This window comes from Natrix helvetica (assembly GCF_964273705.1).
Source record: "Natrix helvetica genome assembly, chromosome: 3".
Taxonomy (NCBI): Eukaryota; Metazoa; Chordata; class Lepidosauria; order Squamata; family Natricidae; genus Natrix; species Natrix helvetica.
The window spans coordinates 173907873-173979961 of NC_138549.1; the positions used below are offsets into that span (position 1 = coordinate 173907873).

A 72089-nucleotide genomic window follows, 5' to 3' on the forward strand; every position below is an offset into this window, starting at 1 on the left:
TACGAAGAAGTTAATGGAGAAAAAGATGCCTCTTCAGTTGATTGAGGATGGTGATTTTATGTAAACAGCGAAAGCTGCATCAAAATGGGATTAGCCTTCCAAGGGAAATAAATGTTTACTTACGAACGGATTAAATCCCCCTTCTCAGCACCTTTGAAAGAACTTCAGTTGTCCAGATGAATTGATTAGTTGCCATCAAGTTGAGGTTGACTTTTAGGAACCCTATAGATATTTTTTTCCTCCAAGACAATCTTCATGTGGTCTTCAAGAGGTCCTTTCGTTCTTTCAATGGTGCCACTGGAATTGGTAACATCTATCTTGCTGGTCATTGTCTTCTCCTTCCTTCCACCTTTCTCAGGATAATGGATTTCATTTTTCATTTCTTGGACGTCAATGAATTTCGTTTAGCCTCCAGACATGAATTTCATTTCTGGAGGCTAAATGAAATTAATTTCTGGAGGCTAAAACATGTGAAGAACGGTTGCAGTAATTGGATATGGGTCATGCCTGCAAGCCATCTTTTCTTTTTGAACTTCAGGCCTGCCACACTTTCTACTGTGGGAAAACGGGATGGGTGATATGTAGCCATAATAACATTCTTCTTAGGAAGTCACTAAAGTTACAACGGCATCAAAACAAGTGACTTACGGCCGGTTTTTCACACTTATGACCGTTTTGGCATCCCCATGGTGGTGATTTACATTCGGATGCTTGACCACCGACTCACATTTATGACGGATGCAGTGTCACGTGATTCCCCTTTTGCGACCTTTCGACGAGCAAAGTCCATGAGGAAATCAGATTCTCTTAACAACCGCGTTACTAATTTAGCCATTGCATGGATTCACTTAACGAAGGTGACAAGAAAAGTAATAAAATGGGGCAAAACTCAGTTAAGAGATTTCTCACTTAGTAACCTAAACTTTGGGCTCCATTACGGTCGTAAGGCAAGGAGTATATTCCCTTTTGAGTCTTGGAACAAGATGCACACAAAATAGACTAGACTAGACTAGACTAGAATAGAATAGAAGAATATGGAATGAATAAAGAATAGAATAGAATGAATGGAATAGAATAGAATTAGGAATGAATAGAGAATAGAATGGAATATGGAATAAATAGAGAATAGAATAGAATGGAATAGAATAGAATGGAATAGAATAGAATATGGAATGAATAGAGAATAGAATGGAATAGAATGGAATATGGAATAAATAGAGAATAGAATAGAATGGAATAGAATGGAATGGAATGGAATGGAATAGAATAGAATATGGAATGAATAGAGAATGGAACAGAATGGAATAGAATAGAATATGGAATGAATAGAATAGAATATGGAATGAATAGAGAATAGAATGGAATAGAATGGAATATGGAATAAATAGAGAATAGAATAGAATGGAATAGAATGGAATGGAATGGAATGGAATAGAATAGAATATGGAATGAATAGAGAATGGAACAGAATGGAATAGAATAGAATGGAATGGAATAGAATAGAATAGAATATGGAATGAATAGAGAATAGAATGGAATAGAATGGAATATGGAATAAATAGAGAATAGAATAGAATGGAATAGAATGGAATGGAATAGAATAGAATATGGAATGAATAGAGAATGTAACAGAATGGAATAGAATGAAATGGAATGGAATAGAATAGAATATGGAATGAATAGAGAATAGAATGGAATGGAATGGAATAGAATAAAATAACAGAGTTGGAAGGGACCTTGGAGGTCTTCTAGTCCAACCCCCTGCCTAGGCAGGAAACCCTACACCACTTCAGACAAATGGCTATCCAACATCTTCTTAAAGACTTCCAGTGTTGGAGCATTCACAACTTCTGGAGGCAACTTCTGTTCCACTGATTAATTGTTCTCACTGTCAGGAAATTTCTCCTCAGTTCTAAGTTGCTTCTCTCCTTTTATTAGTTTCCACCCATTGCTTCTTGTTCTACCCTCAGGTGCCTTGGAGAATAGCTTGACTCCTTTGGGGCATCCCCTTACACTGCTATCATGTGTTTAAAAAATATGTCCCCCCCCCTCACTTTCTTAAACTGAAACTCCTGAGCAGCCGTAGATGTCTCTGAAATAAATGAATCTCTCAGGATCGATATCCAAAGTTTGAGGCTGGAGAAAAAGGCTTTTGCTTGTCACCCAGGGAATAATGAGGTTTTAATGCTCTCATTTGCTGAGGGTTTGTGAACTTCCCTTTCCAGGTGTTTAATTCTCGGCACGTGGAGAGAGAGCCAAGAGCCGTTGATCCTGGAATTAGGAAGGAGCCCTGCAAAAAAACATCTTTTTCTGGCCATATCGATCTTCATTTACCCATCTGAGGTTGGGTCAGTTTAATTCTCAAGTTGTCAAACGTTTGAGAGACTTTTGGTCAGAAAGCCCCTGATGAGGATGCGTGTCAAACCGGATGAGATCTAGAAAGGAGAATATTTATAACTCGGGATTGAACTGTGGGGTCTCTGGGCTTGGTGGTTTTCTTGCAGACGTTTCTTGACCCAACTAGGTAACATCATCAGGGATGGAAGGGAGTTGGGTTTAGGAAGAGGAGGAGGAGGGTGACTGTGGCAGACTTATTTCTCCCTGGGTTTGATCGTTTGTTTGGTAGATGTTTCGTGATCCAACTAGTAACATCATCAGGGCCAGAAGGGAGTGGGATTTGAGGAGAGGAGGAGGTGGGGAGGAGAACGGTGAGGTTCTTTGAGCTCTCTGGGTTTGGATGTTTTCTTGCAGATGTTTCATGACCCAACTAGGAAACATGATTAGGGTTAAACAGGAGTGGCGTTTGGAAGGAGGAGAACGACTGTGGGATCCTTGATGCTCTCTGGATTTTGTTGTTTTCTTGCAGACATTTCATGACCCAACTAGGTAACATCATCAGGGATGGAAGGGAGTGGGGTTTAGGAAGAGGAGGAGGGGGAGGAGGAGAACTGTGTGGGATCCTTAGAGCTCTTTGAGCTTAATGTTTTTCTTGCAGACATTTCATGACCCGACTAGGTAACATCATCAGTGTTAGAAGGGAGTGAGCTTTGTGGAGAAGAAGAAAAGGAGGAGGAGGAGGAGGAGGAGGAGGAGGAGGAGGAGGAGGAGGAGGAGGAGGAGGAGGAGGAGGAGGAGGAGGACGACAACTGTGGCATCCTTGTTTCTCTCTGGGTTTAGTTGTATTCTTACAGACATTTTTTTATCTGACTAGGTAACATCATCAGTGCTTGAAGGGAGTGGGATTTGGGGAGAGGAGGAGGAGGAGGAGGAGGAGGAGGAGGAGGAGGAGGAGGAGGAGGAGGAGGAGGAGGAGGAGGAGGAGGAGAATGCCTTGGTAAGGCCACACTTGGAATACTGCATCCAGTTTTGGTTGCCCCGATGTAGAAAAGATGTGGAGACTCTGGAGAGAGTGCAGAGAAGAGCAACGAAGAGGATTAGGGGACGGGAGGCTAAAACATATGAAGAACAGTTGCAGGAACTGGGTATGTCTAGCTTAAGAGAAAGAAGGACTAGGGGAGACATGATAGCAGTCTTCCAATATCTCAGGGGTTGCCACAAAGAAGAGGCAGTCAAACTATTCTCCAAGGCACCTGAGGGTAGAACAAGAAGCAATGGGTGGAAACTAATCAAGGAGAGAAGCAACCTAGAACTAAGGAGGAATTTCCTGACAGTGAGAACAATTAATCAGTGGAACAGAAATTGCCTCCAGAAGTTGTGAATGCCCCAACACTGGAAGTCTTTAAGAAGATGCTGGATAGCCATTTGTCTGAAACAGTATAGGGCTTCCTGCCTAGGCAGGGGGTTGGACTAGAAGACCTCCAAGGTCCCTTCCAACTCTGCTATTGTATTGTATTGTATTGTATTGTATTGTATTGTATTGTATTGTATTGTATTGTATTGTATTGTATTGTATTGTATTGTATTGTATTGGAAGAAGAAGAAGAAGAAGAAGAAGAAGAGGAGGAGGAGGAGGAGGAGGAGGAGGAGGAGGAGGAGGAGGAGGAGGAGGAGGAGGAGGAGGAGGAGGTGGTGGTGGTGGTGGTGGAAGGGGAAGGGGAGGAGGAGGAGGAGGAGGAGGAGGAGGAGGAGGAGGAGAGGAAGGACTGTAGGAATCTTGGTGCGCTCTGAGTTTAATTGTTTTCTTACATACATTTTGTTACTTGGATTGCTTTCTGGCAGATGTTTCATTACCCAAGTAAGTAAAACTGCTGTAGCATCCCTATGGTCACATGATCAAAATTTGGACACTGGTAGAATCCTAGGGTCATGTGATTACCGTTTACATCTTCCCACGTAGCACCTGACAAGCAAAGTCAAGGGAGGGAACGAGATTTGCTTAACGACTGCATTATTCACTTCATCCAATTCAACTGCATCCAAAAAGGTTGTAAAATCAGGCGTGATTCCCATAGCAACCACCTTTCTTAGCCACCGACATTCTAGTCCCAATCTCTGGTCTTAAATCGAGGACTACCAACAGATATTTCGGAATATTTAAATTAACTTTAAAAAGAACGGGCAGTGTTTTTTTTTTCTCGGTGCCGAAAATTTCTTTAACAATTGGAACTTGTGTGCAAAAGTTTGGAGGATTTTATTAAATGGGCAAAATCAATTTACACGTTCACAAAAGGCACAATTCCCTGTTGCGAATGCCGAATTAATAAAAATCTTGTGAAATAGAATAAGGGACTAGATAAAGGCGCCTCTTGGCCCCACCGCTATTTATTTTAGCTTGGATTGAAGAGAGATATAAAGATAAGATGACAGAATGGCTGGAACGAAGATTAAAAGAGAAACTTATAAATTGCAAGATTTGCCGACAACCTGTAATCATTTTTTTGAAGAGCCCCTGGAAGGAATAAAAATATTAATGGGATATTGATGGATTTCAGGGTATTAGCTTTTGGCTTTTTTTTTCTGTTTTAAATAGAGATATTAACCGAGAATACGCACCTCGAAAAACCAATGGCATTGATGGAGAAAATTGCTTTTAAGACGGAGAAAGAAAAGGAAAATATTTGGCTATCACTGTGACTAATACGAATCGTATATTGTAGCAGAATAATTACGTTAAGACATGGAATGAGATTAGAGAGAAATTAATATTGTCACTGTTGGCGAGAACCTCTAGAAATTAATGCTTTCCCAAGGTTTTTTTTGTTTGAAACAATGCTTATTCTGACAACTGTTGTACCACTTAAGCAGTGGTGGAAAGATAGATCTGAGTTTGTATGGCAAGGGGGAGGGGGGATCAAGAATTAAATATAAAATACTCCAAGATGCAAACATGAACGTGGAGAAATGGTCTTCTGATTTTTCACAAAAAATGTCACATTCGGCCTTCTGATCCTCAATTTCAAATCATTTCCTCCTCCTCCTCCTCCTCCTCCTCCTCCTCCTCCTCCTCCTCCTCCTCCTCCTCCTCCTCCTCCTCCTCCTTCCTCCCCCTCCTCCTCCTCTTCTTCTCAACAAAGCTCACTCCCTTCTAACACTGATAATGTTACCTGGTTGGGTCATGAGATGTCTGCAAGAAAACTACCAACCTCAGAGAGCACTAAGGACTTCACACTAATCCCCTCCTCCTCCTCTCAACAAACACCCTCCCTTCTAGCACTGATGATGTTACCTAATTGGGTCATGAAACGTCTGCAACAAAACCATCAACCTCAGAGATCTCTAAGGTTCTCATATTATTCCTCCTTCTCCTCCTCCTCCTCCTCTCCTCCACAAATCTCACTCCCTTCTAATACTGAGGATGTTACCCAGTTGGGTCATGAAACGTCTGCAAGAAAACCACCGACCTTAGAGGGCACTAAGTACCCCACAGTTCTTCTCTTCCTCCTCCCCCTCCTTTCCGCCAATGCTACTGCCTTCTAAAACTGATGACGTTACTTGCAAGATCAATGAGCACCAAGGGCCCCACTTCCACAAACCCTACTCCCTTCTAACACTGATGATGTTATCTAATTGGGTCACGAGACAGCAAGAAAACAACCAAGCTCCGAGAGTACCCAGGACCCCACAGTCCTCCTCCTCCTCCTCCTCCTCCTCCTCCTCCAACCCCACTCCCTTCTATCACTGATGATGTTACCTAATTGGCTCATGAGACGTTGGCAAGGAAACATCCAAGCTCAGAGAGCACCAAGGATCCCCACAGCACAACTCAGGGCTGCAAATATTCTCTGCTCTTGGTAGCAGAGGAGCATTTTCAAAACCACGGAGCTACGCATCTACCCCCTTAACTGGTTCGCACAATTGCAGCTTAATTGCATGCTCTTCAGAAGGAGCGCAAATGTTGATCCCTGTCCAAATCAAATCAAACTGCCAATGTACTTAAGTAATTAATTAAACCCATTTCTAGGGCTGCCTGGCTGCACAAGGGCTGCGAGGAAGACTCAATTATCAGGAAAGGAAATTTGGTCACCCCAGGGAGCACTAAAAACCCCTCTCCAACATATAAAAACGAGGCTAAAAGGACCTTGAATTAGCATAGCCCAAGGCCTAACAGATGTTCTAATGAGCCCCCAACGTTCCATAATACGGTTTATTATATTTTGGGGAGAATGATGGGTAGGGTTTTTTTGGGGGGCATTTAAAGGCACAGCTATAAATGTTGGTTATAGGACAACGGGGGCCCACACATTGCAAGAGAGCAGCAATCAAGATAAAATGGCCCGAGTAAGTTGCAGCTGGGATAAGGAAGAAGAATGGGAGTTACCAACCAATCTGTGGACTTCAATTCCCAGAATTCCCCAGCCAGCCAGAATTCTGGGAGTTGAAGTCTACAAGTCGTAAACTTGCCAAGGTTGGGGTAGGCCTGCTCTTGACAAAATAAAATATAAAACAATATGCTTTTTGACTGGCTGTGAGTTTCTGGGGATGGTTGAGCCTCCTGTTTCAATGACGCACGCTGCCCAGAGATTGACAGCGACCTAAATCTGATGAATCAAAAACAAACAAAAATAAATATTGTTAAAACATGCTCTTTCCCCTTTCTTTTCATCCCTTTTAAATAATAACTCTGCACCCAGGTTTTCTTCGGGTGGAATTCTCTCCTTTTTAAAGATGCTTAAAAAGCATTGTGATATATTTTTTTTGGCATTCAGATAAGTTTTGCAAGAATTTAGCTGCTACCAAAAAGTCTTGACCTTTATTATGAAATCATCAGTTTTGAAAAGCTGATGTCTTTGACCAGTCAGAACTGAAGAAGCTTCTTGGATGAGGAGTGAAACGTCTTCAAGGAAAAACAAAAAAAGGGCCAGTTGCCTTTTGAAAAAGCACCATACTTTTATTGTTGATGTAATCCAGGGGTGTCCAAACTTGGGAACTTTAAGACTTGTGGACTTCAACTCCCAGAATTCCCCAGCCAGCCATGGGAGTTGAAGTCCACAAGTCTTAAAGTTCCCAAGTTTGGACACCCCTGATGTAATCTATTAACTAAATTAACATTTAACAACTCCCTTGCTTAGCAACAGAAATTTGGGTACCTGTACTTTGAATTACAACCCCAATTGAGCCCTAAATGTTGATCGTTAAGCGAGACAGTTGTGAAGTGGGGTTTACCTCATTTTATGACCTTGTCAGTTTCCTCTCTCTGGTTTTTGTGTGTGTCTTGTTCCGATTTGTGACTGGGAAAAAAAAAATCTGTCCATTTTTTTCCATTCCAGGCTGTAACTGCCTGTTGGATAGAGACCTAACTAGTCCAGCTAGCTCTCGACTTACGACCACAACTGAGCCCAAAATCTATATTGCTAAGTGAGACATTTGTTCAGTGAGCTTTGCCCCATTTTATAGCTTTTCCTGCCATGTTTGTTAAGCGAATCACTCCAGTTGTTAAATTAGCAACACGGTTGTTAAGTGAATCTGGCTTCCCCATTGTCTTTGCTCATCAGAAGGTCGCAGAAAGGGATCACAGGACGCTGTTGTGGCCTGCCAGCGGTCAGCGGAGCTGGCAGCAGAGAGTGAGGAGATTGGGGAGGAACCTGGGCCAGTCCTGGAGTCTGGGGAAGGCTCTGATGAGGGCTCTGTGTCAGAGGCAGAGATGGGGACAGAGCCATCGGCCAGTTATCAGCTGCCTTCAGAGTCGGAGATCAGTGTGGCAGAAGAACAGCTGGCACCTGTTCCTGATGTGCGCCTGCGCAGAGCTGCCAGGAGAAGGGAACAGCTAAGGAACAAGGGACAACTTGGGAGTAAGGCCACAGGTGGACGATGAATGACCCCTCCCAGGGGAAATAAAAGAGGAGCGAAAGGGGAGGGGAGTTTGCAGGAGACAATTAGTTCGCTTAATTGGTTCGTGACTCTCCGAGACTCCTTGCCAAGTTCTGCAAATATCGTCCTGGCAGCTCTCCAAGCCAGATAAGGTCTGTGACTGTAAATCCTCCCTTGAAAGACGTTGCTGGATGTGAACCAGCAGAATTCCCAGGAAATTAATAAAAAGGGTTTTTTGTCAGAACAAGGAGTTTGCTTCAGGCTCTTGGGAAGCCTCGGTCAGAACAGACGCTGCCACCGTCATAAATGTGAACCGGTTGTAAAGCATCTGTATTTCGATCACACGATTGTGGGGATGCTGCAACATTGTAAGCGGGGAAATTGGTCGCAAGTCACTTTTTTCAGCGCCGTCGTAACGTCAAACGGTCACTAAACGAATGGTTGTAAGTCGGTTGTGAGTACCTGCGTTGCTGGCCTGCATTGATTGCTAATCCAGCCACATCAGAGGGTAACTCAAAAGCAAGGCGTAAACCATCCAAACAAAGGTGTTTTCCAATTTTCAAGACATGAGTCACCCAAGGAAAACGAAGAGATTATAAAATGATGCATTTTAAGATGTTGAGCTTGAGTGACAGCTTTTGGGGTTATGAGAAGGGACATCATAATATAATAAATACAATATAATATAGTAAATATAATATAATAAATATAATATAATATAATAAATGTAATGTAATGTAATGTAATGTAATATAATAAATATAATATAATATAATATATAATAATATAATATATAATAATATAATAAATATAGTATATATAATATAATATAGTATAATACAGTATAATACAATAGAACAAACATAACATAACATTTCAGTTTGTATAATTTATAAAAAATTATAAAGTAAACATAATTTATAGTTATAATTTATAATAACTATAATAAATACAATAATAATTACAATTATAATTATAATAATGATTATTTATAATAAGCGACTGGAGAGCCATTTGTCAAACGTAGGTCTCCTGTGTGAGCAGGGGGTTGGGCTAGATGACCTCCAAGGTCCCTTCCAACTCTTGTTACTGTTATTGAGTTCATTTAGTTAAAATCACTGGCAGAGTCATCAAGAATCTTAAAATATATTGTGGCAAAAAAAAAAGAATGTAGAACCAGGCAACATTACATGATGACTCATTTAAGGACCGTCACGACTTACAAACATAATTGCAGGCTCAATTACGGTCACATGTCAAAGAATACGTGCATTACATTTACAAATCACCTGACTTTGAGTGATGCTGGGTGTCATTTGCAAATGCCTTAAAATGTGAAAAACAGGAACAGAAAAGCGAAAGGAATAAAAACGGGTAAAGATGGCTGAATAATAAACCAGGTGGATCAAAAAAATCACAGAAATGGTGAAATAGAGCCATCAAATCAAGAATTGTCTGCCACTCATGAAATGGGGTGAGGCAGTTTGGTCTAGTGATTAAGGCATCAGCAGGAGTCGGTGAGTTCTAGTCCCGCCTTAGCCGTGAAAGCTGACTGGGAGACTTTGGGCCAATCAGCAGGAGTCGGTGAGTTCTAGTCCCGCCTTAGCCGTGAAAGCTGACTGGGAGACTTTGGGCCAATCAGCAGGAGTCGGTCAGTTCTAGTCCCGCCTTAGCCATGAAAGCTGATTGGGAGACTTTGTACCTCATTTTATGACCTTTTCTTACCACAGTTGCTAAGGGAATCATTGCAGTTGTTAAGTGACTCATGCAGTCATTAAGCAAATTTGGCTTCCCTCCTTGCCTATGCTTATCAGAAGCTGGCTGGGAAGATCACACAAGCTGGTATTTTTAATTCTGGTCTGTGACTATCATAAAAGATTGATTAAAGACTGACAAATTAGTAAAATCTGCATTTATTTATTTTCAGCTAAGAAATCTGTTGACCATGCCAAAGTGTGGGGCGAGAGATGGCATAGGGTTTCCTGCTTGAGCAGGGGGTTGGACTAGAAGACCTCCAAGGTCCCTTCTAACTCTGTTTTCCTTCCTGGACAAAAAGAGTGTTTTTATCCTACGTTTTTGTTGACATGACATTTCTTCCTTGGGCCCCGTCTTGATTTAATGATTCTGTGCTCTCTTTTTTAAACATTATTTTCTCCGTTTGATGTGTTTTTGTGAAGTTGGGAAAAGGCTACAATCCTATAACAAACATTTATAACAAACAAACAACAAGGACTAGGGGAGACATGATAGCAGTCTTCCAATATCTCAGAGGTTGCCCCAAAGAAGAGGGAGTCAAACTATTCTTCAAGGCACCTGAGGACAGAACAAGAAGCAATGGCTGGAAACTAATCAAGGAGAGAAGCAACTTAGAACTGAGGAGATATTTCCTGACAGTGAGAACAATTAATCAGTGGAACAGCTTGCCTCGAGAAGTTGTGAATGCCCCAACACTGGAAGTCTTTAAGAAGATGCTGGATAGCCATTTGTCTGAAACGGTTTAGGGTTTCCTGCCTAGGCTGGGGGTTGGACTAGAAGACCTCCAAGCTCCCTTCCAACTCTGCTATTGTATTGTATTGTATTGTATTTGAGAATGGTTAGAGGGTGGCTTCAAATCAAACCAGGTTTGATTGGGAAACTGTGCCAAGCCCCCCACCCCCCAATTGGTATGAACAAGGAAGCGAGGACATTGCAATTTGACCTCATAAGCGGGCCCTCTAACGATAAAAGTTAGGTTTAATTTTTGTATGCTTGGGGGTTATTGGGAACCCCATAATTTAATCCTGACATCCCTTACTGTTTATATAGATTCTTCGGGTGTCGGGAACCCTGTTTAGCGACCAGATCTGGATACAGGGTAACCCCGTGAGTGTTAAGAACAGTGTGCAAAAATATGCTTGTGAATTAAGAGTTTTTGCCTTAGATCAGTGTTTCTCAGCCTTTGCTGCAGAAGGATGGGTGGACTTCAACTCCCAGAATCCCCCTGGGGAGTTGAAGTCCACCCGTCTTCAAGGGGTCAAGATTGTCAAACCCTGGTAGATCTAGTCCATTTTCTGGAATGGCTCCAGGTGGAACCCAGAAAAAAATCCCCCCAAAATAAAACCTTAAACACTCAAAAGAGCCATTTGGACCCATTTCCCACAGAAAACACTGGGACCCTCAAAACCTGGGTGGGCGTGGCCAATTCAATGTCAGTCCCTCCCACCCAGTCACAGAACACCCCCCCCCCTCCCAGCCACCCCTACGCAGATTTCATGGCTCCTGGTGTTTTCTTTTCTGTGGGAAACATGGTGGGATCACCCGACAGGCAGCCGCAGCAGAGGGTCGAAAGAGCCGCACGTGGCTCCAGAGCCGCAAGTTGCCGACACTCGATAAAAGGAATGTGAAGTGGAGCTGGACTTAGTTCATACCTTGGCTGTCTTGCTTCCTGCCAGAACCTACCCCAAATTTTGCACCTTTTAAGATTTGATGCTTGCATCCCCTTCCCAAATGTGCTCGGACGGCTGGCTTGCTCGCGCCGTTCTGAGATGGTTTCCCGAGGATTTGCAAAGTTAATCGGGATTGTGGGATTTGCAGATGTCCAGCTAAGCAGCCCTGGCGCTTGCTATTTTCATCCCAGGGAACGCAGCGCCTTGCGAGCCGGGACGAGAAAGCTCCTGTCAGCAATTGCATAACACCGTCGGGTTATGTAATCTGTCAAAGCCTGAACTCTTGATTTGTTTTGATCGGGCTTCGCAGCCCAGGCCCTTTGGCGTTAGTTTGGTACCAGGTGAACATGGGAAAGAAGAGTCAGGATATGCAAAACACAGAGCCAAAACAGCCCGTGGCTCTTGGAAACGGAACATGTCCGTATTGTGGCTCGTAATGTCCCCGGACAATGCTCTAAAACTGATTCTTTCCAGCTGACCGGCTTTGAATGATGCTTGTATATATCCCAGTCAAGAGGGCAAGTTAAGGAAGCGTGATGGGGCTTTCTTTGTGCCAAGGTTGCTCCTTCCGACTCAAGTCTCATCCGTGTTCTGGCCCAGGATTCCCAAGATCATGAAGCCGAACTCCTCGTCCCGATAAAACCCCTTTCATTTAGGTTAAAGGGAATTCCTCTCCAGCAAAGTCCCGGCCAACAATCTTTCATGAGATTTCACAACGACAGACCTTTATCAGGCTTGGAAAGCTGTCAGGCCGATATCTTCTAAAAGCCACGCTGTAGCAGCAATTCCTTGGCAAGGAGTCAGGAACAGATCGTAATGAATTGAACTCATGGTCTCCTGCAAACTCCACTCCCCTTTCGCTCCTCTTTATTCCCTATGGGACGGGACATTCACCGTCCCCCTGTGGCCTTACTCCCAAGTTGGCCCTTGTTCCTTAGCTGTTCCCTTCGTCTGGCAACTCTGCGCATGTGCACACTGGGAACAGGCTCCAGCTGCTCTTCTGCCTCACTGATGTCTGACTCCGAAGGCAGCTGATAACTGGCATATGGCCCTGGCCCCCTCTCTGCCTCTGACACAGAGCCCTCAACAGAGCCTTCCCCAGACTCCAAGACTGGCCCAGGTTCCTCCCCAACCTCCTCACTGTCCGAATCTGCTGCCAGCTCTGCTAGCCGCTAGCGGGCCACAACAATCCATGAGGTCCTTGGTGCTCTCTGAGTTTGGTGGTTTTCTTGCAGACATTTCATGAGCCAGCTAGGTAACATCATCAGTACTAGAAGGGAGTGTGGGGTGTGATGGAAGAGGAGGGGGGAGCAGGAGAACGACTGGGATCAGTGTCTCTGAGCTTGGTTGATTTCTTGCCGACGTTTCGTGACCCAATTAGGTAACATCATCAGTGCTAACAGGGAGTGGGGTTTGCAGATGTTTCATTACCCAACTAACTAACATCATCAGTGGTGGAAAAGAGTGGGGTTTGCTCTGTGTTTATTAGTGCCTTGCTCTGTCAGCCTGCCCTGTACAGGTAAGTCCTTGACTTACAACAGTTCATTTAGTGACGGGTCAAAGTTATAGCAGCACTAAAAAAATAACTTAAGACCATTGTTCATACTTATGACCGTTGCAGCATGTGATTTACATTTGGATGCTTGACAGCTGATTCATATTTATGATGGTTCCAGTGACCTGGGGTCGCGTGATCCCTTTTTAGAAACCTCTGACCTGCAACGTCAATGGGGAAGCCAGATCCACTTAACAACCGTGTTGCTAATTCAACAGATTCCCTTAACAAATGTGGCGAGAAAGGTCGTAAAACGGGGCAAACCTCACTTTTAACAAATGTCTCACTTAGCAACAAGTGAACATAAATTGTGGGGCTCAATGGTTCTAGATTGAGGAGTACCGGTATATCAAGACAGCAAACCCCCACTCGCTTCCAGCACTGATGTGGTAACCTAGTTGGGTCATGAAACGTCAACAAGGAAACAACCAAGCCCACAGTCCTCTTCCTCCTGCTCTTCCTCCCCACAACCCCCATTCCCTTCTAGCACTGATGACATTACCTAGTTGGGTCATGAAACATCTGCAAGAAAACAACCAAGCTCAGAGAGCATCAATCACCCCAAGGTCTTCCTCCTCCTCCTTTGTGCAAATCCCACTCCCTTCTAGCCCTGATGACGTTACCTAGTTGGGTCATGAAACGTCTGCAAGAAAACAACCAAGCTCAGAGAGCACCAGGGACCCCACAGTCCTCCTCCTCCTCTGCAAATCCAAAAGAGCCAAAAGTAAGTTAAACTCATGGCTTGCCCCACCCTAAGCTTGGGAAGCACTGAACCGTGGTTGTGGCTGAAATCCAGGATGGCATTGCAGCTGGCAAACTTTTTAAAGCAACAAGCCAAAAACTCTCCACATTTTTTAGACCCCCACTTAAACCCAAACTACTTTTTACAAGGAGCGTCCTTTTTGCAAGAATGCCGTAAACAGGGTTTAAAGAAGGCGTGTTCTGACCTAGCTTTAGCAGAAACAAGAAACAAGACTCCTTGTCACAAAATCCCCCTCTTGTGAATGAATGGCATTCACACCGAATAGTCCTTCAGGGAGTTAACTGCAGTACAGACCTTATCAGTTCTTTGTGATAATTGCAAGGCCGTGAGCAAATTAAGTTCTGGCAAGCAGCCTTTGTGGCAAGAAACACAATGAGCAAAATCTTCAGAAATACGAACTGTTGTCTCCTACGACCACACCTTCTATTTATTCCCCAGCCAGGGAGGGGCCATTCAGCGTCCACATGTGCTTTGCTTCCCAAGTCGACTCCTTATCCTCCATTGTTCTCCTCTCCTAACTGCTCTGAGCATACATGCATCTGAAACAGGCCCCAGCTGTTCTTCTTCCTCACTTATCTCAGACTCCAAGAGCAGCTGCCTCTCCCATGGCTGGGAAATGTCAGACGGCCCTGGCTCTATCTCTGCGTCCAACGCAGAGCATCCATCAGAGCCTCTCCAGGCTCCAGAACTGGCCCAATTTCCTCCCCAACCTCCTTATTGCCCGAGTCTGCACCCAGCTCCACTTGTAGCTGGAGGGCCACTACAGGAAGGGAGAAGATGCAGTTTACATTTTAAGCCAGTGTTTCCCAATCTTGGCAGCTTTGACTTGTGAACTTCAATTCCCAGAATTCTGGGAGCTGAAGTCCACAAGCCTTAAAGTTTGCAAAAAGGCATTTAAAACCTTATTAAACACTGTAATTCCAGTTTTAAAAATGTACCGCAATTCTTTTGAGATGTCTCTTCTGCTCTGTCCTCCAATTTTATCTGACGTTCACTCTTGGCTGTGGAGAGCTATTGGATTCAGGCCTGAATTTTTTGGGAGGGTTTAGTATTTTATTCCTGGAAATTCTTTTTTATCACGCCCGAAATGCATTCCTGTGTGTCTGATCATGATGGAAATAAAGACAAGATCCAAAAGGGAGGTTTTCTTAAAATAATAATAATAATAATTAAAAAAAACAGAGGCAGAGAGGTTTCGTTTCAAAACTGGGAAGGGCATTTCAATCCCACCCACTAGCTTTATTCACACAAACGTTTTAATTTACAAAGCTGCTGTCATTCATACACAATCAGGATTTCCACAGTGTTCTGAGGATTTAAATACAAGGTCGCACACCAACCCAAGTAAACCAAAAAATAAAAATAAAAAATAGAAACGATAAAATATTTATTCACACACGGGTCCTAGAGTGACCAGCTTCTGTGCAAAGAAAAGGGAAGAGAATTCTCTTAAGACTAGCACGGGAAAACGGCCCCTTGAAATGTGGGATTTAAGATGTTCCTCCTGGACATTCAATTATTATCCCTCCCCCCCCCCCCCGCGGGATCTGTGTCCATGTTTGCAACGGGCCATGTCTGGGCCTGGACCCTGTGGAAAAAAAGGGGATTTCCCCCCTTTTCCCTTAGGAGTATCTGCAGGAGAGAAGATTAAAAAAACAAAACAAAAATGGTGGTCATAACCATTATGGACTATTTTCATCTTTCACAATCATTGCTTTTCTAGACCAGGAATCTCCACATTGGGCAACTTTTAAGACTTGTGGACTTCAACTCCCAGAATTCCTCAGTCAGGAATGGCTGGGGAATTCTGGGAGTTGAAGTCCACAAATCCTAAAATTGCCAGGTTTCGACACCCTGGTCCAGACTAAGGGTCTTCCAGCTTCCTCAACCCAATGGGCCTCCAGTTAAGTTCTAGATATCCCTACCAGTTGGTATCTACTTCTAGTATAATCTAGGTATCCAGTATCTAACTGTCCCTACCAGTTGGTATCTGGTTCCAGATATCTAATTCTACTAGAAACTAGGTATCTGGATCTAGGTATCCCTAAAGTTCTAGATATCCCTTCCAGTTGGTATCTGGTTCCAGATATCCAATTCTACTAGAAACTAGGTATCTGGATCTAGGTATCCCTAAAGTTCTAGATATCCCTTCCAGTTGGTATCTGGTTCCAGATATCTAATTCTACTAGAAACTAGGTATCTGGATCTAGGTATACCTAAAGTTCTAGATATCCCTTCCAGTTGGTATCTGGTTCCAGATATCCAATTCTACTAGAAACTAGGTATCTAGAGTCCCTTAAGTTCTAAACATCCCTAACTCGTTGAGAGAAACCTGGAAATGATAGCCCAATAGTTCCTGGAGATCCTCCAAGTCAGGAAAACTCTTGACCTTTGGAAAAGCAGCAGAAGGAATCAAAAGAGCAGATGACCTGGGCAGAGATCTGAGTTTTGCCAGGCAGAAGAAATTCTGTAAGAGGAAGACTTGGCTTCTTCAACTCAATATGGCAAAAAGATCCTTGGTGGCCAACTGTACCCAGTGCCACACAATCTTGGAACCCCCAGCACATGGAGAGAGGCACCCCCGGCGTCCACTCAACCGCAAGGACTGAGGTAGCTTTTCCCATCGTGTTAATCCAAGTCAGGTATTCCAGGAAGTAACGTCTGATGATCATTATTATTATTATTTTAAAAAGGAATTGAGCGGTCAACTTCGGACAGTTTTTTTTTTGGCAACTATCGTTGAATTCCGTGCAGGTTGAGAGCTGCCGCTTGCCTCGGGGTGCCCCAAAAGGTTTCTTCTTTCTTTCCAGATATTACGCAAGTTCTCCGATGTCTGTCCAAGTCATCTTCTCTCACTGAGGACCATTGGGCTCATGGTATATATCCACGGCATCGCACCTTTTAAAGACTTGTGGACTTTAACTCCTGGGGAATTCTGGGAGTTGAAGTCCACAAGTCTTAAAAGTTGCAAAGGTGGGACGCCGCGGGTATATGTAGTGTCAGAGGCCACAAAGGAGAAGATCTAGCAGTTAGTCCACCCATCAGCCACAGCAAAACCTGGGACTGGCTAAATGTCTAGTTTTGAAGGAACGTTCCCAGCCTGCAACGCAACATTTGGCTGCGTTCTTAAGATTTAACCATTGGGTCAACTGGAAAAGCAGACCCTCTTTGGGTCAGCCATTTCTATGGGTTAGTAAAGCTCACCAGGCAACCGAGGACTTAAATCCAGATGATAGCTAGCTACTACAATACGTTGAGGAGGAGAAAGAGGAGAGATTCAAATTGGAATCTATCTCGCGCGCGGGCACACACTCAGTTAAAAAGAAAGAGGTATTATTGCTCTGTAAAAGGACTCTGGCAGTGTGTTTTGAGTGCATCTCCCCCAGAGGCAGCGGGTGGGAAGGTGAGGGACTGAAGGTATTAGGAGATGAGGAGGACCTCAACTCTTCAGCACATCATCTGGGGAAGTAGAAATCCCGAGGGCTCGAGTCCCTCCCTCTTCCGCATGGGTCAGCTGGGAAGGTCAAGGCACATCTTAGAAGGTGACCAACTTGCAAAGAGAGTAGTCCTCGGGATGGGGAGTGGGGTGCCTGAGTGCCCCAGGCAGGTTCTCCGGCTCTCAAGCTATTGATCTCCAGACGCCATGCTTCTAGTTCCTAATGCCAATTTAAAAATTGGGATTCCCCCACCCCACCCCATTTAGTTGGGCACCCTAGATCTTGGCCAACGTCAACCGTGATTGATGGCCGGTCTTCCCTCAACAGGCCAAAGGATACCGGGCCTTAAGCTAGTGACATCTATTGCTACGTAGGTATCCAGCCGCCCCAAAGCTGATGGGAAGGAAGACTTATAACCAGGAATGTCATGTGTTGGGTTGATCCAAGTATGATATCCAACCTCAACGCTCTCTACAATCCAGATGTAGTAGCTGTAACCTTTGTCATGGCTACCTTTGACTACTCAGCTATAGTGAGCAAAAATCCTCTCGTTTTCCAACCTTACTGTGGGGGGGAGAGATACGGATACACAACCTTGCCAAGAAAGCTTTTTTTGGCCTAGAATGAGTGGGGAACTACGTCTGGGAGTTGAAGTCCGCAGGTCATAAAGGGAGCGTAGTCCACCCCCCACCCACCCTGATGACTGGCCTAGAATCTGATCAAAGCCAAAGGACAGCTCAAAGTTAGTTTCTCGATGGAATAGAACTACCCATGATGGACTCTCTTTAATTCATCTGCCAAGCTGAGAGTCAATTGGAGAATGCAATATGTAGGGAAGGGAAACGGGAAGATAGGGCCAGACGTACAAAGAGAAGACAGGTGTGGATGGAACGTGGCACCCTTAGAAAAGCTGTCGAGGTGATGCCAGCTTCGGTGCCATCCTTGCAATGAAAAGCAGAGATCCGGTCATTGGGAAAAAAATGAGGGAGGGGAGGAAGGTTCTGCAAATGGGTCAAAGCGCTCACTTTAGTCCTTGAACTCGGGAAAGCCCAAGGTCAGAAAGACATCGGCCACACTGTAAACAGCAAACTGAGATGTAAACAGCTTAAAAGAAACTCAAGAAGAAAAACACCAATCGATCATCAAATAACGCCGGTGAGATCAGATCAGCTCTCAATAATAAATTAGCACTCTCCATTCAACATTCATTTAACCAGAGACTGGGGGGGGGGGGGAGGACTTCTGAGTGAAGGTGGGGGAGAGAACTTAAGTGGGAACCCCCGTTGTTGTGTTTGAATCCCAGGAGGCACCAGGATCCTGGGGCCAGAGGTCTATTGCTTGTTAACACAACACAGTTACAGGGAGGTCACACCAAAGACGGCGGACAGAGGAAAGACTCGTCCTTAGGAATGAGGGCAAAAAGGTCTCAGGAGGATGCCCTTCCTTAGAAAGGTGTGGTTGGCACCTGATGCAGCCAACCCAGGAAGCATTTGATCCATTTCGAAAGAGCTTTTGTGGGCAGCCGAGAAGGGGACCGACGTGGACAAGAGGTTGCAAAGCGGAGAACTGGGCCTACACACCCAGTGCACAACTCACAACCCAAAGAGCTTCGCTTCCATGCGTTTCTCGCAAGAGGCTTTCAAAGTCCTCGAAGAAGGCACTTTAATAAGGTCTAAGCTTGATTTAAGACCCGTGGACTTCCAATTCCCAGAAGTCCACAAAGATCTAAACTCTCGCCACAAAAGCGTTCACACCACGGAAATCGCACAATGGCGTCTGTCCCCCCCCCCCGAAACGAGGCTTCCTCCACACACTCGCACCCACACAAACATCCCTCAAAAGTGCAGACGTGAAAACGCAAGGGCCCCTTCGCGGGAAAAAATGCCGGGCTTTTTCACACGCAATGTGGCATGGCTTGTGCCCTGGAGATAGGATGCCTGGCTGAATGGAGCTTGGTAAGGAAAAGGGGGAGTCTTCAAATCTTAATTCGGGGCAACCGGGTCAAAAAACAGGGCATGTCATCACCCCAAATTTGGATCCAACTCTTTTTTTCCACCACCACCCTCTTTCCAAAAAAACCTGGCTAGTTCAGACGATAACAGAAACATTCGGTAGCGTGAAACTTCTCTTGGGGAATAGTTTTGACTTTAGATCAGTTCATCCTGGATCTCAAAAGGAGCTTATTTGGGATCGGCCTGGTCAATCCTAAACAGGGCTTTGCAAATGTAATACCTTGCAAACCACGTTACATCCGCGATAAGACTGACATTCATGGTTTAAATTCTTGGCTGCGCAGAAGTAAGGAACGCCAATATTTTGTAGAGTAAATCCATCTCGATAGCTGCAGCATTCAGTCCTTGAGAAATTGATGGTGACAATTCAAATGACCTGCTTTGTCTGAAGACCGGGGTGAAAGGCAAAGCACCAATTCGGTTTTACGACGCTGACCCCCGACCGTGATCTTCCCTGCCGCTGAACGAAGAGCGGTAAACCCCAAGACCAACCCACGGCCGGTTTAAAGGAGCAGGGCAGCCCATTCCAAGCAGGCGGTCAGTTTAGCAATCCCTGTCACTGGGGAGAAGCAATTGGCTGAAGGCTTTCAAGAAACCCTGGATCATCTTAGGGGAGAGATACTTAGGGACGTGTTTAAAAATTGGGGACGATTCTTTTGTGGGTGCGTAAACGCAGAGGGGCGACGGCGGCAGTGGTGAGAAAGTTACTCTTAACTTTGAAGCAGCTTCCAAGAAGTCAGAAATGGAGGGAAGAAATCTCAAGAAGATTGACTGCTAAACTAGGAAAAGGGGATGTTAAGCTAACCACTTGATTTCAGGATGGCTGAATTTAGCCAGCCAGGGACTAGTTAAGTAAACTACTAACTCCTAGAGCTGTGATGGCGAACCTCTGTGTGGGCAAACGCACCGTCGCTAGCTGCTCTTCTGGTTCCAGCATGCATGTCAGCTGGTCTTTGCGGGCACCAGAGTGCCGGAAAACGGCCCGAAAAATGGCCAAAAAACCACACACTTTTGTGGGCTGTTTTCCAGGCCATTTTAGGCCTGGAACGGGCTATTTTTTGCCTGAAAAATGGCCTGAAAACAGGCATGCGCACGCCAGCCAGCTGGTTTTCGTATTTCTGGTGCATTTGGGCACTCATTGCCACAAAAGGTTCACTATCGCTGCCCTAGAGACAGACTTAAGATCACTTTTTCTACCGAAAGACCGTTTCTATGGATGCTTATTGGTCACTTCTAAACCCCACACGCTTTTCTGTAACATTTGGTACACAAACACCGGCTGCTGTGATGGTTAGATGTGGGTTTCTAACCCAGCAGCCACCTTGAAAGGTGTGTGTGTGTGTCTGCCTTCAATATCCCTGTCTGATATATCACATATTTTAAGTCCCCCGATGTAGGTCGTTTTGACCAAAAAGGGGAGCAGGAGAATTAGGTGTTCAACTGTGTTTCTAGCTTTAGGGGCTAAGCAGCAGCAACCAGAAACAAAAGAAAGGTTCCCAAGATCTTCATACTCTCAACTAAATATCACCCTGCTGAACAACATTAGGAGATGGAGGAGGGGGAAATCCAAAACCTTATGTACATTTTGTCCCAGAATTCTGGTCCTTAACAGTAGCAGCAACAGAAAATTATTTGCTGGGGTGTTTTGTTTTGTTTTCTTTCACTATTTTGTTTGAGTGAAAGAGGAATTCCAGATGAACTGCGCAGATCGAGTGAATAAGCAAAGGTGAGCTGGCGGGGGGGGGGGGAGGGAGGGGGGGGAAGGAAGGGGGAAATGTAAAAAAAAAAGAAAAGAGGATTTAATAGCCTTGTAATGAAGTACTTCGCAGCAGCTCCTGCCCGCCTTGAATCTCCCGGGGCTCTCCAGACGAGTCTCAAAAGTTTCACGGTACCAGAGAACTTGGTGTCCGTGTTAGTCGCTTCTTCAGTTTGTGTGTCTGTCGGGGAGACTCTCGGTCCCTGTAAAAAAAATCCTGCAAGGAAAGGAAGAAAAAAGAAAAGCACTCGTGAAATGTCTTGTTATCGGAGCTCTCCTATGAATCTACTTCATATAATTATGCTGAAATATGATGATTGATTATGGAGAAACTGTACAATGAAGGGTCTGAATTCGTAAATGCCACCGGAGAAGCAAACTTCCTGAAATTCCTTGATATGGGGTCCCTGGCACTCTCTGAGCTTGGATGTTTTCTTGCAGATATTTCGTTACCTGACTAGGTAACATCATCAGTGCTAGAAGGGAGTGGGGTTTGCGTAGTGGAGGACAACGGTGGGGTCCTTGGTGCTCTCTGAGTTTGGTTGTTTTCTGGCAGACGTTTTATGACCCAACTAGGTAATGTCATCAGCACTAGAAGGGAATGGGCCTTGTGGGGAGGAGGAGGAGAAGTACTGTGTGTGTGTGTGGAGGGGGGGGGTGCTTGGCACTCTGAGATTAGTCGTTTTCTGGCAGACATTTCATGACCCAACTAGGTAACATCATCAGTGCTACAAGGCAGTGGGGTTTGCACTGGTGATGTTACCTAATTGGATCACGAACGTTGGCAAGAAAACCACCAATCTCAGGGAGCACCAAAGACACCCCCCCCCAATTCAACTACTGCAAAGCCCCCCCCCCCCCCTCCACATTTGAGGCCTACCTGTACTTTGAGAGCCAGGCCAGGAAGATAAACACACATCAAAGTCACTGCCACCATCAGTAATTGAGAAAGTTTGCCTCCTAATTTACCTGGGTCACAAGGGAAACTGAGATTGGCCTGGCCTTTAGCTTCTAGCCTCCAAACTCAGTCAACCAAATTTCCTGGGACAAATTCTTCCCTGTCCCCAGTGGAAAGGCCCAATTAGCCGTCAGAAGAAAACAATGGCTAAAAAAAGTATGCCATAATTAGAAATGGTTTTTACTCATGCTCTAATTTCCTTGCCGGATTGGGCAAAAGGGGGTTTCTGAAATCGGAGCCGCCGAGTGTCAAAATTGGCCCCTTAGGAGGGGAGAATTCTGCCGAGGCTGCTGTAATTGCCATCATCACGTCAAGCAAAGCAGGACCAGCTATTCTTCTACAGAATCAGCTAAAGCAAGAGAAACCTCTTCATAATAATAACACAAATTGAAAAAAGAATAAAAGACTGGAAAGGAAAGGAGACTGCGCTGGAAGATCTGATCCGGCAAAATCCTTCCGATGTGCAGGACCATAAATAAATGGCATCTCCATTTTTAAATTTTTTTTCTACTGCCCGAATCAAGTATTTCAACCCAACAGAATATATAATAAGAGTTGGAAGGGACCTTGGAGGTCTTCTAGTCCAACCCTCTTCCTATAGTTTAAAAGATTGGTTCTTCTATGCTATTCTTTTCTTGGATGGTCTCCTTTCTGATTTTATTCTCTTTTGGTCCCTCCAGCAGCTTTCCTCAACCATTTCCTTTCTGTGCTGACTAACTTTCATTTATGCTTTGTTGCAAGTATCCATTTTTAGCACTTGTACCGAACAGAATAACCGAGTTGAAGGGGACCTTGGAGGTCTTCTAGTCCAACCCCCTCCCCTGCTTAGGCAGGAGACCCTACACCACTTCAGACAAATGGTTGTCCAGTCTCTTCTTAGAAACCTCAGGTGATGGAGCACCCACATTTTCTGGTGGCCAGCTGTTCCACTGGTTAATTGTTCCGTCAGGAAATTTCTCCTTAGTTCTAGGTTGCTTCTCTCCTTGATTAGTTTCCACCCATTGATTCTTGTTCTGCCTTCTGGTGCTTTGGAGAATAAGTTGACTCTTTGCGGCAGCCGTTAAAGACATTGGAAGACTGACATTAAATCACCCCTAGTCCTTCTTTTCTTTAAACTAGACATACAGAGACATTTAAAGTCTTAAGGTTGAGAGACAGTGTAGGATGTAGAATAACAGGGATGCTGGAGAGTTCTGGGAGATCTGATCTGACAAAATCCTTCCAATGTGCAGGGAACATACATGGCACATCCCATTTTTACTGCTGCCCAAGTCAAATATTTTAACACAAGAGTTGTAAGGACCCTTGGCGGTCTTGTAAACCAACCCCCTGCTCAAACGACCATCTGGCTCAGCAACAGAAACTTGGGGGCTCAATTGCCATCGTTACGCTGAGGAATACCTCGACTTACGACTGAGGATTACAGAGGGCGAACCCGAATGTAGCCAGAAACACCGATCTGGCTACAAGCCACTTCTTTAAGAGATGCTGTCACGGCATGAAACTGGCTTCCCACAAGTTCAAAAGCAAAGAAAATGCCGCGTTTGACCGACCGGCAACTGAGTTTGTGTAAACAAGGCAATCCTCTCGCTCGGAAGCACGCAAGGGTTCAGCCAGTGTGTGTTCCCCCCCCCTCCTTTTCTGTTATATAAGGAGCAGCCTTCTTTTGCTGTGTTTGTCGGAGAAGACCCATTTCTGACTCAGCTCAGGTCCAAGGGGGGCAATAGGGACAATCCCCCTCCCCAACAAACAGCCAAATGGGCAAGCTGCGCCCAGGCCGTTTGTGTTGACTGGACTTGCGTGTAAGCCAGGGGTGTCCAAACTTGGGAACTTTAAGACTTGTGGACTTCAACTCCCAGAATTCCCCAGCCAGCATAGCTGGCTGGGGAATTCTGGGAGTTAAAGTCCACAAGTCTTAAAGTTCCCAAGTTTGGACACCCTTGGTGTAAGCATCCTGAATTTTGAAGGTTTTTTTTTTTTTCTCCCCCAGAGGGCACAGCCTGGTTATGCAACCACGCATTGCCTTGTGACGGGCACAGGACACGATCGCAAATGGCATACACAGTCGATTTGGGGGAAAAAAACTGGGTGGGGAGGAATGGGCTCAAAACAGACCAAAAAAAAAAAAAAAAAAAGGGGGGGGGGAAATAAACAGAGATTGAAGGCAACATCAAAGCTCCAAAGCAGACCCAAGAGGAAGGAAAGCATTCCTCCGGAGCTTTGATGCCCTCATAAACAAGTCTGGTGATGCGCGAGCATCTTACATAATCCATAATCATCTCTGTGGCTGACAAGCAGATGTCTACGGAAAGGATAAAAGAAGATGTAGACAGGTGCTCTTCAAAAAGGTACAGTCATGTCCCGGGGATGCAAAACTTCACTCTTTGTCCTGGGATTAATCCAAAGTATGTGGCGTTTTAAAAAAAAACCACACACACACAAAACGAACGAGAATGGAACTATCGCTTATATTCGGATTACGGAGAGGTCAGGCGAGGCTTCTTCCTTCACCTGGCAAATATTTTATTTTTATTGTGTTTGTTTCTACCCTGCCTTTATTATTTCTACAAAGGGCTCGAGGCGGCAAACCATATCCAACACACCTTCCTCGCTTTATAAGGCCGTGGGAAGGCCACACTTGGAATATTGCAGCTAGTTTTGGTCGCTACGATATAAAAAAGATGTGGAGACTCTGGAAAGAGTGCAGAGAAGAGCAACCAAGAGGATTAGGGGACTGGAGGCTCAAACATGAATAGTTTTGGGGTATGTCTAATTTAATGAAACCATAAGGAAAGCTGAGCGCCAAAGAATGGAGGCCTTTGAACTCTGATGCTGGAGAAGACTCCTGCATTGAGTCCCTTGGACTGCAAGGCCATCCAACCGGTCAGTCCTAGAGGAGATCCACCCTGACTGCTCTTTAGAAGGCCAGATCCTGAAGAGGAAACTCAAAGACTTTGGCCACCTAAGAAGAAGGAAGGACTCCCTGGAGAAGAGCCTCATGCTGGGAAGTATTGAAGGCAAAAGAAGAAAGGGACAGCAGAGAAGGAGGTGGCTGGATGGAGTCACCAAAGCAGCCGGCGTGAGCTTCAATGGACTCCAGAGGATGGTAGAGGACAGGAAGGCCTGGAGGAATGTGGTCCATGGGTCGGACACGACTTCGCAGCTAACAACAACAACTAGGGGTGACATGATCACAGTCCTCCAACATTTGGGAGGCTGCCACAAAGAAGAGGGGGGGACCAACCTATTCTCCAAAGTATCTGAAGGCAGAACAAGAATCAAATTGATGGAAATCAGTCAAGGAGAGAAGCAACTTAGAACTAAGGAGGAATTTCCTGACAGCGAGAAGGATTAATCAGTGGAACAGAAGTTGCCTCCAGAAGTTTTGGATGCTTCATCACTGGATGTTTTAAAGAAGACATTGGGCAACCATTCATCTGAAATGGTACAAGATCTCCTGCTTGAGCAGGGGGTTGGACTAGAAGACCTCCAAGCTCCCTCCCAACTCTGTTAACTGTTATCCTCCTGGTTTCCCCACAACAACCAAGGAGGTTGGGCAACAATCACTGGTCCAAAGTCACCCAACTGGCTTTAATGGCTAAGGTGGGACTTGAACCCATGGCTTCCTGCTTTCTAACATGGTGCCTTAATTACTAGACCAGACAGACTCTCTATTTAGGGCAGCGTTGGAGAACCTTTTTCACCAACGAATGCCGAAATGGGAGTGCGCATTGAGTGCACAGGGGAGTACCGGAAACAGGAAGAGCAGTTCCCCGGAGCGCATGCGTGCACCAGGAAGCTGAGCTTCCAGTTGGTGGCGTGTGCATGCGCGACGGTCACCTGGTCTTCCGGTTTCTTGCACGCATGCTTGCACGAAGACCAGCTGGCCAGTGTGCATGTGTGCGCCCGAGCCCGGAAGAGCCACAGGCGATGGCTGGTGTGGCCGGAGAGATGGCTCTGCCTGTGCCATTGGTTTTCCATCACTGAAACCTGCTGCCCTGTTTCTCTTCAAGAACATAGGGCAGCATTTAATATGTTTAAACATTCTTCCCCCCACAAGCCGAAGTGAGACAGGTTCAGCTGAGAAAAAAGTAGCAAAAGTAGTGCTCAAGTTACAACGGTTCATTTAGTGGGCCATCCCAAGTTACGACGGCACTGGACAAAGTGACTTATGACTGTTTTTCACACTTATGACCATTGCAGCATCCCCATGGTCGCGCAATCAAAATTCAGACACTTGGCAACTATTTATGACGGTTGCAGTGCCCGGGGGGGAGGGAGGGGTTTGTTCACGTGATCCCCTTTAGCATCCTTCTGACCAGCAAAGTGAATGGGGAAGCCGGATTCACTTAACAACCAAGTTACGGACTTAACAACTAAACTCCAGTGATTCACTTAACAACTGCGGCAAGAGAGATAATAATAATTTAAAAAATGGGGCAGAACTCAATTAACTGTTCTGCTTAGCAATGGCAATTTGGGGCTCAACTGTGGTCATAAGTGGAGGACTACCTGTACTCCTTTGATATCTGGATACCGAGCTTGGTGAACGTGATTTATTATTTTTAATGACTGATCAAACAGCAGGTATCCATGTTAAATTAATCACAGACAACTGAAAACAACACAATCAATACTAGCAAAACTCTTCATCCCAGCTTCATTTCAGAGCAACTACCCCATAAGGGGCTTCGGGTGCTAACATTTTAATCCAAATTACGTTCTCCACTGATGTATAATCAATGCGTCAACATACTTTCTGGGATGGGTTCTTGCTCACCCAAAATGAGCTGGGAAACAAAACACAGAATTTCTTTCGTGCCATCTTTCTGAAGAGGACTGGATGGGATGCTCCTTCTAACTCATATATCCCAGGTAACCCACCTTGTGCGGGGACCGGGTACCAATCGGGCAATTTAACTGTTTCATTGAACCCAAGGGGCTTCCAGTACAAGGAACCTACAAAGGATTCCTCCCAACGGGCATCTGTTCCCTAACCCTTTGCATCTTAAAAGACCCATATTGGCATTTCATAATATTACCTAATTTATTTTTTATCCTGACTTTTTTTCTTTTACTGCTTTCTCCTATTTTCTCCACAACTACCATTCTGTGAGGTGAGTAGGGCTGAGAGAATGACTGGCCCAAAGTCACCCAGCTGCTTTCATGCTTAAGGTAGAACTACAATTCACCTCCTCCTGGTGATTGGCCCAAAGTCACCGAGCTGGCTTTCATGCTTAAGGCGGAACTAGAACTCTCCGTCTCCTGGTGATTGGCCCAAAGTCACCCAGCTGGCTTTCATGCTTGGGGCAGGACTAGAACTTACGGGTGATTGGCCCAAAATCACCAAGTTGCTTTCATTCCTAAGGCAGGACTAGAACTCACCATCTCCTGGTGATTGGCCCAAAGTCACCCAGCTGCTTCCGTGCCTAAGGCAAGACTAGAATTCAATCCCCTGGTTTCTAGGCTGGCATCTTCACCACTACACTCAACTGATTCTATTTTCAAATTTCTGCCAAGCAAAAGTGACAAGTTTTCTGAATTTGGACACTTCGTTCCAGCACAGGGGTAGACAGCCTAGAGGAGGGGTATCCAAACTTGGGAACTGTAAGACTTGTGGACTTCAACTCCCAGAATTCCCCAGCCAGCCAGGCTGGCTGGGGAATTCTGGGAGTTGAAGCCCACAAGTCTTACAGTTCCCAAGTTTGGATACCCCTGGCCTAGAGGATAACATAGTACCCCTCTCCTTGTCTATGGAGATTCTCCGTCATCCAGGTCCAGGTGCTTTTTTTTCAAGAGGCAACTGGACTTAACTGTTTTTTTTCTTTGAAGACGTTTCACTTCTCATTTAAGGAGCTGCAGCTCGGAGCTGAAGAATCTTCTCGGATGGGAAGCGAAACGTCTTCAAAGGAAACCCCAAAAGCCGAGTTGCCTCTTGAGAGAGAAAAAAAGAACACCGCCTTGTTTTAGTTTAAAATCCTTCAGACTGCTCTGCAGAAGAGCATCTATTCTTCCTATTTGGAGTCAACAAGCAAAATGGGCTTTTTGAAGCCCCCCTGCCCCTCCCTCAAAGCAGCAGGGAAGGGCGGGAAAGGAAGAACTCTCAAACTCTTGTTCCTAACACCCAATTTGCAAGCGTGGACGCCCCTCAAAAACACTAGAATTCCCCTTAGCCACCCAGGCTCAATTCAGGGAGGCAGAAACACAAGGGTTTGGGTGACAGCAGCCAGGCAATTATTTAAAATTGCAGGCAGTGGTTAGAGGTTTCTCCGGCTGGCTTCTGCGGGGATCCAACAAATACAGGGTGACGAGAGAGAGAGAGAGAGAGTGTGCAGGAGCTCCAGGGAGTAGCTGTTGTGCTACTTCAGAGCCTGCGTAAGCCAGAACGATTGTTCGTGACACGGTGGCGGTGTTTGGAAAGCATCTTGCTATGCCTGGAATGTCTCTGGAGAGCTGAGCCTTTGCGTGTGTGTCTGCCGGTTGTTCCCTGGCCTCGCTTGGAGCCCAGAGGAAAAAACAGAACCCCTCCCCCTCCTGCTGAATTAACTTGTGAACAGTGGGTGAGGTCAACAACCACAGCCGGCCACTCACGACTCTTGCCGGCCAACCATGCTCTCTCAACCTCAGTGAGGCCCTGGACTACAACTCCCTAAAACATAGGAAGAACGGTTGCAGGAACTGGGCATGTCTAGTTCAATGAAAAGAAGGACTAGGGGAGACATGATAGGCCCAGCTGGCCGGCCACAGATACCTGTACTGGTACCCGAAGACCAACTGGCTGGTGCATGCATGTGCACCGGACAGCTGATCTTTGGGTTTTTGGTGCACTGGCGCATGCAGGCGTATTCCGATTTGGGCCTGGGTGCCATAAAGGTTCCCCATCCCTGCCCTAACCTATTGCTACCCACAAGTGTGTAAATGGCCTCCAAGCCCTTGCATTCAATACAATACAATAGCAGAGTTGGAAGGGACCTTGGAGGTCTTCTAGTCCAACCCCCTGCCTAGGCAGGAAACCCTATACCGTTTCAGACAGATGGCTATCCAACATCCTCTTAAAGACTTCCAGTGTTGGGGCATTCACAACTTCTGGAGGCAACTTCTGTTCCACTGATTCCTTGTTCTCACTGCCAGAAAATTTCTCCTCAGTTCTAAGTTGCTTCTCTCCTTGATTAGTTTCCACCCATTGCTTCTTGTTCTGTCCACAGGTGCCTTGGAGAATAGCTTGACTCCCTCTTCTTTGTGGCAACCCCTGAGATATTGGAAGGCTGCTATCATGTCTCCCCTAGTCCTTCTTTCTCTTAAGCTAGACATACCCAGTTCCTGCAACCGTTCTTCATATGTTTTAGTCTCCAGTCCCCTAATCATCTTTGTTGCTCTTCTCTGCACTCTTTCTAGAGTCTCCACATCTTTTCTACATCGTGGCTACCAAAACTGAATGCAGGATTCCAAGTGTGGCCTCACCAAGGCCTTATAATTATTCCTGACCACATCATTTGACTAGGCAGAGAAAAAGAAGGCAATCTTACCCTGTTTTCAGAGCCCACCAACGCTTTGACCTGAGTTTAAGCAGCACAAGTAACCTGGTCCATTCTGGATTCCAGCTCAAAGGCATCTGGTCGGTCCTGTGGGTTAGCAGCCAGCATGTCTTTCAGGAGCTGCTTGATCCCTTCAGACATGGAAGTCCTGCGTTTCTGAGGAATGTGCAACTCCATCTTTGGGTTTTCTAGCAGAGCTTCCCCGACAGGTACGATCTCGCTCCCCTGCTTGACGTAAGTCCCCAAGAGTTCCTTCTTGGTCTCGGCATCAATGAAGGTGATCCGCTCGATCATGGCCCAAATAATGATGCCCAGCGCAAAGATGTCCGCTTTGGCCGTGTAGTGTCCCTCCCACACTTCGGGGGCCATGTAGAAATCCGAACCGCAAGCCGAGGACAACCAGTACTTGTTCACATTCACATTTTTGTCGTCATCGCCGCCGCCGCCGCCCTTGCCTCGGGCGGTCAATCCCGCGCACACCTTGCTCAGCCCAAAGTCAGCGACTTTGAGAACCGGAGCTCCCGACTGCTCGGTGATCAGGATATTGTCCGGCTTCAGATCTCGGTGCACGATGTGGTTTTTGTGCAGGAACGCAATGGCGCTGGTCAGCTGGAGCATGAAACTCTTGTTAGTGGCCGGGTCGGGCCTGCGGGAAAGAATGTACTGGTTCAGGTCTCCCCCTTCGCAGTACTCCATGACGAACCACAGGTAACAGGGCTCTTCGGCGTAACCCAGAATCCTCTCGCCTGGTGGAGGGAGAAAAGAGCAGGAGGAATAATTACTGCCTTGGGCAAAACAGAGTGACTCCGAATCAGTTAGAACGGATTGAAACCGTTCATTTAGGATTCGCACAGGTTTAAGACCCCAGAATAGTGCTAGTCTTCAACTTATGATCACAACTGAGCCCATGATTTATGTTGCTAAGTGAATTTAGCAATAGCACTTAGACTTATATACCGCTTCACAATGCTTTACAACCCTCTCTAAGCGGTTTTACAGTCTGTTGCCCCCAACCATCTGGGTCCTCCTTTTACCCACTTTGGAAGGATGGAAGGCTGAGTCAGCTTTCAGCCTTTTGGGTTCGAACTCATGTCAGTGGGCAGTTAGCCTGCAATGCTGCATTCTAAAAAGGAAGGAAGGAAGGAAGGAGGGAGGGAAGGAGGAAGGAAAGGCAATATCAATAGCACTTAGACTTATATACTGCTTCACAGAGCTTTACAGCCCTCTCTAAGCGATTTTCGGAGTCAGCCTCTTGCCCCCAACAATCTGGGTCCTTATTTTACTGACTTAAGTCAATCTTGAGCTGGTGGGACTTGAACTGCCAAACTGATAGCAATCAGCAGTCAGCAGAAGTAGCCTGCAGTCCTGCACTCTAACCATCGTGTCACCACGGCTCAAAATGAATTTGCTCCATTTAGGACATTTCTTGCCACAGTTATTGGCACCTGCGCCTAAACAACCGCGTTACTCACTTAACAACTGCAGTGACTCACTACGGTTGTTAAGTTAGTAATACGGTTGTTAAACGAATCGGGCTTCCACACTGGCTTGGCTTGTCAGAAGTTTGCAAATGGTGATCGCATGACTCTGGGACACGGCAACTGTCATAAACACGAAAAACCAGGTTACTAACTTATCAACTGCAGTGATTCACTTAACGACTATGGCAAGGAAGGTCGTAAAAAGGGGCAAAACTCACTTAACAAATGTCTCACTTAACAACAGGGATTGTGGGCTCAATTGCACTTGTAAGTCGAAGACTACCTGTATCTACATTTTGCTTTTAGTATTTTGGCCCTAAAGGATGGTGAGAAGTGCTGTTTATTTGCATAAACAACGTCTGTCACCATGGCGATTACTATGGCAATTGAAGGTCCTATCAAAATTTGGCCGGGCTTCCTCCTGAACAAAGAAAACATGTTGAAAAAGAAAAACATAATCATAATGGGTGTGAACTACAACATTGGAGGATCAAAGGGCCTAATCTCACATAAAGGAGATTGTTCTCATCCTATCCCTCCCCCCCCCAAATCTCTGCTGGTAAACAAACATGGAGAGGAAAGGCAGGGCCAAACTATAAAAACTCTATGGTGGCTGCATCCAAAACAGAGAGATCTTTGGCAGTCAGGAGTTACAAGCTACATTAATCCTCAAGATTAAATTATCTATCTGTCTATCTCTATCTATTTATCTCTCTATCCATCCATCCAAACATCCATCCATCCTCGTTCTCATATCTACGTATCTGTCCATCCATTCTCTATCTCATATCTATCTATCTATCTATCTATCTAATCTATCTATCTATCTATCTAATCTATCTATCTATCTATCATCATCATCTATCTTTCAATCTTCTCTCTCTCTCCATCCATCCATCCTCTATCAAATATCTATCTAATTATCTCTCTATATCTCTAGCCATCCAAACATCCATCCATCCTCTATCTCATATGTCTGTCCGTCCATCCTCTATCTCCTATCTCTCTCTCCAACTATCAATCTTCTATCTCTCTCTATCTCTCTCCACTCATCCAGCCATCCTCTACCAAATATCTATCATCTATCTATCTATCTATCTATCTATCTATCTATCTATCTATCTATCATCTATCTATCTATCTATATCATCTATCTATCTATCTATCTATCTATCTATCTATCTATCTATCATCATCTATCTATCATCTATCTATCTATCTATCTATCTATCTATCTATCTATCTATCTATCTATCTATCTATCATCTATCTATCTATCTATCTATCTATCATCTATCTATCTATCTATCTATCATCTATCTATCTAAATAGCTGTGTGTGGGTGTATGTTCCAGCATAACTCTGGAATGCCTTGAGCAATTTCAACCAAACTTGGTACACAGATGACTTACTCTCTGGAAACAAGTACTGTGGGGGGTAAAACACCCCTAAAACCCCTCGGGATGTATGTTCTGTTAAGGTACAGCCTGTTGTGCCTTAAAATAGCTTCTACTCTACTGCCGTAAAATGGCTTCTACTGTGCAGCACAGTGGAGTTGCCATGGTAACGGCTTCACAGTACTCCACAAGGAGGCTCCCTCTGGTAAGGGGTGAAAATCCAACATTAGAAATTATGTTTGGTCCAGACATTTTCCCCTATAAATAAATACCTGGACAACACCGGGTTATTGGCTAAGAAATAAAGCTTGTTCTTCAGTAATGAAAAATGATTTTTCATTTATTAGGAAGATGCGGAAGAATGCTTCAAGTTTGCTTTGTCTTTCAGACCACGAAAGAAGAAACATTGTACAAGTAATAGCAATAGCACTTACTTATATACCGCTTTACAGTGCTTTACAGCCCTCTGTAAGCGGTTTACAGTCAGCATACTGCCTCGACTTACGACCAGTTGAGCCCAAAACTTATGTTGCTAAGTGATACATCTGTTGTGAGGCTTGCCCCTTTTTACGATCTTTCTTGCCACAGTTGTTAAGTGAATCACCGCTGTTATTAAGTTAGCAATCTGGTTGTTAAGCGAATCGGTCTTCCCCGTTGACTTTGCTTGTCAGAAGGTCGCAAAAGGGGACCACATGACCCAGGGAGACTGCGACCGTCATAAATACGAGTCAGTTGCCCAGCACCTGAATTTCGATCACTTGCCCACGGGGGATGCTGCAACAGTCATAAGTGTGGAAAATAGTCATAAGTCACTTTTTCCATCCGGTTATAACTTTGAACGGTCACTAAATGAACTGTTGTATGTCGAAGACTACCCATATTCGGAAAAAATCCCCACAAGGATCCATCTCTTCCAAAGACTACAGATAGTTCTCGACTTACAACAAAACATTTAAGGATCGTTCAAAGTTACTTACAGCTGTTTTTCACACTTAACGACTGTGTCAGGCACACGATCAAAATTCAGAGGCTTGGCTATCACATTTATGACGGCTGGAGTATCCCAGAGTCATACGATCATCTTTAGCAACTTTCTGACAAGCAAAGTCAATGGGGAAGCCAGATTCCCTTAACAACCATGTTATTGACTTAATAACATGATTGACAACTGCAATGATTCACTTAACAACCGTGGGGAAAAAGGTCGTGGAATGGGGCAAAACTCAAATGAACAACTTTCTCACTTAGCAACATAAATGTTGGGCTCAATTGTGGTCGTACGTTGAAGAATACCTGTATATAAAAAGAGAGCAAACCCTACTCCCTCCTAGCACTGATGATGGTACCTAGTCTGGTAATGAAATGTCTGTAAGAAAACAACCGAGCTCAGAGAGCACCAAAGACTCCACAGTGTTCCCCCTCCTCCCCGCAAACCCCACTCCCTCACTTGAAATCCCTTAACAATTGTTTTTGCTTAGCAACAGAAATTTGGGGGGTTCCATTGTGGTCGTAAGTCGAGGACTGCTTGCCGTTCACCCCATCCTGACTTTTCAAAGAAAGTAGTAGTTATGCCAATGTTTATCCCAGCTTCAGCAAGGCCCTTCAAAGTCCGATCCAGACCAGATGGCACTTTGGCATATATATCCACATATATATGGAATTCAGACTGCAGGTGATTTATAAGAGATGAAGTTAGGAGGCAGATGTTTTATTGATTTTAGCCACTTAACTATTTCTTTCTATGATTCAATACCAACAGGTTGTGCAGGTTCGAAGTTAAAGACTTTGGACAAACATGACAGATGTTTAACAGGCACTACCATATGGGCCCTGATGTATAGAAATAACCAGAAGAGAATAATGCTGGTTTCTGACTCACTAAAATCTTACTTAAGATTAGCATGGAATTTATGGTACAAATGGCTAGAGGAAATCTGCAAAGAATAAGAAAGCATTAAAGCAGTGTTTCTCAACCTTGGCAACTTGAAGATGTCTGAACTTCAACTCCCAGAATTCCCCAGCCAGCTGGCTGGGGAATTCTGGGAGTTGAAGTCCAGACATCTTCAAGTTGCCAAGGTTGAGAAACACCGCATTAAAGGGAAAAAAGATTAAGAAATTAGAAAACAATCATAAGACCACATAATTAATAAGAGGGGGGGGGAAATGTAAGATAGATTGTATATAAAATAGTACGGAATAATAGTTATAAGAGGAACATACGTACATAGAATGATATAAGATGTATTGTATAGAAATAAGTACATTGAAAGAGTAATATGTATAGAAGAAATATAAGTATAAATTACCATATGAGTAGATGTAAAATGTGTAAAAATATATAGATATAGATATAAAGGTATACATGTACGGATAAAAAGAGTATAAGGGAGGCTTACTGGTGTGGAAATGTTGCACAGATGATATTTGTGTTTTAAAAAATGGGAGAAAAAAACCCTGTTTAACAAAAACATTTTTTTAAAGGAAAAAATAAAATAAAATAAAAATCTTAAGAGATTGCCTTGACTTAGAAACCATTCCTTTGAAGCTACAACAGCACTGAAAAAGGGATGTGTAACCATTTTTCACATTTATGACCATTAGAGCATCCCCAGGGTCAATTGGTCGAAATTCAGAGGCAGACCAGAAGTCCCTTTTTTCAGCGCCAAGTAATTTGGAATGGTCACTAAACGAACGATTAGTTCACTTAGCGACCGTTCAAAGTTACCACGGCACTGAAAAGGGGTGACTTACGATCGTTTTTCACACTTACAGCCTTTGTAGCAACCCCGTGGTCATGAGACCAAAATTCAGATGCTCGGCAACCGGTTCATACTTATGAGTGCCAGGGTCATGGGATCACTTCTGGGGACTTTCTGACAAGCCAAGTCAATGGGGAAAGCCGGATTCACTCAACAACAGTGTTGCCAACTTATCAAGGGTATTGATTCACTTACCAACTGTGGCAAGAAAGGTTGTAAAATAGGACAAAACCCACTTAACAAATGTCCCACTTAGCAGAAATTTGGGGTTCAATTCTTTCCGTTGAGGACTACCTGTACAGGTAAGAAAACTCATAACCATAAGCAATTTAAAAAAAGTTTAAACAGGTTTTCCCCCCCACCCCAACTTGGGGTCCTTGAAATGTGGTACATGCCCCAGAATCTGTACCTAGCAGGGAAGATTGATACACAACAGTGAAAATGCTGGCAGTTGTAGCCCAACGCAACTAGATGGAGGGCTAATTTATACACTACAATATCCATCCACCCTGCCAACTAAAGTGTGTCTAGTCAAGGCTTATGGTTTTCCCAGTTGCAATGGATGGCTGTGAAAGTTGGACAATAAGGAAGGCTGAGCGCCAAAGAATGGAGGCCTTTGAACTCTGGTGCTGGAGAAGACTCCTGCAAGTCCCTTGGACTGCAAGGCCATCAAACCAGTCAGTCCTAGAGGAGATCAACCCTGACTGCTCTTTAGAAGGCCAGATCCTGAAGAGGAAACTCAAAGACTTTGGCCACCTAATGAGAAGGACGGACTCCCTGGAGAAGAGCCTCATGCTGGGAAGGATGGAGGGCAAAAGAAGAAGGGGACGGCAGAGAAGGAGGTGGCTGGATGGAGTCACTGAAGCAGTCGGCGTGAGCTTCAATGGACTCCAGAGGATGGGAGAGGACAGGAAGGCTTGGAGGAACATTGTCCATGGGGTCGCGATGGATCGGTCACAACTTTGCAACTAACAACAATATCCATCCAATATAAAGGGATCTTGGGGTCCTAGTGGACAAGCATTTAAATATGAGCCAGCCGTGGGCAGCAGCTGCCAAAAAAGCCAACACAGTTCTAGGCTGCATCAACAGAGGGAGAGAAGATCACGTGAAGGGTTAATACCACTTTATAAGGCCTTGGGAAGGCCACACTTGGAATACTGCATTCAGTTCTGGTCGCCACGATGTAGAAAAGATGTGGAGACTCTAGAAAGAGTGCAGAGAAGAGCAACAAAGATGATTAGGGGACTGGAGGCTAAAACATATGAAGAACGGTTGCAGGAACTGGGTATGTCTCTCTTAAGAGAAAGAAGGACTAGGGGAGGCATGACAGCAATGTTCCAATATCTCAGGGGATGCCACAAAGGAGAGGGAGTCAAACTATTCTCCAAGGCACCTGAGGGTAGAACAAGAAGCAATGGGTGGAAACTAATCAAGGAGAGAAGCAACTTAGAACTGAGGAGAAATTTCCTGACAGTTAGAACAATTAATCAGTGGAACAGAAGTTGCCTCCAGAAGTTGTGAATGTCCCAACACTGGAAGTCTTTAAGAAGATGTTGGATAGCTATTTGTCTGAAACGGTATAGGGTTTCCTGCCTAGGCAGGTGGTTGGACTAGAAGACCTCCAAGGTCCCTTCCAACTCTACTATTGTATTATTGTATTATAAACATACTCCCAAAAAGTTGGTTTTTAGGTAGTAAGGTTCCAATGGGGTATATGGGTAAATTGTTACGTAAAAAAACACATCTGGAATCCTTCCAAGTAAATGTGCTTAGAAGTACAGATTTCATTTACGTCACAGGTTTCCTTTTAATCCGCAGCTTGTTATCACCTTAGAAATATTTTGACACTCGCTTTGTCTGTCCCTCTTTTTGCTGGTCACTGGATTGAATAAGACATGAGTTACTTGATTTGCCTATTGTTAGCAGGTGGATTAACGGATGAAGATCTTTATTTTATCCGCTAAGTGGAGGCGAAGAGCTCAGGGAATTGTTTACACTTCACGCTGTGGTGAGAAGTCACTTTCTGGGGAGGGGAGGGAAAGTTCTTTTTATGCATTATTTTTCTTGCGTTTTTTTCCCCTCTTCTGCTTTATGTAACCTTTCACTCTTCTATTCCACAAAAATTGTTTTTAAAAATGTTCCGACAGGATCCATCGCTTGGTTTGACAACAAAGGGATCGGCGCCCGCTGCTCTAGATCAGATGGACCGTGTAATATTAATTCCACTCGCTGACCGCTTATTCTGTGTTGACCCTTCGTGTTATGCCCAAGAGATTACAGCCAGCAATTAGCCACATGACAGATGATATAACTAGAAACACACAAAGACTGCTGATGCCCGGCAAATGAATGAGGGACAATGCTCACTCGGTGCCCGTCTGCCCACACTGGCACAGCCCCTCGCTGAACTACATCTGCAGCAGGCAGGCTGGCTGACACGCGAAAGGGTCTGGCTTATTTGAGAAGCTGCCGCTCCTGCTAAAAAAAAAACCAATACCAGACATGCGTGACCGATGACGTGCATGATGCCCCAGCCCACGCCTGGTTATGCGGTGACTGGGCACGCTGCTCGGCCATGTGGTTTCGTCTCCACTTTCCCCTCCACTATCCTGTTCTCAATTAAACAGCAAGGTTCACTTGAGTTTACAGGATACTTCCTTAAAACCAGACTTATACTAAATATAGAGAAATGACATACCAGCAGCCACCAGAGTCTGCTGAAGAACTGGCTAATGCAGAGGTGTCCAAATTTGGGAACTTTTAAGACTTGGGGACTTCAACTCCCAGAATTCCCCAGCCAGCCAGGCTGGCTGGGGAATTCTGGGAGTTGAAGTCCCCAAGTCTTTAAAGTTCCCAAGTTTGGCTATCCTTGGGCTTTCCTTGTTATTCTGGCAAATTTGTAATTTAAGAAGGAACACCACCCAAGTTTCAGATAAAAGGCTTCGAATAATGAAAAGGGGAGGGACGACCTTCATCTAAACAGGCAGTCCTTGACTTACGACCACAATTCAGCCCCCAAATTTCTCTTGCCAAGCAAGGCGGTTGTTAAATGAGCTTGGCTGTATTTTTCCGGCCACGGTTGTTAAGCGAATCACTGCAGTTGTTAATAACACGGCTGTAAAGTGAGTGTGACTTCCCCCTCGATTTTGTCGGGCCACAAAAGACCCCGGGGACACTGCAACCGTCATAAATACGAGTCGGTTCCCAAGCACCTGTGGGGATGTTGCAATGGTCCTAAGTATAAAAAAGTCACTTAAAAAAAAAAGTGCCATTGTATCTTTCAACGGTCACTAAACAGACTGTTACAAATCAAGGACTGTGAGTACTGCCTCCCCTAGAAAGGAAAAGCAAAATCACAGCAGCAACCCATAATGCAATGTACGTGCAACATCCAACCCCCCCCCCCCCCCCCAGACCCATTTTCGTCCAAGTAGGCCTCCTTGCAGCCTCCTGGGAGCAAAAATGGACTTGGTGTGTGTGCCCCCCCCCCCAAACGTCTTCAAGAAAACCACCAAGTTCAGAGAGCACCAAAGACCCCAAAGTCCTCCTCCCCTTTTTGCTCTCCCCTCCATTCCACTCTGCTCCCTTCTAGCACTGATGATGTTACCTAGTTGGGTCCCGAAACACCTGCAAGAAAACCACCAAGTTCAGAGTGCACCAAGGACCCCATAAACCTCCTTCGCCCTCCCACCCAATAATGTTCCCTAGCTGGGTCCTGAGACGTCTCTAAGATTCCCCCCCCCCCGCCCCAGCTCAGAAAACACATAGGACCCCCATCCACCCAAGTTCAACTCCCTCTCCACAAACATTTCCCCCTCGCATTCCTTTTTATCACCCTGTCCTCAGCAGTATGCAATTCTCCTCCTCCTCCTCCTCCTCCTCCTCCTCACAAACCCCTCTTCCCTTGTAGCACAAATCATGTTACTAAGCTTGGTCCTGAGACGTCTGCAAGAAAACCACCATGTTCAGAGAGCACCAAGGATCCCACAATCCCCCTCATCCTCCTCCCCTCTGCAAGGAACCTTACTCCCTTCCAGCACTGATGACATTCCCTAGCTGGGACCAGAGATGTCTGCGAGACAACCCCCCCCCCAACACACACAGAGCTCAGAGACCAACAAAGACGCAGAGTGGTCTTCTTCCTTCCCCCACACCCCTCTCCTTTCCAGCACTGATGCTGTTCCCTAGTTGGGTTATGAAACATTTACAAGGAAACAAGCAACCTCCTTCCCACACCCCTCTCCCTTCCAGCACTGATAACATTCCCTAGCTGGGTCCTGAGATATCTGCAATAACCCCCCCCCTCCCCAACAGCTCAGAGACCATCAAGAACCCAAAGTGGTCCTCCTCCTTCCCCCACATCATACTCCCTTCTAGCATCCACAATATTCCCTAGTTGTGTCCTGAGACGTCTCCAGGACCCCCAACCCTCAGCTGAGACCACCAAGGACCTAAAGTTGTCTTTCTTTTTGCCTCACACCACACTCCCTTCTAACACTGATGATGTTCCCTAGCTGGGTCATGAAATGTCTGCAAGGAAACCCCCATGTTCAGAGAGCATCAAGGACCCCACAATCCCACCTCCTCTCCCCCTCTGCAAACCTTACTCCCTTCTAACACTGATGATGTTCCCTAGCTGGGTCCTGAGACGTCTGCAAGACATCCCACACCCAACTCAAGGATCCAAAGTTGTCCTCCTCCTTCCTCCACACCTCACTCTCTTCCACCACTGATGATGTTCCCTAGCTGGATCCTGAGACGCCACACTTCTTCCCCCACACCCCCCTCTCCCTTCCACCACTAATCCCTAGCTGGGTCCTGAGAGGCTGGCAAGACCCCCACCCCCAGCTCAGAGACCACCAAGGACCCAAAGAGGTGCTCCCCTCCCCACTCTCTTCTAACACTGATGGCGTTCCCTAGCTGGGTCCTGAGACCCCTGCCCCAGACCACAAAGCACCCAAAGTTGTCTTCCTTCTTCCCGCACACCATACTCCCTTCTAACACTGATGACGTTCCCTAGCTGGGTGCTGAGAGGCTGGCAAGACCCCCACCCACAGCTCAGAGACCACCAAGGACCCAAAGAGGTGTCCCCCCCCACTCCCTTCTAACACTGATGTTCCCTAGCGGGGTCCTGAGAAGTCTCTAAGACCTCCCCCCACCAACCCCAAACCTGTCCTCCTTCTTCCCCCACACCCCCCTCTCCCTTCCACCACTAATCCCTAGCTGGGTCCTGAGAGGCTGGCAAGACCCCCACCCCCAGCTCAGAGACCACCAAGGACCCAAAGAGGTGCTCCCACCCACTCCCTTCTAACACTGATGGCGTTCCCTAGCTGGGTCCTGAGACCCCTGCCCCAGACCACAAAGCACCCAAAGTTGTCTTCCTTCTTCCCCCACACCATACTCCCTTCTAACACTGATGACGTTCCCTAGCGGGGTCCTGAGAGGCTGGCAAGACCCCCACCCCCAGCTCAGAGACCACCAAGGACCCAAAGAGGTGCTCCCCTCCCCACTCTCTTCTAACACTGATGGCGTTCCCTAGCTGGGTCCTGAGACCCCTGCCCCAGACCACAAAGCACCCAAAGTTGTCTTCCTTCTTCCCCCACACCATACTCCCTTCTAACACTGATGACGTTCCCTAGCGGGGTCCTGAGAAGTCTCTAAGACCTCCCCCCACCAACCCCAAACCTGTCCTCCTTCTTCCCCCACACCCCCCTCTCCCTTCCACCACTAATCCCTAGCTGGGTCCTGAGAGGCTGGCAAGACCCCCACCCCCAGCTCAGAGACCACCAAGGACCCAAAGAGGTGTTCCCCCCCCCACTCCCTTCTAACACTGATGGCGTTCCCTAGCTGGGTCCTGAGACGTCTCCAAACCCACCCACCCCCCTCAGAGGCCATCCCTCAGACCCCCCTCCCCAAACATTTCCCCTTCACCCTCCCCACCCCCGCCTCCCAGAGCGCACCCCCCTCCCTTCCCCCCCGGGTCGTGCGAACGTCCCGACACGTATCCTCCCCCGGGAGCCCGTTCCGACGGCCCTTCCCTTCTCCCCTTCTCCTCACCCTTGAGGGAGGTCTCGACCAGGCGGAGGTAGAGCGCGCTCTGCTTGTTGCCGTGGCTCATGCGCTGCCCGAGCCCGTCGCGCTGCAGGACGCACTCCTCGAAGCGCACCACGTTGGGGTGGTGGCGGCGGAGGCTGGTCAGGGCCCAGAACTCGGCCAGGGCCAGCTCCACGTTCTCGGGAGCGTCGCAACGCAGCCGCTTGACGGCCAGGCGGGCGCCGCTGCGGCCCGACACCGCCTCGTAGACCACGCCGTAGGCCCCGCGCCCGATTTCCGACACCAGGCGGTAGCGAGGAGGGGAAGTCAAGGCGGCTTTGACCGGCGGAGTGGCCCGGCTCGGCCGCGCCACCGGCCGGCCTTCCATGGCGGCCGAAGCGCCCCTCAGAAACGGCGAAGGAGGCGGCGGCGGCGCGAGCCGCTCGCACTCGGCGCGCCTCAGGCGCCGCTCGGGCAACCTTTCTGTCCCTCGGCGGCCGCCGTCGCCGCCCGTTTCCATAACAACGCCGCGGCGGGGCCTAGCCGCCGCCTCAGCCGCCGCCGCCTTTTTGGCCGTCGTGGTCGGAGTCGTCGCGGGCGGGGAGCGCCCCTCTTCATGCCGCCCGCCCCGCCGGACCGGGGCTCGACGGAGGCTCACGTTCGCTGCTTTTCCGGCTCGCTTCGTCGTCCGCCCGCCCGTCTGGCTGGCTGGCTGGTTGCGACCGGCCGGCCGAAGCAGCTGAGGCGAGATTTGAAACGAGAGGAAAGGAAGGGTCGGAGGATAGAAAAAGCGCGCCTTGTCTGCCCCTTTAAAATGCGCCCAGCCAATCGCGACGCTGCCCGCCTACCGAGGAGGGAGCGGGATCGGGTTGAACTATTGTTCCGAAACGAAAGGGGTGTGTTAAGAAATCATGAAATCCTCCACCCCTCTGATCTAAGGAATCTCGCCTCTTCCGGAGTGTGCTCCGAATCTCTTCTTTTCCTTTCTAAAAATAAAGCAAGTATCCCGAATGTCTCCGTGCGTCGGACTCGGATCCTAAATTCGCAGCTGTAGTTAATGACACTCTTCCCCTTCGTTAGAATGGTTTGCTCCCTTCCCTTTCGCGGCAAATATTTCATTCATAGCTTCTGGAAGGCGGGACGGTCCATTCCATCTCAGGGACGGGAGGGGAAACGAGAGCGAATTCTGGTCGCTTTTGCCTCTTTTTTGTTTAGGACATTCCTTAATCTTCACCTACAGTAGATCAATCTTCGTCCAGGAGATCCAGATGTGGGGTAACGGTCGGATTAATGGAAACCCCCTTCCCATATTTGGGATCTGTAGTGAGCCGCTCCCCCCGCCTGCTTTGGAGATGCCGGCGCCCGCGCTCGCATGAATGGAGGTTAGAGATGCTTGGCGTCTCTGAAAAGGATAGAGACGCGGAGCTGCCGCTGCCGACCTCGGGGCGAAAGGAGGGAGGGGGCGTTGCATAAGCGCCTTATGTAAGCGTTCCCGTCTGTCCCCGGAGAAGGGAAAGGGGGGCCCGGGCAGGCACCTGCTAAGCCGCACGAACAGCCTGGCTGGGTGGGTGGAGGAGAGGAGATCCGGCTGGCGGTCCAAGAGACAAATCAACTCCCTCCCCCCTCCACGAGAATAACAGAATTGGAAGGGACCTTGGAGGTCTTCTAGTCCAACCCCCTGCTGAAGCAGGAGAACCTGGCTGGATGGAGCAGAGGAGATCCGCCTGGTGGTCCAAGAAACGCATCAGCTGCCCCCTCCCCAAATAACAGAATAATAAGAGTTGGAAGGGATCTTGGAGGTCTTCTAGTCCACCCCGACCCCGTGCCTAAGCGGGACACCCTACACCAGGGGTGTCCAAACTTGGGAACTTTAAGACTTGTGGACTTCAACTCCCAGAATTCCCCAGCCAGCTGAGCTATGCTGGCTGGGGAATTCTGGGAATTGAAGTCCACAAGTCTTAAAGTTCCCAAGTTTGGACACCCCTGCCCTACACCGCTTCTGACAAATGGCAGTCCAATCTCTTCTTGAAAGTCTCAAGTGATGAAGCCCCCACAATTTCCGAAGGCAACTTCTGTTCCATTGTTTGATTGTTCTCACTGTCAGAAACTTCCTCCGTATTTCTAGGTTGAATTTCTCCTTGTTCAGTTGCCATCCATTGTCTCTTGTCTGTCCTTCAGGTGCTTTGGGAAATAGCTTGACCCCCTCCTCTCTGGGGCAGCCCCTCAAACATTGGAAGACTACTATCCTGTCTCCCCTGGTCCTTCTCTATACTACACTAGCCATGCCCGGTTCCTGCAACCGTTCTTCATATGTTTGAGCCTCCAGTCCCCTCATCACCCTGGTTGCTCTTCTCTGCACTCTTTCCAGAGTCTCCACATCTTTTTTATCGTGTGGTGACCAAAACTGGATGCAGGATTCTAGGTGTGGCCTTACTAAGGCTTTATAAAGTGGTATTAGTACCTCCCTTGATCTTGATTGTATCCCTCCTTTAATGCAATTTAGGATTGCGGTGGCTTTTTTGGCTGCCGCTGCACACGGCTGGCTCCTATTTAGCTGGTTGCCCACTAAGACTCCAAGACGCCTCTCACAGTCACAGTCCCTCTCCAATATCATTTCAGGTGGTTGTCCAATCTCTTCTTAAAATCTTCCAGTGTTGGAGCATTTCCAACTCCTCCAGGCAAATTGTTCCACTGATTCATTGTTCTAACAGTCAGGAAATTTCTCCTTAGTTCTAGGTTGCTTCTCCCCTTGATTAGTTTCCACCCATTGCTTCTTTTTTTAAAGCAGAAAACTGAGCAACATTGCAGCACAAGGAAAAAAAATGTGGATTTGCTGGGTGACTAGAAGAAAGGACACAAAGATAGCAGAGTAGTTGACTATGCATCTTCATTTTCCAGTGGTTGATTGTTGTCACTGTCAGGAAGTTCATGCAATGGGTGGAAACTAATCAAGGAGAGAAGCAACTTAGAACTGAGGAGAAATTTCCTGACAGTTAGAACGATTAATCAGTGGAACAGAAGTTGCCTCCAGAAGTTGTGAATGCCCCAACACTGGAAGTCTTTAAGAAGATGTTGGATAGCCATTTGTCTGAAAGGGTATAGGGTTTCCTGCCTAGGCAGGGGGTTGGACTAGAAGACCTCCAAAACCTACCTACCTACCTACCTACCCACCCACCCACCCATGCACAAACACACACACACACATACACATATCTTAAATTTCTTGACTGCCAATCTTACTACTAGATAACTGCGGGCTTTTTTTCAATAATAAAAAGATGAAATATTTAAAAACCTGTACAGAATACAAACTAAATCATATAAGAAGATAAATAAATGTTAACCGAAGGGAATCAACCATTGATTTGTGCCTAAAAATACAAAGAAATTGTTTTCTGGGCTTGAATTCAATAAACCATCTAGCGATCACTGCTTATTTGCGGTCACATGCCAATCAAAACAAAGAGCAGGAAAAATGACATCGCAAACTTGGATTGATGGTTTCTCAAGATAGACCAGTTTAACCAATAATAGAATAGAATAGAAGCTTAATACAATAACAGAGTTGGAAGAGACCTTGGAGGTCTTCTAGTCCAATCCCCTGCTTAGGCATGTGATGAAACCCTACACCACTTCAGACAAATTGCTATCCAACATCCCCTTAAAAACTTCCAGTGTGTTGGAGCATTCACAACTTCTGGAGGCAAGTTGTTCCACTGATTAATTGTTCTAACTATGAGGAAATTTCTCCTCAGTTCTAGGTTGCTTCTCTCCTTGATGAGTTTCCTGCCTAGGCAGGGGGTTGGACTAGAAGACCTCCAAGGTCCCTTCCAACTCTGCTATTGTATTGTATTGTATCCTTAGTTCCAGTTTGCTTCTCTCCTTGATTAGTTTCCACCCATTGCTTCTTGTCCTGCCTTCAAGTGCTTCGGTTGTTAATTAACAAAATTAAGTGAGCGTTGCCCCATTTTACAATGTTTCTTGCCAAACAGAATATTATCAGATATGGAAAAAATGGTATAGGTCAGTGGTGGGCAACCTTTTTTTTCAACTGAGCCAAATCTCGCCAAAACCACGATTGAAATTTACTTTGAGAGCCACATTTTTAAAACCGAAAATACATAGGATGGTACACTGTTTTTAGTTTCAATAAGTTTTTATTGAGAATATTCTGCATGCAAGTATCCACATAGGTCGGGAGGATACAAATAACACAACTAATAAAACAAAAACTTTAGAACGATATTATTTATCGATAACGTTAAATTCCGTAAAATTTGCCTTACAATGTAGAGAAAATTACATCCTGACATTGACTGACAAAGTCACAACCACTAATGTGAACATTGGCCTTGCATTTCCTTGGATAGTTTGAGTAAGTCAGGTTTGTATGTTGTTTTTAATTTCATCTCTCTCTCCCACTTTCTTTCTTTTTTTCTTTTTCTTTCTCTCTCTCTCTCTCTCTCTGGCTCTTTGTCTCTCTCTCCCTCCCTCCCCCATCTCTGTCACTCTGTGTGTGTGTGTCTGTCTGTCTGTCTCTCACTCACTCTGTGTGTGTGTGTGTCTGTCTCTGTCTCTCCCTCTGTCTCTCTCCCCTCCCTTCCTCTCTCTCTGTCACTCTGTGTATGTGGGTGTGTCTGTCTCTCACTCATTCACTTAATCACTCACTCTGTGTGTGTCTGTCTGTCTATCTTTCTCTCCCTCCCTCCCCCTCTCTGTCTCTCTCTGTCTATGTGTGTGTGTGTGTCTGTCTGTCAGTCTCTCTCTGATTCCCTCCCTCACTCCCTCTCTCTGTTCCTCTCTCTGTCTGTCTTTCTCACTCACACACACACACACACACACACACACACACACACTGTGGTCACCTTGTTGAGTGTTCCAATCACATTTGAAACACTCAACAACTGGCCTGCATTTATGGTATTTTGCAGCATTCTGCAGTCATAGGACCAAAATTGGTTGTCACTCGCCCGGGCTTTTGCAGAAGCTTCCCTCCGAAGCCCGAGAGGAGGGAGGGGAGCGGGCACCCGGCACACAGAAGAGCCGCATTAAAGGGTGTAAAGAGCCGCATGTGGCTCCCGAGCCGCGGGTTGCCCACCACTGGTATAGGTGAATGGAGGAAAGAAACAAGGATCAATGAAAGAAGCCAATAAAGCCCCCAAATAGAAGTTAAGGAGAATTAACATCTATATATGCACTCAAGAGGGTTTACATTTATTAGAGGTAATCACCCAATATATCAGATAGATGAGTAAAATAAGAGGGTTAAAAATGGTGAAACTCAAATGAAATGTATTTGAAGGGGAAATAACATAAGGAGAATTGTACCGATTTGAAATTGCTATTAGAAAGTTCCTGTTCGCACTGTATTGTGTAAATGTAGTGTAAGTCTAAGTTCTCTGTGTGTATTTTGTATGTTTGAAATAATAATAATGATAATAATGATAATAATAATAATAGAAAAAGAATGTTTCTTGCCACTGTTGTTAAGTGACTCACTGCCATTGTAAAGTTAGTAACATGGTTGTTAAGTGAATCCAGCTTCCCCAATGACTTTAAGGTCGCAAAGAGAGAACACATGATACTGCAAACATCACAAATTCACGCCAATTGTCAAAGTGTCCAGATTTTGATCACGTGACTCTGGGACATAAATATGAACCCGGGGTCAAGCGTTTAAATTTTGATGGCGTGACCCCGGGAATGCTGCAACGGTTGTAAGTCTGAAACACTCAGAAGTCACAGTTTTCATTGCCGTTGTAAGTTCAATCACTAAACAAATGGTGGTAAGTCTGGGACTACCTATATTGTCTACCTAAACACCACCGAGAATTCTGTTTTGACCTTTTATTTAGATGATTAGATGAGATCAGAAACTAGATGGTCTTCATTCTTGCTCTATTGGATCAGTTTTTCGGTTCTCTGGTTGAGATCTGTGCCATGTTTTTAAGATGAGATTTGATAGGAGTAACTGTGAAAGGGATCTTGGAGTTCTAGTGGACAAGCATTTAAATAGGAGCCAGCCGTGTGCAGCAGCTGCCAAAAAAGCCAACACAGTTCTAGGTTGCATCAACAGAGGTATAGAATCACGATCACATGAAGGGTTAATACCACTTTATAAGGCCTTGGTAAGGCCACACTTGGAATACTGCATTCAGTTTTGGTCACCACGATGTAGAAAAGATGTGGAGACTCTAGAAAGAGTGCAGAGAAGAGCAACAAAGAGGATTAGGGGACTGGAGACTAAAACATACGAAGAACGGTTGCAGGAACTGGGTAGGTCTAGTTTAATAGAAAGAAGGACTAGGGGAGAAATGATAGCAGTCTTCCAATATCTCAGGGGCTGCCACAAAGAAGAGGGAGTCAAACTATTCTTCAAGGCACCTGAGGGTAGAACAAGAAGCAATGGGTGGAAACTAATCAAAGAGAGAAACAACCAGGAACAAAGAAATTTCCTAAGAATGAGAACAATTAATCAGTGGAACTACTTGCCTCTAGAAGTTGTGAATGCTCCAACACTGGAAGTTTTTAAGTGGATGTTGGATAGCCATTTGTCTGAAGTGGTGTAGGGTTTTCTGCATAAGCAAGAGGTTGGACTAGAAGACCTCCAAGGTCTCTTCCCACTATTCCTATTCCCATTCCCATTCCATTCCATTCCTCATTCTATTCTATTCATTCTCTATTCTATTACATTCCATATTTTCTATTCTATTCTATTCCATTCCATTCCATTCCTCATTCTAGTCTATTCCTTCTCTATTCTATTCCATTCCATATTTTCTATTCTATTCTATTCTATTCTATTCCATTCCTTATTCCATTCCATTCCATTCCATTCTATTCTATTCCATTCCATTCCATTCCTCATTCTATTCTATTCCTTCTCTATTCTATTCCATTCCATATTTTCTATTCTATTCTATTCTATTCTATTCCATTCCATTCCATTCCATTCCATTCCATTCCTCATTCTATTCTATTCCTTCTCTATTCTATTCCATTCCATATTTTCTATTCTATTCTATTCTATTCTATTCCATTCTATTCCATTCCTCATTCTATTCTATTCTATTCCATTCCATTCCATTCCATTCCTCATTCCATTCTATTCCTTCTCTATTCTATTCCATTCCATTTTTTCTATTCTATTCCCTTCTGTTCTCCCCAAATCCCAACTTACCTGAATGGGCGCACCTCATTCGTTGACGTGAGCCATCTCCCGCCTTCCCACCCGGCTCCTCCAGAGCGGCTCTCTGAAATTAAACGCCGACAACAGCCAACTCAATAAAACATCACAGCTCATAAATTCAGAGCCCGGCTAAGATTCAATTAACGGCCGCCCTGTTCAGGGACATCTGTCTTGGGCTGCTGTGTCTTTGCTGATGTCACTCGGTCGAGCGGTTTCTCTGAACGCGGCCAAACACAATTTCGAAGGAATATATTGCTTTATGAAAATGATAGCTATGCGACCGCAGTCGAAGTGACATGTTGGTGGCCGGCTGAGAAACGCAGGTTCGAATATAAAATAAATCGTGTACTGGCGCGATGGCTCAGTGGCTAAGATGCTGAGCCTCTTGAGCAAAAAGGGCAGCAGTTCAGCGGTTCGAATCCCGAGCGCCGCGTAACGGAGTGAGCTCCCGTGACTTGTCCCAGCTTCTGCTAACCTAGCAGTTCGAAAGCAGGTAAAACATGTAAGTAGAAAAAATAGGAACCACCTTTGGTGGAAACAGCATTCCATGCGCCCTTTGACGTTGTGTCATGCCAGCCACATGACCACGGAGATGTCTTCGGACAGCGCTGGCTCTTCGGCTTTGAAACGGAGATGAGCATTGCCCCCTAGAGTCAGGAACGACTAGCACATATTTGCGAGGGGAACATTTACCTTTAATATCATTCAACTCTCTCTCCCCTCTCTCCCTCTTTCTCTCCTTATCCCCCCTCCCTCTCTCTCCCTCTTTCCCTCCCCCCACTCTCTCTCTCCCTTTCCCTCTCCTTCCCTCCCTCTCCCTCCCTCCCTCTCCCTCTTTCTCTCCCTCCCTCCCTCTCTTTCTCTCCCTCTCTCCCTCTTTCTCTCCCTCCCCCTCCCTCTCCCTCCCTCTCCCTCTCTCTTTTTCTCTCCCTCTCTCTCCCTCTCTCGCCCTCCCTCTCCTTCCCTCCCTCTCCTTTCTCTCCCTCCATCTCCTTCTTTTTCTTTCTCTCTCCCTCTCTCCCTCCCTCTCCCCCCTCTCTCCCTTTCCCTTTCCTTCCCTCCCTCTCCCTCTTTCTCTCCCTCTATCTCCTTCTTTTTCTTTCTCTCTCCCTCTCTCTCCCTCTCTCTCTCCCTCCCTCTCCCTCTCTCTCTCCCTCTCTCTCTCCCTCTTTCTCTCCCTCTCTGCCTCCCTCTTCCTTTCCCTCGCCTTCCCTCCCTCTCTCTCCCCCCCCCCCGCCCCAGTTTTCGTGATCTGTCCTGTTAGCTTGGAGATGGTAGAGCCCACTGTGTTAGGGACATGTAAATTTTTTGTTTCTTCTGAAGGCCGGTAGATGGTGTCCAAGAAACTCATTTCTCCTTCTTTGCCAGCATTGGCAGCTGATGTTTACACTTGCGCCTTGACAATGCATGGAGATGGCCTAACAGTGACATTCTTGTGTCACTGATGAGCAAGCAAACACCATGGCGTGCTTATGATTTGGGGGAGGGGGGGGAGTAATTAGGTCATTGCATGGATACAAACTTTGCAGAAAAGAAGCAGGGTCCCAGATAGTCTGCCAAACTTTCTGATTAAAGAGAATATTTATAGCTCACTGTCGAACTGAGAGTGTTCCCTCCCCCTAAAAGCACGAGGCAGAGTCCTGGTCCCGACAAAACCCCTTTTATTAAACGAATGTGAATTCCTCCCATTCCCCTTCAGCCAATGCCTGGCAAACAATCTTTCAAAGGTGGATTTATGACCACAGACCTTATCTAGCTTGGAAAGCTGCCATGTAAGTATTTTCCAAATGCCATGCTGTGCAAAGAAAGACTTGGCACAGAGTCTCTGAGATTCACGGACAGATCTTCACACTCCTGAAACATATTGAACGACTGAATGAACAAATTGTTTCCTGCAAAAGCCCATTCCCCTTTCGCTCCTCTTTTATGTCCTCTGGGAGGGGTCATTCACCGTCCACCTGTGGCTTTACTCCCAATTCTACCCTGATTTCTGAGTTGTTCTTTTCTTCTGGCAGCTCTGCGCATGCACACACTAGGAACAGGCTCCAGCTGTTCCTCTGCCTCACTGCTGTCTAGCTCCATAGGCACCTGATAACTGTCAGACGGCCCTGGCCCCATCTCTGCCTCCAATGCAGAGCTCTCGTCAGAGCCTTCCCCAGACTCCAGGACTGGTCCATGTTCCTCCCCAACCCTCCTCAATTTCCGACTCTGCTGCCAGCTCACAAGAGAGGGGTCCTTGACACTCTCTGAGCTTTGTAGTTTTCTTGCAGACATTTCCTTACTAACAAGGTAACGTCATCAATGCTAGAAGGGGATGGGCTTTAGGAGGAGGAGGAGGAGGTCCTTGGTGCTCTCTGAGCTTGGTGGTTTTCTTGCAGATGTTTCATTACCCAACTAGGCAACATCATCAGTTCTAGAAGGGGGTGAGTTTTGCAAAAAGGAGGAGGAGGAGGAGGAGGAGGAGGAGGAGGAGGAGGAGGAGGAGGAGGAGGAGGAGGAGGAGGGAGGGGTCTGTGAGCTTAGTTGTCTCCTAGTTGCTAATGTCATGCTTTTTAACCGCTATACCAGACTGTCTCTCCAACACACCCCGGGAGTCCTGAAAAAACAGGTTAGGAATGGCCCATAATAGAGAAGATCTGTTTATTTAGGAGTCGAAAACAACTTGATGGCATAGAATCAATCAGTTCTTTTAAAAAAAAAATCTCATAAAAGTATGAAGAACAAACCTACTTAACTTTTCAAGATCAGGCAAGGATGGCCAGATGTTTCCAATTACTTTGACAATATAATTACCTAGACCTACATATATACTGGAATATATTTTGACAGTATAATTACATATGTAATTCCACAATACCTGTGGGAACATCTAGCTAACCCCTTTTTAGGGTAAGCTACCCAGGGTACCCACCCTTGGGAATATCATCCTCTTGGAGCCTATATATTTTGGGTTCTTTTAAAATGTATGGATACCCCAAGTTTAATTATTTTTGTAAGCAACTCAAGGTGGCAAATATATTTAGGGTGCCTTCTTCCTATTTTCTCCACAACAACAAACCTCTGAGGAGGACTGGGCTGAAAAGAGAGAGGGACTGGCCTAAAGTCACCCAGGTGGCTTTAATGATTAAGGTGAGACTAGAACTCTCAGTCTCCTGGTGATTGACCCAGAGTCACCCAGCTGGTTTATATGCCCAAGGTGGGACTAGAACTCAATATCTCCTGGTGATTGGCCCATAGTCACCTAGCTGGATTTCATGCCTAAGACGGAACTGGAACTCACTGTCTCCTGGTGATTGGCCCAAAGTCACCTAGCTGGATTTCATGCCTAAGACGGAACCAGAACTCACTGTCTCCTGGTGATTGGCCCATAGTCACCTAGCTGGATTTCATACCTAAGACGGGACTAGAACTCACTATCTCCTGGTGATTGGCCCATAGTCACCTAGCTGGATTTCATACCTATGGCTGGACTAGAACTCACTATCTCCTGGTGATTGGCCCATAGTCACCTAGCTGGATTTCATACCTAAGACGGGACTAGAACTCACTATCTCCTGGTGATTGGCCCATAGTCACCTAGCTGGATTTCATACCTAAGACGGGACTAGAACTCACTGTCTCCTGGTGATTGGCTCATAGTCTCCTAGCTGGATTTCATACCTACGACGGGACTAGAACTCACTATCTCCTGGTGATTGGCCCATAGTCACCTAGCTGGATTTCATACCTAAGACGGGACTAGAACTCACTGTCTCCTGGTGATTGGCCCATAGTCACCTAGCTGGATTTCATACCTAAGACGGGACTAGAACTCACTGTCTCCTGGTGATTGGCCCATAGTCACCTAGCTGGATTTCATACCTGATGGAACCAGAACTCACTATCTCCTGGTGATTGGCCCATAGTCTCCTAGCTGGATTTCATACCTAAGACGGGACTAGAACTCACTATCTCCTGGTGATTGGCCCATAGTCACCTAGCTGGATTTCATACCTAAGACGGGACTAGAACTCACTATCTCCTGGTGATTGGCCCATAGTCACCTAGCTGGATTTCATACCTAAGACGGGACTAGAACTCACTGTCTCCTGGTGATTGGCCCATAGTCACCTAGCTGGATTTCATACCTAAGAAGGGACTAGAACTCACTATCTCCTGGTGATTGGCCCATAGTCACCTAGCTGGATTTCATACCTGATGGAACCAGAACTCACTATCTCCTGGTGATTGGCCCATAGTCACCTAGCTGGATTTCATACCTAAGGCGGGACTAGAACTCACTGTCTCCTGGTGATTGGCCCATAGTCACCTAGCTGGATTTCATACCTAAGGCGGGACTAGAACTCACTGTCTCCTGGTGATTGGCCCAAAGTCACCTAGCTGGATTTCATACCTGATGGAACTAGAACTCACTATCTCCTGGTGATTGGCCCATAGTCACCTAGCTGGATTTCATACCTGATGGAACCAGAACTCACTGTCTCCTGGTGATTGGCCCATAGTCACCTAGCTGGATTTCATGCCTAAGGCAGAACTAGAACTCACCGTCTCCTGGTGATTGGCCCATAGTCACCTAGCTGGATTTCATACCTAAGACGGGACTAGAACTCACTATCTCCTGGTGATTGGCCCATAGTCACCTAGCTGGATTTCATACCTAAGGCGGGACTAGAACTCACTGTCTCCTGGTGATTGGCCCATAGTCACCTAGCTGGATTTCATACCTAAGACGGGACTAGAACTCACTATCTCCTGGTGATTGGCCCATAGTCACCTAGCTGGATTTCATACCTAAGACGGGACTAGAACTCACTATCTCCTGGTGATTGGCCCATAGTCACCTAGCTGGATTTCATACCTATGGCGGGACTAGAACTCACTGTCTCCTGGTGATTGGCCCAAAGTCACCTAGCTGGATTTCATACCTAAGGCGGGACTAGAACTCACTATCTCCTGGTGATTGGCCCATAGTCACCTAGCTGGATTTCATACCTAAGGTGGGACTAGAACTCACTGTCTCCTGGTGATTGGCCCATAGTCACCTAGCTGGATTTCATACCTAAGACGGGACTAGAACTCACTATCTCCTGGTGATTGGCCCATAGTCACCTAGCTGGATTTCATACCTAAGACGGGACTAGAACTCACTGTCTCCTGGTGATTGGCCCATAGTCACCTAGCTGGATTTCATACCTAAGACGGGACTAGAACTCACCGTCTCCTGGTGATTGGCCCATAGTCACCTAGCTGGATTTCATACCTAAGACGGGACTAGAACTCACTATCTCCTGGTGATTGGCACATAGTCACCTAGCTGGATTTCATACCTAAGACGGGACTAGAACTCACTATCTCCTGGTGATTGGCCCATAGTCACCTAGCTGGATTTCATACCTGATGGAACCAGAACTCACTGTCTCCTGGTGATTGGCCCATAGTCACCTAGCTGGATTTCATGCCTAAGGCAGAACTAGAACTCACCGTCTCCTGGTGATTGGCCCATAGTCACCTAGCTGGATTTCATACCTAAGACGGGACTAGAACTCACTATCTCCTGGTGATTGGCCCATAGTCACCTAGCTGGATTTCATACCTAAGGCGGGACTAGAACTCACTGTCTCCTGGTGATTGGCCCATAGTCACCTAGCTGGATTTCATACCTAAGACGGGACTAGAACTCACTATCTCCTGGTGATTGGCCCATAGTCACCTAGCTGGATTTCATACCTAAGACGGGACTAGAACTCACTATCTCCTGGTGATTGGCCCATAGTCACCTAGCTGGATTTCATACCTATGGCGGGACTAGAACTCACTGTCTCCTGGTGATTGGCCCAAAGTCACCTAGCTGGATTTCATACCTAAGGCGGGACTAGAACTCACTATCTCCTGGTGATTGGCCCATAGTCACCTAGCTGGATTTCATACCTAAGGTGGGACTAGAACTCACTGTCTCCTGGTGATTGGCCCATAGTCACCTAGCTGGATTTCATACCTAAGACGGGACTAGAACTCACTATCTCCTGGTGATTGGCCCATAGTCACCTAGCTGGATTTCATACCTAAGACGGGACTAGAACTCACTGTCTCCTGGTGATTGGCCCATAGTCACCTAGCTGGATTTCATACCTAAGACGGGACTAGAACTCACCGTCTCCTGGTGATTGGCCCATAGTCACCTAGCTGGATTTCATACCTAAGACGGGACTAGAACTCACTATCTCCTGGTGATTGGCACATAGTCACCTAGCTGGATTTCATACCTAAGACGGGACTAGAACTCACTATCTCCTGGTGATTGGCCCATAGTCACCTAGCTGGATTTCATACCTAAGACGGGACTAGAACTCACTGTCTCCTGGTGATTGGCCCATAGTCACCTAGCTGGATTTCATACCTAAGGCGGGACTAGAACTCACTGTCTCCTGGTGATTGGCCCAAAGTCACCTAGCTGGATTTCATACCTAAGGCGGGACTAGAACTCACTGTCTCCTGGTGATTGGCCCATAGTCACCTAGCTGGATTTCATACCTAAGGCGGGACTAGAACTCACTGTCTCCTGGTGATTGGCCGAAAGTCACCTAGCTGGATTTCATACCTAAGGCGGGACTAGAACTCACTGTCTCCTGGTGATTGGCCCATAGTCACCTAGCTGGATTTCATACCTAAGGCGGGACTAGAACTCACTGTCTCCTGGTGATTGGCCCATAGTCACCTAGCTAGATTTCATACCTAAGACGGGACTAGAACTCACTATCTCCTGGTGATTGGCCCATAGTCACCTAGCTGGATTTCATACCTAAGGCGGGACTAGAACTCACTGTCTCCTGGTGATTGGCCCAAAGTCACCTAGCTGGATTTCATACCTAAGGCGGGACTAGAACTCACTGTCTCCTGGTGATTGGCCCATAGTCACCTAGCTGGATTTCATACCTAAGACGGGACTAGAACTCACTGTCTCCTGGTGATTGGCCCATAGTCACCTAGCTGGATTTCATACCTAAGACGGGACTAGAACTCACTATCTCCTGGTGATTGGCCCATAGTCACCTAGCTGGATTTCATACCTAAGGCGGGACTAGAACTCGCTGTCTCCTGGTGATTGGCCCATAGTCACCTAGCTGGATTTCATACCTAAGGCGGGACTAGAACTCGCTGTCTCCTGGTGATTGGCCCATAGTCACCTAGCTGGATTTCATACCTAAGACGGGACTAGAACTCACTGTCTCCTGGTGATTGGCCCATAGTCACCTAGCTGGATTTCATACCTAAGACGGGACTAGAACTCACTATCTCCTGGTGATTGGCCCATAGTCACCTAGCTGGATTTCATACCTAAGGCGGGACTAGAACTCACTGTCTCCTGGTGATTGGCCCAAAGTCACCTAGCTTGATTTCATACCTAAGGCGGGATTAGAACTCACTGTCTCCTGGTGATTGGCCCATAGTCACCTAGCTGGATTTCATGCCTAACGCAGAACTAGAACTCACCGTCTCCTGGTGATTGGCCCATAGTCACCTAGCTGGATTTCATACCTAAGGCGGGAGTAGAACTCACTGTCTCCTGGTGATTGGCCCATAGTCACCTAGCTAGATTTCATACCTAAGACGGGACTAGAACTCACTATCTCCTGGTGATTGGCCCATAGTCACCTAGCTGGATTTCATGCCTAAGGCAGAACTAGAACTCACCGTCTCCTGGTTATTGGCCCATAGTCACCTAGCTGGATTTCATGCCTAAGGCAGAACTAGAACTCACCGTCTCCTGGTGATTGGCCCATAGTCACCTAGCTGGATTTCATGCCTAAGGCAGAACTAGAACTCACTATCTCCTGGTGATTGGCCCATAGTCACCTAGCTGGATTTCATACCTAAGGCGGGACTAGAACTCACTATCTCCTGGTGATTGGCCCATAGTCACCTAGCTGGATTTCATACCTAAGGTGGGACTAGAACTCACTGTCTCCTGGTGATTGGCCCATAGTCACCTAGCTGGATTTCATACCTAAGACGGGACTAGAACTCACTATCTCCTGGTGATTGGCCCATAGTCACCTAGCTGGATTTCATACCTAAGACGGGACTAGAACTCACTGTCTCCTGGTGATTGGCCCATAGTCACCTAGCTGGATTTCATACCTAAGACGGGACTAGAACTCACCGTCTCCTGGTGATTGGCCCATAGTCACCTAGCTGGATTTCATACCTAAGACGGGACTAGAACTCACTATCTCCTGGTGATTGGCACATAGTCACCTAGCTGGATTTCATACCTAAGACGGGACTAGAACTCACTATCTCCTGGTGATTGGCCCATAGTCACCTAGCTGGATTTCATACCTAAGACGGGACTAGAACTCACTGTCTCCTGGTGATTGGCCCATAGTCACCTAGCTGGATTTCATACCTAAGGCGGGACTAGAACTCACTGTCTCCTGGTGATTGGCCCAAAGTCACCTAGCTGGATTTCATACCTAAGGCGGGACTAGAACTCACTGTCTCCTGGTGATTGGCCCATAGTCACCTAGCTGGATTTCATACCTAAGGCGGGACTAGAACTCACTGTCTCCTGGTGATTGGCCGAAAGTCACCTAGCTGGATTTCATACCTAAGGCGGGACTAGAACTCACTGTCTCCTGGTGATTGGCCCATAGTCACCTAGCTGGATTTCATACCTAAGGCGGGACTAGAACTCACTGTCTCCTGGTGATTGGCCCATAGTCACCTAGCTAGATTTCATACCTAAGACGGGACTAGAACTCACTATCTCCTGGTGATTGGCCCATAGTCACCTAGCTGGATTTCATACCTAAGGCGGGACTAGAACTCACTGTCTCCTGGTGATTGGCCCAAAGTCACCTAGCTGGATTTCATACCTAAGGCGGGACTAGAACTCACTGTCTCCTGGTGATTGGCCCATAGTCACCTAGCTGGATTTCATACCTAAGACGGGACTAGAACTCACTGTCTCCTGGTGATTGGCCCATAGTCACCTAGCTGGATTTCATACCTAAGACGGGACTAGAACTCACTATCTCCTGGTGATTGGCCCATAGTCACCTAGCTGGATTTCATACCTAAGGCGGGACTAGAACTCGCTGTCTCCTGGTGATTGGCCCATAGTCACCTAGCTGGATTTCATACCTAAGGCGGGACTAGAACTCGCTGTCTCCTGGTGATTGGCCCATAGTCACCTAGCTGGATTTCATACCTAAGACGGGACTAGAACTCACTGTCTCCTGGTGATTGGCCCATAGTCACCTAGCTGGATTTCATACCTAAGACGGGACTAGAACTCACTATCTCCTGGTGATTGGCCCATAGTCACCTAGCTGGATTTCATACCTAAGGCGGGACTAGAACTCACTGTCTCCTGGTGATTGGCCCAAAGTCACCTAGCTTGATTTCATACCTAAGGCGGGATTAGAACTCACTGTCTCCTGGTGATTGGCCCATAGTCACCTAGCTGGATTTCATGCCTAACGCAGAACTAGAACTCACCGTCTCCTGGTGATTGGCCCATAGTCACCTAGCTGGATTTCATACCTAAGGCGGGAGTAGAACTCACTGTCTCCTGGTGATTGGCCCATAGTCACCTAGCTAGATTTCATACCTAAGACGGGACTAGAACTCACTATCTCCTGGTGATTGGCCCATAGTCACCTAGCTGGATTTCATGCCTAAGGCAGAACTAGAACTCACCGTCTCCTGGTTATTGGCCCATAGTCACCTAGCTGGATTTCATGCCTAAGGCAGAACTAGAACTCACCGTCTCCTGGTGATTGGCCCATAGTCACCTAGCTGGATTTCATGCCTAAGGCAGAACTAGAACTCACCGTCTCCTGGTTATTGGCCCATAGTCACCTAGCTGGATTTCATACCTAAGGCGGGACTAGAACTCACCGTCTCCTGGTGATTGGCCCATAGTCACCTAGCTGGATTTCATACCTAAGGCGGGACTAGAACTCACTATCTCCTGGTGATTGGCCCATAGTCACCTAGCTGGATTTCATACCTAAGACGGGACTAGAACTCACTGTCTACTGGTGATTGGCCCATAGTCACCTAGCTGGATTTCATACCTAAGGCGGGACTAGAACTCACTGTCTCCTGGTGATTGGCCCATAGTCACCTAGCTGGATTTCATACCTAAGGCGGGACTAGAACTCACTGTCTACTGGTGATTGGCCCATAGTCACCTAGCTGGATTTCATACCTAAGGCGGGACTAGAACTCACTGTCTCCTGGTGATTGGCCCATAGTCACCTAGCTGGATTTCATACCTAAGGCGGGACTAGAACTCACTATCTCCTGGTGATTGGCCCATAGTCACCTAGCTGGATTTCATACCTAAGGCGGGACTAGAACTCACTGTCTCCTGGTGATTGGCCCATAGTCACCTAGCTGGATTTCATACCTAAGACGGGACTAGAACTCACTGTCTCCTGGTGATTGGCCCATAGTCACCTAGCTGGATTTCATACCTAAGGCGGGACTAGAACTCACTGTCTCCTGGTGATTGGCCCATAGTCACCTAGCTGGATTTCATACCTAAGGCGGGACTAGAACTCACTGTCTCCTGGTGATTGGCCCATAGTCACCTAGCTGGATTTCATACCTAAGACGGGACTAGAACTCACTATCTCCTGGTGATTGGCCCATAGTCTCCTAGCTGGATTTCATACCTAAGGCGGGACTAGAACTCACCGTCTCCTGGTGATTGGCCCATAGTCACCTAGCTGGATTTCATGCCTAAGGCAGAACTAGAACTCACCATCTCCTGGTTATTGGCCCATAGTCACCTAGCTGGATTTCATGCCTAAGGCAGAACTAGAACTCACTGTCCCCTGGTGATTGGCCCATAATCACCTAGCTGGATTTCATGCCTAAGGCAGAACTAGAACTCACTGTCCCCTGGTGATTGGCCCATAATCACCTAGCTGGATTTCATACCTAAGGCGGGACTAGAACTCACTGTCTCCTGGTGATTGGCCCATAGTCACCTAGCTGGATTTCATACCTAAGGCGGGACTAGAACTCACTGTCTCCTGGTGATTGGCCCATAGTCACCTAGCTGGATTTCATACCTAAGATGGGACTAGAACTCACTGTCTCCTGGTGATTGGCCCATAGTCACCTAGCTGGATTTCATGCCTAAGGCAGAACTAGAACTCACTGTCTCCTGGTGATTGGCCCATAGTCACCTAGCTGGATTTCATACCTAAGGCGGGACTAGAACTCACTGTCTCCTGGTGATTGGCCCATAGTCACCTAGCTGGATTTCATACCTAAGGCGGGACTAGAACTCACTGTCTCCTGGTGATTGGCCCATAGTCACCTAGCTGGATTTCATACCTAAGGCGGGACTAGAACTCACTGTCTCCTGGTGATTGGCCCATAGTCACCTAGCTGGATTTCATACCTAAGGCGGGACTAGAACTCACCATCTCCTGGTGATTGGCCCAAAGTCACCCAGAGAGCTTTCATGCCCAAGAGGTACTAGAACTCACAGTCTCTTGGTGTTTGGCCCATAGTCACCTAGACGGCTTTCATGCCTAAAGTGGGACTAGAACTCACCGTCTCCTAGTTTCTACTTTACTTCGTTAATCATTAGACCAAACTCCCCCTCCCTCTCAATCTCCTCCCCCTCCCTCCCTCCCTCCCTGCCTTTCAAAAGCCTCCGATTTCACAGTGTTTTCCTTCTGCCAGTGGAGCTGATGATGATATGCAGCCTAGAAGCATCTATTGACTGACTCATGAGTTGTACTCTCCTCCTGATGATGCTTTATGGGTTTTAATTCAGTTTTAATGGGGCTGTTGTTTTACTGTCATCTGTATTTTACTTATTGTGTTTTTTTGGGGGGGGCGGGGGGGGCTGTTTTAATCATGCGAGCCATCCAGAGCCACGGATGTGAGATGGATGGCTATATAAATTCAATAGATAGATATAAACGGAGAAATAAACATAAGGTGAAGCATAAAAAAAGAGTTATGGAGGAATAAGCCCAAGGAATTGCACTTTCAGCCAAAGAAAGGGAAAGTTAGATAAAGCTGGCGAACACCTGTGACTTCCCAGTACTTTTCCAAGTTTGGAAAAAACGTTTTTTCAAGCTGTTGTGGCCCCCAAGCAACCGGAGGATCTGGTAATCAATTTGGACAGTGAGAAAGTTGGGGAGGAACAGTCCTGGAGTCTGGGGAAGGTTCGGATGAGGGCTCTGCGTCGGAGGGAGAGATGGGGCCAAGGCCGTCTGACAGTTATCAGCTGCCTTCGGAGTCGGAAATCTTGCAGTATCCTTCCCCTGGAGTGGGGAGAGAACGGGGATTTTACAGTATCCTTCCCCTGGAGTGGGAAGTGAATGGGGATTTTGCAGTATCCTTCCCCCGGAGTGGGAAGGGAATGGGGATTTTGCAGTATCCTTCCCCTGGAGTGGGGAGGGAATGGGGATTTTGCAGTATCCTTCCCCTGGAGTGGGGGGAGAATGGGGATTTTACAGTATCCTTCCCCTGGAGTGGGAAGTGAATGGGGATTTTGCAGTATCCTTCCCCCGGAGTGGGAAGGGAATGGGGATTTTGCAGTATCCTTCCCCTGGAGTGGGGAGGGAATGGGGATTTTGCAGTATCCTTCCCCTGGAGTGGGGGGAGAATGGGGATTTTACAGTATCCTTCCCTTGGAGTGGGAAGTGAATGGGGATTTTGCAGTATCCTTCCCCTGGAGTGGGAAGGGAATGGGGATTCTGCAGTATCCTTCCCCTGGAGTGGGGAGGGAATGGGGATTTTGCAGTATCCTTCCCCTGGAGTGGGGGGAGAATGGGGATTTTACAGTATCCTTCCCCTGGAGTGGAAAGTGAATGGGGATTTTGCAGTATCCTTCCCCTGGAGTGGGGAGAGAACGGGGATTTTGCAGTATCCTTACCCTGGGGTGGGGAGGGAATTGGGATTTTGCAGTATCTTCCCCTGGAGTGGGAAGTGAATGGGGATTTTGCAGAATCCTTCCCCTGGAGTGGGGAGAGAACGGGGATTTTGTAGTATCCTTTCCCTGGAGTGGGAAGTGAATGGGGATTTTGTAGTATCCTTCCCCTGGAGTGGGGAGGGAATGGGGATTCTGCAGTATCCTTCCCCTGGAGTGGGAAGTGAATGGGGATTTTGCAGTATCCTTTCCCTGGAGTGGGAAGTGAATGGGGATTTTGTAGTATCCTTCCCCTGGAGTGGGGAGGGAATGGGGATTCTGCAGTATCCTTCCCCTGGAGTGGGAAGTGAATGGGGATTTTGCAGAATCCTTCCCCTGGAGTGGGGAGAGAACTAGGATTTTGCAGTATCCTTCCCCTGCAGTGGGGAGGGAATGGGGATTTTGCAGTATCCTTCCCCTGGAGTGGGGAGGGAACGGGGATTTTGCAGTATTTTTCCCCTAGAGTCGGGATGGAATGGGGATTTTGCAGCATCCTTCCCCAGGAGTGGGGATGGAATGGGGATTTTGCAGTATCCTTCCCCTGGAGTGGGGATGGAATGCGGATTTTGCAGCATCCTTCCCCAGGAGTGGGGATGGAATGGGGATTTTGCAGTATCCTTCCCCTGGAGTGGGGATGGAATGCGGATTTTGCAGCATCCTTCCCCAGGAGTGGGGATGGAATGGGGATTTTGCAGTATCCTTCCCCTGGAGTGGGGAGGGAACGGGGATTTTGTAGTATCCTTCCCCAGGAGTGGGGAGAGAATGGGGATTTTGCAGAATCCTTTCTCTGCCATGCCCACAGAACCGTTAGTAAACATTTTTGAATCCCACCTCTGCCTATGTTGTGCCATGCATTTGCGGTTGTTTTCAAGCCTATGTTATATTTTCCCCATGTCTACAAAGTGCTCCATACATTATCTTTTATTCCCATCTAACTCTTGAAGATCTCATCCATATTGCTCAACCCTGATTTTCTTTCACTCTTGACCCCATGTAACTCTTCTTGAGTGGATCTCACCAGACGTTCAACCATCAACTTTCTCGCTCTTCCGCTCTTGACCTCATCTAACTCTTCTTGAAAGGATCTCATCAGACGTTGTTCAACCCTGATTTTCTTGTTCTGCTCTCGACCTCATCTAATTCTTCTTGAGAGGGTCTCATTGACATCTACTTTCTCTGTCTTCCTCTCTTGACCTCGTACATTAATTGTGCAATTCATTCCTCACCTTCATCTTGCCGAGGACCTCAACTGTGTCATCCAATCATGGACTTCCTTTTCTGACTAGGCTTCCATGAGAAAGCATAAATCACAATCTTAGTCCCATAAACTCACTTTTATTTAGATGGCTGTGAATTATGGTCATTCACAGCCCGCAAGGCTTCCCAAACAGTCCGCGAAGATTCCGACAGAAGTCTGCTCGAGTTGCCACAGTCGTTCAGGGGAATGTTGATAAGCGCCCACCTTTGTCTCCTTGAAACGCTGCCAGAGACCTAATTGCCAATTAGTTTTGCAAGGCCAAATGTAGCACAGAGTCAAACGGAGCTTCTCAGAGCTTGAACCGACCAAAATGAACCAAGTTGCTTCCTGCAAAGGCCCACATCCATTTGTTCCTCTTTTATATCTCATGGGAGGGGCCAATCATCTCCAAGCCTTACTCCCAAGTCACCCTTTTTTTCTTAATTGTTCTTGCCTTCTGGCAGCTCTGCGCATGCGCATACTGGGAACAGGCTCCCACTGTTCTTCTGCCTCGCTGAGGCAATACTCCGGAGGCAGCACATAACTATCAGATGGCCTTGGTCCCCTCTCTGCCTCTGATGCAGAGCTCTCGCCCTTGCCTTCCCCAGACACCAGGACTGGCCCATATTCCACCCCAACCTCCTGACTGTCCGAATCTGCTGCCAGCTCCGTGGACCACAACACTTTCTCTTATGACCTCTTCACTATTTCATCACACGTTTTTGTACAGTAGTCTGGTTCGATTCTCTCTAGACCGCACCGATAGACTTCTTCATACAAGTCATTCGGTCTTGTATTCAATCCATGTTCACTCTGAAGCCCATATTTGATGTTTGAGCAATTGTCCCCCTGAAGAGGGGGTGGACCTCTTCTCCGAAGCACCAGAAGGCAAGACAAGTAGCAATGGATGGAAACTAACCAAGGAGAGAAGCAACCTGGAACTAAGGAGAAATTTCCTGACAGTGAGAAGAATTAATCAGTGGAACAACTTGCCTCCAGAAGTTCTGAATGCTCCAACACTGGAAGTTTTAAAAAAGAGACTGGTCATCCCTTTGTCTTGGAATGGAATAGGATCTATCTGCTTGAGCAGGGGGTGGGACTAGATGACCTCCAAGGCCCCTTCCCACTTTGTCCTTTCCTTCTTCATCTCCTTGCCTTATTACATAGGCTTACATTAAGTATTCCTTTACCAACAGGTTTGGCTTGCATCTTTAGAAGTGCTCAGATCTGACTTCCTGAAGAGCAGAATCCAAAGAAGGAAGTTCTTCGATTCAGCCTTTTTTTTTTCACTTCTTTGAACCAAAATAGTTTTTCCTATTGGCCACGTGTTTCTGAAAAGGGTGTCAGACCTGCCACAACCTAAAGCCTCTAAATCAGGGGAGGGGGAACTATGGCTTCTGGATGATCTGTTGACTTCAACACCCAGAATGCCTGAGACAGTCATGTTTTGAGAATTCTGGGAGTTGAAGTCAACGGATGGCGGCTGATGATGTTACCTAGTTGGGTCATAAAACGTCTACAAAAAAACCAAACAAGCTCAGAGAACACCAAGGATGCCACAATCCTCCTCTTCCTCCTCTTTCTCTTTCTCTTCCTCTTCCTCTTCCTTCTTTTCTCCTCCTCCTCCTCCTCCTCCTCCTCTACAGCCCCACTCCCTTCTAGCCCTGATGATATCACCTAGTTGGGTCATGAAACGTCTACAAGAAAACAAGCTTAGAGACCACCAAGGACACTAGTCGTCGTCGTCCTTGTCGTCGTCGTCCTCCTCCCCCTCCTCCTCCTCCTCCTCCTCCTCCTCCTCCTCTCTACAACCCCACTCCCTTCTAGCACTGATGATGTTACCTAGTTGGGTCATCAAACGTCTGCAAGAAAAAAAACCAAGCACAAAGACTATCAAGGACCTCACAGTCCTTCTCTTCCTCCTCTCCACAAGCCCCACTCCCTTCCAGGACTGATGATGTCACCTAGTTGGGTCACGAAACGTCTGCAAGAAAAGGACCGTGCTCAGAGATCACCAAGAACCCCAAATTGCCACCCACCTAGCCCCAACTCTAGCTTTCTCTTCCCAGACCAAAACGGAGAAACTCCCGTTGCCTGGTGGAGATGTTGGGTCCCCCACTCGGGTTTTTTTTTAATTAAAAAAATCTTAGCAAATCACCCTCTGGAAAGGGAAACCTCTACTATCTCAGCAGCTTCTCCGTGGCTCAATTCCCCCAGAAGTTGTTGGCTGGTGAAAAAGAAAAATTGCTAGGCAGCTTGGCAGCCTAATAAACATGGGTTGGATGAAAGGGGAGGTGAAGTTGTCCGAGTATAAATGGGCAGAAATAGATTCCCAGTTTCTTTTTATTGGGAGATTAAGTCGGCCGGTCTGTCGTTTAAGAAGTCAGTTGGGGGTGTTGGAGGAAATGTCCTTCTGGGTTCAGTTGCAAGCGGGGAGGAAAAAAACACTGGGAACATGGAGGCTGCTTGGAAAGATGGTTTAACGGTGGACAGGATCACTTGGTTTGAGGTCCTGGGCAAAAAAGGGATGAGATGCTGAGAGTGCCTGGGTTTTATGCTCTCTCTGGGCTTTTGAATTTGAGCTTGTATTCTGATTGGTTGTCAGACTCCCAGGGGGCCATGCAGGGGTAACTTTGTAGGTTGCGTTTTGAGTCCCAAGCTTGGTTGAGCCTTGTTGGGTGATGTAATTTTTCCAGGTGCCATGTGGTGAGATGCGTAGAGGGCTAATCCTACCTTCGTTATGTAGAAGAGACTGGCTCAGGCCTCAATGGTCCATTGACAACAGTGGGGAGGGTGGGCAGAGTTTGTCTCTTCGATTCTACTTCTCTTGTTAGGGGAAATATTCTGTCCTTTTAAAATATTTCTTAAAATATTTCGTTTTCTGGGAGAGGGGTGGGTTTTAATGTCCTACAGGGGAAAGAGCATAAGAAACTGGCAGCTGGGGGATGAGGTGGAGGGGGTTAGATGGACTTTGAAATGCAGGTTAGTCCTCGACTTACAACAGTTCGCTTAATGACTGTTTGAAGTTACAGAAAAAAGGGACTTGACCGTTTTTCACACTTCGAAGGGGGACTGTGTGGGTGTTTGTGTTCTGACCCAGGCTTCCCAAAACAGGAAGCTGGCTCCTCGTCCTGATAAAACCCCTTTTATTTAGTTGAAAGTGAATTTCTCTCAGAGGAGGAGCCAACATCGCGACGATACAGACGTGCGGTCTCGATGCTCCGAGACCGCAGCCGATACTTTTGCCGCTGGGTGGTCCAATCGGACCTAAACCGTCCCGCAGAGACGGTGAACAGGAAGAATATGTCTTGCTCATCTCAGGGACATCGCAAAGTCCCTGATCGATCCAAGAGAAGTTCTTCAAGCCGGTGACAAAAAATCCAGCCATTAGGCTGATGAAGTCGGGGCGGCTCCAAAACGGAAGGATACGGAAAGAGAAAGTGTTTCCAGCTGGTGAGGAATATTTACCGTTTTAAAAGAGACTGCCTATAAAAAACTTAAAATTAATTTAAATGGGAGAACAGAAGAAATAAGCGGCGGAATTAAGTTTGGAATGGTTTTGGACAGTAGGTTATCTTACTTTTTAAATGCTATGTTCATGGATAGAATTTATGCAAGCCTCTTAAAACAAATGGATTAAGTTTTCTTCTATTTTTTTTTCTTTTATTATTCTTTGTAACTTACGGACTAAAATTCTCCTCCTTCATTACTGTGTTCTTTTAACTCATTCAAGAATCGGACTTTTTAAAAACTTGAAATACAAAAAAGATACAAAAAGAAACAAAGAATATTGCAACAATAACACTGCTACTCGGAGGCTAGAGGTTTGTGTATTGGAAATGAAACACTCTTACTTTTCTCACTGATTATCCTGGCTTGGCACTCCAAGGTCTCACTGCTTGTTTATAGAGAGTGATAAGAAGAAAAGCATACAGATGTCCCTTTAAAGTATATCTTTAACCAGAGAAAAGTGAAAATAAAACTTTATTGTGAATCTATGCTTAATCTTGTTAAAACCTTCCAAGCTAGAGCAGCAGTGTTTGTTAGCTGGAGATAATGGCACAATTTCAACAGCAGAAAGAAACTTTAAGTCTGCAAAAGATATTCTTAGAAATACAGAAATTATCAAACACATTTGAGAGGATAGAGAAGAAGTTGGAAGACTTAGAGCATCTAACAGTAAAATACAATGAAGAAGTTGGAGGTGTTTATCAAGTGGAAAAAGTGGTGGTTAGAATCCTAAAAATCGAAGAGGAAAATGACTATAAAGAAATTAAATTTGCTGATATTTATGGTGATTGGTTTGTCTCTGAAAATGGAAAGAGTGGAATACTGAAAGAGGAATTAATGGAGGGGAACTCTACCCCAGATGGCAAGACACAGAAGAAGAAAAAACAAAAGAATTTATGGATTTAAAGAGAGAAATCTTATTAGCAACATCATTGATAACACCACCGACAATTAAAGATAAGCCGATTAAGGAAACAGAAGAAGGGCATCAAAATTACATGAGAGACTTAATAAGCAATGAGTTGCTAAGAGGAGTCCGTACACACTTGATTAAGGAGATGATTAGAGGACTGACACCACAAATGGCAGAAGATATGAGACTGTTTTGCTACTGGAAAGATACAGGTTGATAGATGGAAGAGTATAATTTAAAACTAGTTAAACGTAGTGAAATTTAGTGACAATAGATATAGTTAAATAAATAATTGATAATAATAATGTATAAAATGTGTAGTGTTATGATAAGTAATAATTGGATATGAATATTGAATGGTACCCATGAAAGGAAGATTAGAAATTCTTTTGGAGTATATATAAAGGTTAATAAAAAAGAACTAAGTTAGATACAGTTAAGTCTTGATTATTAGGGGGGAAATGTTATGATACAGGATATAGTTAAATAAAGGAGGGATAATGATAACAACGTATATATATGTGTGGCTACAACGTAAGGAAACTGGATGTAAATTGTAAACAGTGATTTGGAAAGGAGGATTAGAAAATTTTGTTACTAAATATATGGATATTTAGCTAGAATTGGCCATAAGGATTCAGTGTTATTGGAGGATCTTAGAAATAGTAAATGAAATGCCAGTATGTGTTTATGTATTAAATCTTGATATATTTTATGATGAAGGACGTTTAAATAATCATAGTCAAATGAAAATGGAGGTATGATGATGGTAACATGTATAAATATCTGAGTTAAAATACCTGAGTTAATATGAATTATGTTTGATGACCGTGGAAAAGATGCACGAACGTCTTTTGTAACCAACTGATACGCTTTCTACAGTATGTAAAGAAGGAAGATTTTATGTGTTGTGTTTGTTTTGAAAATAAAAAATATTATTAAAAAAAAAGAAAGTGAATTCCTCTCCAGCAAAGTCTCAGCCAACAGTCTTTCATGAGATTTCACAACCACAGACCTTTATCAGGCTTGGATAGTTCCCAGACCGATATCTTCTAAACTCCATGCTGTAGCAGCAATTCCTTGGCAAGTAGTCAGGAACAGATCTTCACCCTAATGAATTGAACTAATGGTCTCCTGCAAACTCCCCTCCCCTTTCGCTCCTTATGGGAGGGGCCATTCATTGTCCACCTGTGCCTTTACTCCCAAGTAAAAAAAACCTTTTATTAATTTACTGTGAATTCTGCTCATTCACATCCAGCAAAGTCTTTCAAGGGAGGATTTACAGTCACAGACCTTCTCTGGCTTGGAGAGCTGACAGGCCAATATCTGCAGAATTCGGCAAGGAGTTTCGGAGAGTCACAAACCAATGAAGCGAACTAATGGTCTCCTGCAAACTCCACTCCCCTTTCGCCCCTCTTTTATTCCCTCTGGGAGGGGCCATTCATCGTCCACCTGTGGACTTACTCCCAAGTCGACCCCTGTTCTTTAGCTGTTCCCTTCTCTTGGCAACTCTGCACATACGCACAATGGGAACAGGCTCCAGCTGTTCTTCTGCCTCACTGATCTCTGACTCCGAAGGCAGCTGATAACTGTCGGACAGCCCTGGCCCCTTCTCTGCCTCCGACACAGAGCCCTCCTCAGCCTTCCCCAGACTCCAGGACTGGCCCATGTTCCTCCCCAACCTCCTCACTGCCTGAGTCTGCCAGAACAGTTTTCTCCACCAGACACAGCTCCCAAAATGCCTTGCAACAGGACACGGGGCTTACGGTTTGCAAGAACATAGAATCCTAGGGCTGGAAGAGACTTCAGAGGTCTTCTAGTCCAACCCCCTGCTCAGGGCAGAAAACCTTGCAGAGGTAGTCCTCAACTTACAGAAGTTCTTTTAGTGAACCAAAGTTATGACAGCACTGAAAAAATGTGGCGAGAAAAATCGTAAAATGAGGCAAAATCCACACATTTCTTCCTTAGCAACAGAAATTTTGGAGTCAATAACTGACTCCAAAGACTCTACTCTCCCTCCCTCCCTCCCTCCCTCCCTCCCTCCCTCCCTCCCTCTTCCTCTCCACAAACACGCCTGATTTATTTTGGGAATCGATCCATTTCAATCCAGTGACTGAAAACATCCCAGAATGTCAACCTGGCTTAGATTCCACTTAATCATTTGGAGAAGATCACTCTTTCACTTAATAATTATGAATACTTGTTTTTCTTTTTGTTGGGATGTTCAGCAAGAATCTCTTTTCATTTTACAGCAAACCAGAGATTTCCCTACTTGGCTGCTTTATCGGATTACAAAAAAAATAATAATTCTGTTTTTATTTGATGCCGTTGATAAGAAAATTTGCGGCATGAATGTCTGGTTATTATTATTCCCCCTTCCCCCCCCACCCGGTATGATATGAATTCGTAAAAAGCTCAGTCTTTTGTCCTTGAAAGCAAAGCTTGGATATTCACGTGGGAATTGGAGTTGAGAGAATGCTATAATTATTCTGGGTGCATCAGACAATGTTTTTAAATATGCTTATTATTATCAATTTGATGTCAGTTGCTCTACTCTTTCTTTCTTTGCCTTCCCTTCTTTTCTTTTTTTTTGAGATATCACTGAAGGCTTTGAGACAAGAGCTTTGTGTAATTTTGATGCATTTTACGGTTCCTTCCACTATGCCGGATCTATGTTAATTAAATTGCCAAAAATTAATATATTTTCAAACTTAAAAGCAAATTCCCTCTAAAATGTATCTGGGAAGGCCAGGAAGACTTACCATTTCAATTTCTTCTCCCTCGCCCATCACAATGCAGAAAAGGTCTTACGATATTCAAAATAATCTCTCTCTATATATATAAATGGCTCTGTGTGTATGTGTGTTCCAGCATAACTCTGGAACGCCTGGAGCAATTTCAGCCCAACTTGGTACACAGATAACTTACTCTCTGGAAACAAATACCATGGGGGGGGGGGGTAAGACACTCCTAAAACCCCTGGGTGGGTGTGTTCTGTTAAGATACAGCCTGTTGTGCCTTAAAATGGCTTCTACTGTACAGCTCAGTGGAGTTGCCATGGTGGAGCTCCCTCTGGTAAGGGGGAAAATCCAATATTAAAAATTACGTTTGGTCCAGACATTTCCCCCCTATAAATAAATACCAGGATCATGCAGGGTTATCAGCTACAGATGTTTAGCCATACAATTTGGAATAAAGACCCTTGGAAAGGTGTGGGAGTAGGAATGGATTTCCAGAGGGAAAAATGGCAGACCACAGGAACCATTTGCACCCCTCAGGTGACCCTGAGGACAGAGAGAAACCTCCAAGTGGCCTCAACGACCCTCTAAAAAGGATGAAAATGACCAGCAGTCTCCAAGGAGTATAAATCCTTCCATTCCCCACCATCCTGTCAGAGTGGAAGAAGCTTCTTGGATGAGATGCGAAACGTCTTCAAAAAGAAAAGAACAAGAAAGTCCAGTTGCCTCCTGAAAAAGCATCTTTGGTTGACTGTTTGAGTTATAAAGTCCCAAAGCACTTTACTTCTTCATTTTCTATTATTTTGTCTACAGGTTGTCCTTAATTTACATAGAATAGAATAGAATAGAATAGAGTAGAGTAGAGTAGAGTAGAGTAAAGTAAAGTAGAACAGAACAGAAATATAATAGAATAGGGAATAGAATAGAATAAAGAATAGAATAGAATAGAAATACCGTAGAATAGAAATAGGAGTAGAATAGAATAAAGAATAGAATAGAATAAAATATAATAGAGAATATAATAGAAATTGGAATAGAATGTAATAGAAATAGAATAGGAATAGAATAGAATAGAAATAGAATAGAAATAGGAATAGAATAGAAATAAGAATAGAATAGAATAGAAATAGAATAGAAATAGAATAGGAATAGAATAGAATAGAGAATAGAATAGAGAATAGAATAGAGAATAGAATAGAAATAGAATAGAATAGAATAGGGAATAGAAATAGAATAGAAATAGGAATAGAATAGAATAGAATAGAATAGAATAGAAATAGAATAGGAATAGGAATAGGAATAGGAATAGGAATAGGAATAGGAATAGGAATAGACTAGAATAAAGAATAGAATAGAAATAGAATAGAAAGAGGAATAGAATAGAATAGAATAGAATAGAATAGAATAGAATAGAATTCTTTATTGGCCAAGTGTGATTGGACACACAAGGAATTTTGGTGCAAACAATAATTCATTTAGAGATCATTCGAAGTCACAACGGCACTGAAAAAAAAGTGATTTATGATTGTTTTTTTACACTAATAAGCCCATGGTCATGTGATCCAAATTCAGATGTTTCGCCACTGACTTGTACTTATGACAGTTGCAGCGTCCCGGGGTCATGTGACCCCCTTTTGCCGCCTTCTGTCAAGCCAAGTCAATGGGGAAGCCAGATTCACTCCACAATCCTGCTACTAACTTAACAACCGCTGTGATTCTTTTCACAGCTTTGGCAAGACAGGTCGTAAAATGGGACGAAGCTCACTTAATAGCTGGCTGGCTTAGCCACACATTTTGGACTGAATCGTGGTCATAAGTCAAGGACACTCCTGTATCTTGTGGTCCCACCAATTCTTTCTTGCAGGCAAATGGTATTTCTTGCAGATCTTCCAATGCACCGTTGTGGTTATTTTGTCGTGCTGTTATTGGTCATTTGTGTTAGATTTAGTTTTATTATGTATTCATACATCATAAAGGTTCCCCTTATGTGCTAGTCGTTCCCGACTCTAGGGCAGTGATGGCGAACCTGTGGCACGCGGAGCCATTTGTCAGGGCACGCGAGGTGCTGCTCTGTCAGCTGGCCAGCCCGCATGGGTGCGCTGGCCAGCTGAGTTCACCCTTTTTTAAAGCCATTTTTCGCCCTCCCCAGGCTCCAGAGGATTTATAGGAGCCGGGGAGAGCGAAAAGAGCCCCCCGTCCCCCCGGAGGCCCCCCAGAGGCTTCATGAGCTTCCC

The 72089-nt window shown here is 45.9% G+C and overlaps 1 protein-coding gene and 1 long non-coding RNA gene across 2 annotated transcripts; one reads left to right on the forward strand and one right to left on the reverse strand.

Moving 5' to 3' along the window:
- The first annotated feature begins 15135 nt into the window (after positions 1-15135).
- Positions 15136-29758, forward strand: LOC309390468. Its single transcript, XR_014175131.1, has 3 exons — positions 15136-16862; positions 16917-21361; positions 29631-29758. It is a non-coding gene; the product is annotated as an uncharacterized lncRNA (long non-coding RNA).
- LOC309390421 (serine/threonine-protein kinase 35-like) lies at positions 29645-42262 on the reverse strand. Its single transcript, XM_081949757.1, has 2 exons — positions 41347-42262; positions 29645-30395 (listed from the first exon to the last, which is right to left on the reverse strand). The coding sequence occupies exons 1-2, from the start codon at positions 41840-41842 to the stop codon at positions 29677-29679; spliced, it is 1215 nt and encodes a 404-aa protein (XP_081805883.1). The 5' UTR covers positions 41843-42262; the 3' UTR covers positions 29645-29676.
- Between the last annotated feature and the right edge of the window lie 29827 nt (positions 42263-72089).

What these genes read in the sequence shown, in the direction of transcription:
- LOC309390421 (XM_081949757.1), bottom strand. Translation starts at nt 41,842, where the DNA reads ATGGAAACGGGCGGCGACGGCGGCCGCCGAGGGACAGAAAGGTTGCCC. An exon ending in GGTCGAGACCTCCCTCAAGG is followed by an intron (nt 30,396 to 41,346) that starts GTGAGGAGAAGG and finishes TCCCTCCACCAG; the next exon opens with GCGAGAGGATTCTGGGTTAC.